Source organism: Zea mays, chromosome 1, assembly GCF_902167145.1.
Source record: "Zea mays cultivar B73 chromosome 1, Zm-B73-REFERENCE-NAM-5.0, whole genome shotgun sequence".
Lineage (NCBI taxonomy): Eukaryota > Viridiplantae > Streptophyta > Magnoliopsida > Poales > Poaceae > Zea > Zea mays.
The window spans coordinates 25,649,955-25,720,380 of record NC_050096.1 but is presented as its reverse complement, the minus strand read 5'-3'; the positions used below and the strand labels follow the sequence as shown (position 1 = coordinate 25,720,380).

General features: G+C 48.2%; 4 protein-coding genes and 1 pseudogene across 14 annotated transcripts; 3 read left to right on the top strand and 2 right to left on the bottom strand.

The window, feature by feature from the left end:
* The first annotated feature begins 19,956 nt into the window (after positions 1–19,956).
* LOC100193037 (uncharacterized) lies at positions 19,957–22,846 on the top strand. Of its 2 annotated transcripts, none has more exons than XM_008648026.3 (6): positions 19,957–20,175; positions 20,811–21,168; positions 21,790–21,880; positions 21,960–22,084; positions 22,218–22,315; positions 22,451–22,846. In XM_008648026.3, the coding sequence occupies exons 2-6, from the start codon at positions 20,851–20,853 to the stop codon at positions 22,548–22,550; spliced, it is 732 nt and encodes a 243-aa protein (XP_008646248.1). In that variant the 5' UTR covers positions 19,957–20,175; positions 20,811–20,850; the 3' UTR covers positions 22,551–22,846. The 2 variants fall into 2 exon arrangements, with proteins under 2 accessions (XP_008646248.1, NP_001353918.1); NM_001366989.1 differs by having other exon boundaries at positions 20,107–20,175; positions 20,805–21,168; positions 22,451–22,818.
* A 2,983-nt stretch (positions 22,847–25,829) lies between these two features.
* LOC100279890 (TPX2 (targeting protein for Xklp2) protein family) lies at positions 25,830–28,826 on the top strand. The gene is made up of 9 exons (NM_001152842.1): positions 25,830–26,809; positions 26,901–26,952; positions 27,041–27,097; positions 27,176–27,253; positions 27,337–27,456; positions 27,700–27,798; positions 27,907–28,064; positions 28,187–28,252; positions 28,387–28,826. The coding sequence occupies exons 1-9, from the start codon at positions 25,953–25,955 to the stop codon at positions 28,487–28,489; spliced, it is 1,590 nt and encodes a 529-aa protein (NP_001146314.1). The 5' UTR covers positions 25,830–25,952; the 3' UTR covers positions 28,490–28,826.
* Positions 28,827–29,985: 1,159 nt separating this feature from the next.
* Positions 29,986–34,577, top strand: LOC100191520 (putative mitochondrial-processing peptidase subunit beta mitochondrial). Its single transcript, NM_001136951.1, is given in 9 exon segments — positions 29,986–30,765; positions 31,450–31,614; positions 31,699–31,836; positions 31,924–32,075; positions 32,199–32,307; positions 33,098–33,196; positions 33,532–33,597; positions 33,695–33,802; positions 34,168–34,577. Coding segments are annotated over 9 exon segments (1,593 nt in total). The 5' UTR covers positions 29,986–30,096; the 3' UTR covers positions 34,255–34,577.
* A 2,202-nt stretch (positions 34,578–36,779) lies between these two features.
* Positions 36,780–39,716, bottom strand: LOC103632631 (AT-rich interactive domain-containing protein 2). Of its 9 annotated transcripts, none has more exons than XM_035963049.1 (4): positions 39,381–39,716; positions 38,851–38,985; positions 38,576–38,773; positions 36,780–38,474 (listed from the first exon to the last, which is right to left on the bottom strand). In XM_035963049.1, exons 2-4 carry the CDS (start codon positions 38,972–38,974, stop codon positions 37,174–37,176), a joined length of 1,623 nt encoding a protein of 540 aa, XP_035818942.1. In that variant the 5' UTR covers positions 38,975–38,985; positions 39,381–39,716; the 3' UTR covers positions 36,780–37,173. The 9 variants fall into 9 exon arrangements, with proteins under 9 accessions (XP_035818942.1, XP_023156931.1, XP_023156934.1 ...); XM_023301163.2 differs by having other exon boundaries at positions 38,576–38,785; positions 38,851–38,988; positions 39,512–39,716; XM_023301166.2 differs by having other exon boundaries at positions 38,851–38,988; positions 39,512–39,716.
* A 1,926-nt stretch (positions 39,717–41,642) lies between these two features.
* On the bottom strand, positions 41,643–42,610 carry LOC115066717 (LOC103643731-like pseudogene; annotated as a pseudogene). The gene has a single exon (NR_163822.1). The product of NR_163822.1 is annotated as a protein-like pseudogene (transcript).
* Positions 42,611–70,426: the final 27,816 nt, after the last annotated feature.

Sequence of the window (70,426 nt, the reverse complement as noted above, 5' to 3'; positions counted from 1 at the left end):
TGTAAGTGCAAAGGTTGCTTGGAATTTGAGCCAATATAAATACTTATAAGATACGCATGGATTGTTTCTTAATTTTTAACATTTTGGACCATGCTTGCACCACATGTTTTGTTTTTGCAAATTCTTTTGTAAATCCTTTTCAAAGTTCTTTTGCAAATAGTCAAAGGTAAATGAATAAGATTTTGCGAAGCATTTTCAAGATTTGAAATTTTCTCCCCCTGTTTCAAATGCTTTTCCTTTGACTAAAACAAAACTCCCCCTTGATAAATTCCTCCTCTTAGTGTTCAAGAGGGTTTTAAGATATTGATTTTGAAAATACTATTCTCTCCCTCTTTTGAACACAAAGAGATACCAATTTGAAAATCATACCAATTGAGAAATTCTTTCTAAAATTAGTACCAATTGAAAGACCAAAAATTTGTAAATTGGTGGTGGTGCGGTCCTTTTGCTTTGGGCTCTGCTCTCTCCCCCTTTGGCATAAATCGCCAAAAACGGAATCATTAGAGCCCTTTTAACTACTTTCTCCCCTTTGGCAAAATAAAACATATGAGTGAAGATTATACCAAAGATGGAGTCCTTTTGCTTGGGACTCATGCTCTCTCCCCCAAAGATGGAGAGTTGCTTGGAGTGACGGCGAAGGATGAGTTACAGAGTGGAAGCCTTTGTCTTCGCCGAAGACTCCAATTCCCTTTCAATACACCTATGACTTGGTTTGAAATAGACTTGAAAACACATTAGTCATAGCATATGAAAGAGACATGATCAAAGGTATATGAATGAGCTATGTGTGCAAATCAACAAAAGAAGTTCCTAGAATCAAGAATATTTAGCTCATGCCTAAGTTTGTTAAAAGTTTGTTCATCAAGTGGCTTGGTAAAGATATCGGCTAATTGATCTTTAGTGTTAATGTATGAAATCTCGATATCTCCCTTTTGTTGGTGATCCCTTAGAAAATGATATTGAATGGCTATGTGTTTAGTGCGGCTATGCTCAACGGGATTATCTGCCATGCGGATTGCACTCTCATTATCACATAGAAGAGGAACTTTGGTTAATTTGTAACCATAGTCCCTAAGGGTTTGCCTCATCCAAAGTAGTTGCGCGCAACAATGGCCTGCGGCAATGTACTCGGCTTCGGCGGTAGAAAGAGCTACGGAATTTTGCTTCTTTGAAGCCCAAGACACCAAGGATCTTCTCAAGAACTGGCAAGTCCACGATGTGCTCTTTCTATTAATTTCACACCCCGCCCAATCGGCATCCAAATAACCAATCAAATCAAATGTGGATCCCCTAGGATACCAAAGCCCAAACTTAGGAGTATAAACTAAATATCTCAAGATTCGTTTTACGGCCGTAAGGTGAGCTTCCTTAGGGTCGGCTTGGAATCTTGCACACATGCATACGGAAAGCATAATATCCGGTCGAGATGCACATAAATAGAGTAAAGAGCCTATCATTGACCGGTATACCTTTTGATCCACGGACTTACCTTCCGTGTCGAGGTCGAGATGCCCATTGGTTCCCATGGGTGTCTTGATGGGTTTGGCATCCTTCATCCCAAACTAGCTTAGAATATCTTAAGTATACTTCGTTTGGCTAATGAAGGTGCCCTCTTGGAGTTGCTTCACTTGAAATCCTAAGAAATACTTCTACTCCCCCATCATAGACATCTCGAATTTCTATGTCATAATCCTACTAAATTCTTCACATGTAGACTCGTTAGTAGACCCAAATATAATATCATCAACATAAATTTGGCATACAAACAAGTCATTTTCAAGAGTTTTAGTGAATAAAGTAGGATCGGCCTTTTCGACTTTGAATCCATTAGTGATGAGAAAATCTCTAAGGCATTCATACCATGCTCTTGGGGCTTGCTTGAGCCCATAAAGCGCCTTAGAGAGTTTATAAACATGGTTAGGGTACTCACTATCTTCAAAGCCGGGAGGTTGCTCAACATAGACCTCTTCCTTGATTGGTCCATTGAGGAAGGCGCTCTTCACGTCCATTTGATAAAGCTTGAAGCCATGGTAAGTAGCATAGGCTAATAATATACGAATTGACTCAAGCCTAGCTACGGGTGCATAGGTTTCACCGAAATCCAAACCTTCGACTTGGGAGTATCCTTTGGCCACAAGTCTGGCTTTGTTCCTTGTCACCACACCATGCTCATCTTGCTTGTTGCGGAAAACCCATTTGGTTCCTACAACATTTTGATTAGGACGTGGAACTAAATGCCATACCTCATTCGTAGTGAAGTTGTTGAGCTCCTCTTGCATCGCCACCACCCAATCCGAATCTTGTAGTGCTTCCTCTACCTTGTGTGGCTCAATAGAGGAAACAAAAGAGTAATGTTCACAAAAATGTGCAACACGAGATCTAGTAGTTACCCCCTTATGAATGTCGTCGAGGATGGTGTCGACGGGGTGATCTCGTTGGATTGCTTGGTGGACTCTTGGGTGAGGCGGCCTTGGTTCTTCATCCTCCTTATCTTGATCATTTGTATCTCTCCCTTGATCATTGCCGTCATCTTGAGATGGCTCATTTGCTTGATCTTCTTCTTCATCAACTTGAGCCTCATCCTCATGTTGAGTTGGTGGAGATGCTTGCGTGGAGGAGGATGGTTGATCTTGTGCATTTGGAGGCTCTTCGGATTCCTTAGGACACACATCCCCAATGGACATGTTCCTTAGTGCGATGCACGGAGCCTCTTCATCACTTATCTCATCAAGATCAACTTGCTCTACTTGAGAGCCGTTAGTCTCATCAAACACAACGTCACAAGAAACTTCAACTTGTCCAGAGGACTTGTTAAAGACTCTATATGCCCTTGTGTTCGAATCATATCCTAGTAAAAAGCCTTCTACAGTCTTAGGAGCAAATTTGGATTTTCTACCTCTTTTAACAAGTATAAAGCATTTGCTACCAAAGACTCTAAAATATGAAATATTGGGCTTTTTACCGGTTAGGAGTTCGTATGATGTCTTCTTGAGGATTCGGTGTAGATACAACCGGTTGATGGCGTAGCAGGCGGTGTTGACCGCCTCGGCCCAAAACCGATCCGAAGTCTTGTACTCATCAAGCATGGTTCTTGCCATGTCCAATAGAGTTCTATTCTTCCTTTCCACTACACCATTTTGTTGAGGGGTGTAGGGAGAAGAGAACTCATGCTTGATGCCCTCCTCCTCAAGGAAGCCTTCAATTTGTGAGTTCTTGAACTCCGTCCCGTTGTCGCTTCTAATTTTCTTGATCCTTAAGCCGAACTCGTTTTGAGCCCGTCTCAAGAATCCCTTTAAGGTCTCTTGGGTATGAGATTTTTCCTGCAAAAAGAATACCCAAGTGAAGCGAGAATAATCATCCACAATAACTAGACAGTACTTACTCCCACCGATGCTTATGTAAGCTATCGGGCCGAATAGGTCCATGTGTAGGAGCTCCAGTGGCCTGTCAGTTGTCATGATGTTCTTATGTGGATGATGGGCACCAACTTGCTTCCCTGCTTGGCATGCGCTACAAATCCTGTCTTTCTCAAAATGAACATTTGTTAATCCTAAAATATGCTCTCCCTTTAGAAGCTTATGAAGATTCTTCATCCCAACATGGGCTAGTCGGCGGTGCCAGAGCCAGCCCATGTTAGTCTTAGCAATTAAGCAAGTGTCGAGTTCAGCTCTATCAAAATCTACTAAGTATAGCTGACCCTCTAACACTCCCTTAAATGCTATTGAATCATCACTTCTTCTAAAGACAGTGACACCTACATCAGTAAAAAGACAGTTGTAGCCCATTTGACATAATTGAGAAACGAAAAGCAAATTGTAATCTAAAGAATCTACAAGAAAAACATTGGAAATGGAATGGTCAGGAGATATAGCAATTTTACCCAATCCTTTGACCAAACCTTGATTTCCATTCCCGAATGTGATCGCTCTTTGGGGATCCTGGTTTTTTCTCATAGTAGGAGAACATCTTCTTCTCCCCTGTCATGTGGTTTGTGCACCCTCTATCGATGATCCAACTTGAGCCTCCGGATGCATAAACCTACAAAATAAGTTTAGTTCTTGACTTTAGGTACCCAAATGGTTTTGGGTCCTTTGGCATTAGACACAAGAACTTTGGGTACCCAAACACAAGTCTTTGACCCCTTGTGCTTGCCCCCAACATATTTGGCAACTACCTTGCCGGATTTGTTAGTTAACACATAAGATGCATCAAAAGTTTTAAATGAAATGCTATGTTCATTTGATGCACTAGGGGTTTTCTTCTTAGGCAACTTAGCACGGGTTGGTTGCCTAGAACTAGATGTCTCACCCTTATACATAAAAGCATGATTAAGGCCAGAGTGAGACTTCCTAGAATGAATTCTACTAATTTTGCTCTCAGGATAATCGGCAGGGTACAAAATGTAACCCTCGTTATCTTGAGGCATGGGAGCCTTACCCTTAACAAAATTAGACAATTTCTTAGGAGGGGCATTAAGTTTGACATTGTCCCCCTTTTGGAAGCCAATGTCATCCTTAATGCCAAGCGTCTCCCACTATAAAGCATACTACGAGCAAATTTAAATTTTTCATTCTCAAGTTCATGCTCGGCAATTTTAGCATCTAATTTTGCTATATGACCATTTTGTTGTTTAATTAAAGCCATGTGATCATGAATAGCATTAATATCAACATCTCTACATCTAGTGCAAATAGTAGTGTGTTCAACGGTAGATGTAGAGGGTTTGCAAGATTTTAATTCTACAACCTTAGCATGCAATATGTCATTTTTACTTCTAAGGTCAGAAATGGTAGCATTGCAAACATCAAAATATTTAGCCTTAGCAAGCAATTTTTCATTTTCATTTCTAAGGCTAGCAAGAGAAACGTTCAATTCTTCAATCTTAGCAAGCAAATCATCATTATCATTTCTAAGATTGGGAATTGAAACATTACAAGCAATAGAATCAACCTTAGCTAACAGATTAGCATTCTCATTTCTAAGGTTGTCTATAGTCTCATGGCAAGTGCTTAGTTCACTAGATAATTTTTCACATTTTTCAACTTCTAGAGCATAAGCATTTTTAACTTTAACATGCTTTTTGTTTTCCTTGATTAGGAAGTCCTCTTGGGAGTCCAAGAGATCATCCTTCTCATGGATGGCACTAATTAATTCATTTAATTTCTCTTTTTGTTGCATGTTTAAGTTGGAAAAAAGAGTACACAAATTATCTTCCTCATCACTAGCATTATCATCGCTAGAAGACTCATATCTAGTGGAGGATTTGGATTTAATCTTCTTCTTTTTGCCGTCCTTTGCCATGAGGCACTTGTGGCCGACGTTGGGGAAGAGAAGTCCCTTGGTGACGGCGATGTTGGCGGCATCCTCGTCGTCGGAGGAGTCACTAGAACTTTCATCGGAGTCCCACTCACGACAAACATGGGCATCGCCGCCCTTCTTCTTGTAGTACCTCTTCTTCTCCTTTCTTCTCCCCTTCTTGTCGTCGCCCCAGTCACTGTCACTAGATATAGGACATTTTGCAATAAAATGACCGGGCTTACCACATTTGTAGCACACTTTCTTGGAGCGGGGTTTGTAGTCTTTCCCTCTCCTTTGCTTGAGGATTTGGCGGAAGCTTTTGATGACAAGCGTCATTTCCTCATTGTCGAGCTTGGAGGCGTCGATGGGTGTTATACTCGGTGTAGACTCCTCCTTCTTCTCCTCTGTCGCCTTAAATGCGACCGGTTGTGCTTCGGACGTGGAGGGGCCGTCAAGCTCGTTGATCTTTCTTGAGCCTTTAATCATAAACTCAAAGCTCACAAAATTCCCGATTACTTCCTCGGGAGTCATTAGTGTGTATCTAGGATTGCCACGAATTAATTGGACTTGAGTAGGGTTAAGGAAAATAAGTGATCTTAAAATAACCTTAACCACCTCGTGGTCATCCCATTTCTTGCTCCCGAGGTTGCGCACTTGATTCACCAAGGTTTTGAGCCGGTTGTACATATCTTGAGGCTCCTCCCCTTGGTGAAGACGGAAGCGACCGAGCTCCCCCTCGATCGTTTCCCGCTTGGTGATCTTGGTTAGCTCATCACCCTCGTGCGCGGTCTTAAGCACGTCCCAAACTTCCTTGGCGCTCTTTAATCCTTGCACCTTGTTGTACTCCTCCCTACTTAGAGAAGTGAGGAGTATGGTTGTGGCTTGGGAGTTGAAGTGCTCGATTTGGGCCACCTCATCCTCATCATAATCCTCATCCCCTACGGATGGTACCTGTGCTCCAAACTCAACAACATTCCATATACTTTTGTGGAGTGAGGTTAGATGAAATTTCATTAAATCACTCCACCTAGCATAATCTTCACCGTCAAAGGTTGGCGGTTTGCCTAATGGGACAGAAAGTAAAGGTGTATGTTTAGGAATGCGAGGGTAGCGTAGGGGGATCTTACTAAACTTCTTGCGCTCATGGCGCTTAGAAGTTATGGAGGGCGCGTCGGAGCCGGAGGTGGAAGGTGATGAAGTGTCGGTCTCGTAGTAGACCACCTTCCTCATCTTCTTTATCTTGTCGCTGCTCCGATGCGACTTGTGGGAAGAAGCTTTCTTCTCCTTCCCCTTTCCCTTCTTGCGGGACTCTTCCGATGAAGCCTTCCCATGGCTTGTAGTGGGCTTTTCGCCGGTCTCCATCTCCTTCTTGGTGTGTTCTCCCGACATCACTTCGAGCGGTTAGGCTCTAATGAAGCACCGGGCTCTGATACCAATTGAAAGTCGCCTAGAGGGGGGTGAATAGGGCGAAACTGAAATTTACAAAGTTAATCACAACTACAAGCCGGGTTAGCGTTAGAAATATAATCGAGTCCGAGAGAGGGCGTAAAAACAAATCGCAAGCGAATAAGGAAGAGAGACACAATATTTGTTTTACCGAGGTTCGGTTCTCGCAAACCTACTCCCCATTGAGGAGGCCACAAAGGCCGGGTCTTTTTCAACCCCTTCCCTCTCTCAAATGGTCCCTCGGACCGAGTGAGCTTTCTCTTCTCAAATCAACCGGGAACGAAACTTCCCCGCAAGGACCACCACACAATTGGTGTCTCTTGCCTCGGTTACAAGTGAGTATTGATCTCAAGAAAGAATGAGAAAGAAGAAAGCAATCCAAGCGCAAGAGCTCAAAAGAACACGACAAATCACTCTCACTAGTTGAAAGGGAAATGTGCCCTTGGGCCATTTCTAAGTATTTTGGTGATTGAGTGCCAACACAAGTGCTTTTGTGTTGATCTATGCAATGTGGTGGACAAAGTGCAAATCATGTCAAAAGGTATGTTTCTAGACTTAGTACATTATTTTATGGACTAATGTGTTGTGTCTAAGTGCTGGAAACAGGAAAAATTGAATTGGAATTGTCTTGGCTCGAGCAGCCAAGACTCTGCTCAGTCTAGGAGCACCGGACTGTCTGGTGGTGCACCGAACAGTGTCTGGTGCGCCAAACTGGCTCGTGCAAACTGGCTGCCCACGGGAATTCACCGGCGACGTACGACTATAATTCACCGGACAGTTCGGTGTGCACCGGACTGTCCGGTGAGCCAACGGTCGGTCGCGCGATCTGCGCGGGACACGTGGCCGAGCCAACGACTAGAAGGGGGCACCGAACTGTCCGGTGTGCACCGGACATGTCTGGTGCGCCAACGGCTCTCTGGCTGCCAACGGTCGGCTGCGCCAGTTAAGGAAAGAAATCGGGCACCGGACAATGTCCGGTGTGCACCGGACTGTCCGGTGTGCCACGCGACAGAAGGCAAGAATTGCCTTCTCAGATTGCTCTCAACGGCTCCTAGCTGCCTTGGGGCTATAAAAGGGACCCCTAGGCGCGTGGAGGAGAATATCAAGCATACTCAAAGCATTCCTAAGCACTAAGACATCGATTCCGCGCCTTTGATTCTTTGCGATAGCAATTAGAGCTCTAGTTGAGTTGTGAACTCATTGGGTTGTGTTGTGAGCTCTTGTTGCGACTTGTGTGCGTGGCGTTGCTGTGATTTCTTGTCTTGAGTGTGTTGCTTATCCCTCCCTTACTCTGTGCTTCTTTGTGAACTTCAAGTGTAAGGGCGAGAGGCTCCAAAGTGTGGAGATTCCTCGCAAACGGGATATAGCAAAGCAAGCAAAACACCGTGGTATTCAAGTGGGTCTTTGGACCGCTTGAGAGGGGTTGATTGCAACCCTCATCCGTTGGGACGCCACAACGTGGAGTAGGCAAGCGTTGGTCTTGGCCGAACCACGGGATAAACCATTGTGTCATCTCTGTGATTGTTCTCTTGTGGTTATTATGTTTTGCTAAGACTTCTCTCTAGCCACTTGGTGATTATTGTGCTAACACTTAACTAAGTTTTGTGGCTTAAGTTTTAAGTTTTACAGGATCACCTATTCACCCCCCCTCTAGGTGCTCTCAATTGGTATCGGAGCCGTTCTCTTCAAGAAAGGGACTAACCGCCCGAAGAGATGGATCCTAAGGGGAAGGGAATCGTGATCAACGACAAGGAGAAGGAGTCCTTCATCAACGAGCCGAAGGATGACAAGCCTACCGACTCGGGCTCGGGCCACAGACGCAAAGATGGGAAGAAGAAGAAGACAAGACGCATCAAGGAGATCGTCTACTACGACGACAGCGATGAGTCCACTTCTTCCCAAAAGGACAACGACGACAACGACTGCGAGAGAAGGAAACCGGTTAATTCAAACTTTTCTTTTGACTACTCTCGTATTCCGCAAAGTACAAATGCTCATTTATTATCCATTCCACTTGGTAAACCTCCTCATTTTGATGGAGAAGACTACGGATTTTGGAGTCACAAAATGCGTAGTCACTTGTTCTCTCTCCATCCTAGCATATGGGAGATAGTAGAAAATGGAATGCATTTTGATAGTAGTGATAGTCCCATGTTTATCAATGAGCAAATTCATAAAAACGCACAAGCTACTACTGTGTTGCTAGCCTCATTGTGCAGGGATGAGTACCACAAAGTGAGCGGCTTGGACAATGCCAAGCAGATCTGGGACACCCTCAAGATCTCACATGAGGGCAACGATGTCACCATGCTCACCAAGATGGAGTTGGTGGAAGGCGAACTTGGGAGATTCGCTATGATAAGGGGGGAGGAGCCAACCCAAACATACAACCGGCTAAAAACCCTTGTCAACAAGATAAGGAGCTACGGAAGCACGCGATGGACGGACCACGACGTCGTCCGCCTAATGTTAAGGTCTTTTACTATCCTTGATCCTCATCTTGTGAACAATATTCGTGAGAATCCTAGGTACATCAAGATGACGCCCGAGGAGATACTTGGAAAGTTCGTGAGCGGGCGAATGATGATCAAGGAAGCAAGATACGTGGACGACGCATTGAATGGTCCAATCAATGAGCCTCAACCTCTTGCTCTCAAGGCAACAAGAAGCAAGGAGACACTACCTAGCAAGGTGGCACAAATTGAGGCGGCCGGACTTAACGATGAAGAGATGGCTCTCATCATCAAGAGATTCAAGACGGCGCTAAAAGGTCGCAAGGGGCAGCCAAGCAAGACCAAGACAAAGGGGAAGCGCTCATGCTTCAAATGTGGTAAGCTTGGTCATTTTATTGCTAACTGTCCCGACAATGATAGTGATCAGGATCAAGGGAACAAGAGGGAAAAGAAGAAGAACTATAAGAAGGCAAAGGGCGAGGCGCATCTAGGCAAGGAGTGGGATTCGGATTGCTCCTCTTCCGACTCCGACAATGAAGGACTCGCCGCCACCGCCTTCAACAAGTCATCCCTCTTCCCCAACGAGCGTCACACATGCCTTATGGCAAGGGAGAAGAAGGTATGTACTCGAAACACTACTTATGCTGCTACAAGTGAGGACGAATCTAGTGATGAGGATGAAATAGATTATTCATGTTTATTTAAGGGCCTAGATAGAACCAAGGTAGATAAAATTAATGAATTGATTGATGCCTTGAATGATAAGAATAGGCTTTTAGAAAAGCAAGAGGATTTGTTGTATGAAGAACATGACAAATTTGTAGAAGCACAAAAATCTCATGCTCTAGAAGTTAAAAGAAATGAAATGCTTTCTTGTGAATTATCTTCTTGCCATGAGACAATTTCTAACTTAAGGAGAATTAATGATGATTTGAATGCTAAGTTAGAAATAGCTAGTAAATCAACATCTTGCGTAGAAAATGATGTTATTTGCAATAGGTGTAAAGATTTTGATATTGATGCTTGTAGTGAACACATAGCCTCTATTGCAAAATTAAATGATGAAGTTGCTAGTCTTAAGGCCCAACTTAAGACTAGCAAAAGTGAATTCGACAAATTAAAATTTGCAAGGGATGCCTACACAATTGGTAGACACCCCTCAATTAAGGATGGACTTGGCTTCAAGAGAGAAGCCAAGAACTTAACAAGCCATAAGGCTCCCATTCCCGCCAAGGAGAAAGGGAAGGCCCCTATGGCTAGTAATGCTAAAAGGAACCATGCTTTTATGTACAATGATAAAAGACAGTCTTTTAGGAGTTGTAATGCTTATAGTGCTTTTGACTCTCATGCCATGTTTGCTTCTAGTTCTTCCTATATGCATGGTAGAAATGTGTTTAGAAGAAATGTTGTTCATCACATGCCTAGAAGAAATGTTGAGAATGTTCCTAGGAAAGTTAATGAACCTTCTACAATTTATCATGCTTGTGATGCTTCATTTGCAATTTGTAGAAAGGATAGAAAGGTGATTGCTAGGAAATTAGGGGCAAAATGCAAGGGAGATAAAACTTGCATTTGGGTCCCTAAGACAATTGTGACTAACCTTGTAGGACCCAACAAGAGTTGGGTACCTAAGTCCCAAGCCTAAATTTGCCTTGCAGGTTTATGCATCCGGGGGTTCAAGCTAGATTATCGATAGCGGATGCACAAACCATATGACAGGGGAGAAGAAGATGTTCACCTCCTACATCAAGAACAAGGATCCCCAAGATTCAATTATATTCGGTGATGGGAATCAAGGCAAGGTGAAAGGGTTAGGCAAAATTGCAATATCGAATGAGCACTCTATATCTAATGTGTTTTAGTTGAGTCTCTTGGATATAATTTGTTATCTGTTAGTCAATTATGCAATATGGGATATAATTGTCTATTCACTAATGTAGATGTGTCTGTCTTTAGAAGAAGTGATGGTTCACTAGCTTTTAAGGGTGTATTAGACGGCAAACTTTATTTAGTTGATTTTGCAAAAGAGGAGGCCGGTCTAGATGCATGCTTAATAGCTAAGACTAGCATGGGCTGGTTGTGGCATCGCCGCTTAGCACATGTAGGGATGAAGAACCTTCACAAGCTTCTAAAGGGAGAACACGTGAAAGTTTTGACTAACGTGCAATTCGAAAAAGATAGACCTTGTGCAGCTTGTCAAGCAGGTAAACAAGTGGGAGGAGCGCATCACAGCAAGAATGTGATGACCACATCAAGACCCCTGGAGCTGCTACATATGGACCTCTTCGGACCCGTCGCCTATCTAAGCATAGGGGGAAGTAAGTATGGTTTAGTTATTGTGGATGACTTTTCCCGCTTCACTTGGGTATTCTTTTTGCAGGATAAGTCTGAAACCCAAGGGACCCTCAAGCGCTTCCTAAGGAGAGCTCAAAATGAGTTTGAGGTCAAGGTGAAGAAGATAAGGAGCGACAACGGGTCCGAGTTCAAGAACCTTCAAGTGGAGGAATTTCTTGAGGAGGAAGGGATCAAGCATGAGTTATCCGCTCCCTACACACCACAACAAAATGGTGTGGTAGAGAGGAAGAACAGGATGCTCATCGATATGGCGAGGACGATGCTTGGAGAATTCAAGACCCCCGAGTGCTTTTGGTCGGAAGCCGTGAACACGGCTTGCCACGCCATCAACAGGGTCTACCTTCATCGCCTCCTCAAGAAGACATCGTATGAGCTGCTAACCGGTAACAAACCCAATGTATCTTACTTTCGTGTATTTGGGAGCAAATGCTACATTCTAGTGAAGAAGGGTAGAAATTCTAAGTTTGCTCCCAAAGCTATAGAAGGGTTTTTGTTAGGTTGTGATTCAAATACAAAGGCGTATAGAGTCTTCAACAAATCATCGGGTTTGGTTGAAGTCTCTAGCGACGTTGTATTTGATGAGACTAATGGCTCTCCAAGAGAGCAAGTTGTTGATCTTGATGATGCAGATGAAGAAGATGTTCTGACGGCCGCTATACGAACCATGGCGATTGGTGAAGTACGACCACAGGAACAAAAGGAGCAAGATCAACCTTCTTCCTCAACTATGGTGCATCCCCCAACTCAAGACGATGAACAGGTTCATCAACAGGAGGCGTGTGATCAAGGGGGAGCACAAAATGATCATGTGATGGAGGAAGAAACTCAACCGGCACCTCCAACCCAAGTTCGAGCGATGATTCAAAGGGATCATCCCGTCGATCAAATTCTTGGTGATATTAGCAAGGGAGTAACTACTCGGTCTTGATTAGTTAATTTTTGTGAGCATTACTCCTTTGTCTCTTCTATTGAGCCTTTCAGGGTAGAGGAGGCCTTGCAAGATCCGGACTGGGTGTTGGCCATGCAAGAGGAGCTCAACAACTTCAAGAGGAATGAAGTTTGGACGCTGGTGCCTCGTCCTAAGCAAAATGTTGTGGGAACCAAGTGGGTGTTCTGCAACAAACAAGACGAGCACGGAGTGGTGACAAGGAACAAGGCTCGACTTGTGGCAAAAGGTTATGCCCAAGTCGCAGGTTTGGACTTTGAGGAGACTTTTGCTCCTGTGGCTAGGCTAGAGTCCATTCGTATTTTGCTAGCATATGTCGCTCACCATTCTTTCAGGTTGTTCCAAATGGATGTGAAGAGCTCTTTCCTCAACGGGCCAATCAAGGAGGAGGTGTACGTAGAGCAACCCCCTGGCTTCGAGGATGAACGGTACCCCGACCACGTGTGTAAGCTCTCTAAGGCGCTCTATGGACTTAAGCAAGCCCCAAGAGCATGGTATGAATGCCTTAGAGACTTTCTAATTGCTAATGCTTTCAAGGTTGGGAAAGCCGATCCAACTCTTTTCACTAAGACTTGTGACGGTGATCTTTTTGTGTGCCAAATTTATGTCGATGACATAATATTTGGTTCTACTAATAAAAAGTCTTGTGAAGAGTTTAGCAGGGTGATGACGCAGAAATTCGAGATGTCGATGATGGGTGAGTTGAACTACTTCCTTGGGTTCCAAGTGAAGCAACTCAAGGATGGCACCTTCATCTCTCAAACGAAGTACACGCAAGACTTGCTGAAGCGGTTTGGGATGAAGGACGCCAAGCCCGCAAAGACTCCGATGGGGACCGACGAACACACCGACCTCAACAAAGGAGGTAAGTCCGTTGATCGAAAGGCATACCGGTCAATGATAGGGTCTTTACTTTATTTATGTGCTAGTAGACCGGATATTATGCTTAGCGTATGCATGTGTGCTAGATTTCAATCCGATCCTAAGGAGTGTCACTTAGTGGTAGTGAAGCGAATTCTTAGATATTTAGTTGCTACGCCTTGCTTCGGGATCTGGTATCCAAAGGGGTCTACCTTTGACTTAATTGGATATTCAGATTCCGACTATGCTGGATGTAAGGTCGATAGGAAGAGTACATCGGGGACGTGCCAATTCTTAGGAAGGTCCCTGGTGTCATGGAACTCTAAGAAACAAACTTCCGTTGCTCTATCCACCGCTGAGGCCGAGTATGTTGCCGCAGGACAGTGTTGCGCGCAACTACTTTGGATGAGGCAAACCCTCAGGGACTTTGGCTACAATATGAGCAAAGTCCCACTCCTATGTGATAATGAGAGTGCTATCCGCATGGCGGAAAATCCTGTTGAACACAGCCGCACAAAGCACATAGACATCCGGCATCACTTTTTGAGAGACCACCAGCAAAAGGGAGATATCGAAGTGTTTCATGTTAGCACCGAGAACCAGCTAGCCGATATCTTTACCAAGCCTCTAGATGACAAGACCTTTTGCAGGTTGCGTAGTGAGCTAAATGTCTTAGATTCGCGGAACCTGGATTGATTTATAGCATACATGTGTTTATGCCCTTGATCATGTTCCTTATGCATTTCGTTGCTTACTTATGGTGCTCAAGTTGTACAAACACTCCCCGGACCTCACAAGTCCTTTTTGCAAGTGATGCACATATTTAGGGGGAGCTATGCTACAACTTGACCCTTTGAGACTAACCATGTGCTTGAGTTTGCTTGTTTTAGTCTCAAAGGAGGTTTGAAAGGGAAAAGGTGGACTTGGACCATGAAAGACTTCCACTGCACTCCGATGAGAGGGTAACTTATTCCAAGTTCATCTCATGTACTCTTATTGCCTTTGTATTCTTATTGAAGATTTTGGTGAGGCAATGGGGTTATAGGGCCAAGATTGATTCCGTTTTGGTGCTTGATGCCAAAGGGGGAGAAAATAAAGGCCAAAGCAATAATTGGATCAGCTACCACTTGAGAGATTTTGAAAATAGTAGAATAGAGCTTTTGGTTTGTCAAAACTCTTTTATTGTCTCTCTTGTCAAAAGTTGGCTTCTTGTGGGGAGAAGTCTTGATTATGGGAAAAAGGGGAGTTTTTGAAATCTTGAATCAATTTCTCTTGGAATGACTCTCTTTATGTCTTAACATGTGTGTTTGACTTAGAGATAGAAATTTGAGTTTGATTTGCAAAAACAAACCAAGTGGTGGCAAAGAATGATCCATATATGCCAAATCTGATTCAAAACAAATTTGAGTTTTATTTGAAGTGATTTTGCACTTGTTCTACTTGCTTTATGTTATGTTGGCATAAATCACCAAAAAGGGGGAGATTGAAAGGGAAATGTGCCCTTGGGCCATTTCTAAGTATTTTGGTGATTGAGTGCCAACACAAGTGCTTTTGTGTTGATCTATGCAATGTGGTGGACAAAGTGCAAATCATGTCAAAAGGTATGTTTCTAGACTTAGTACATTATTTTATGGACTAATGTGTTGTGTCTAAGTGCTGGAAACAGGAAAAATCGAATTGGAATTGTCTTGGCTCGAGCAGCCAAGACTCTGCTCAGTCTGGGAGCACCGGACAGTGTCCGGTGCGCCAAACTGGCTCGTGCAAACTGGCTGCTCTCGGGAATTCACCGGCGACGTACGACTATAATTCACCGGACTGTCCGGTGTGCACCGGACTGTCCGGTGAGCCAACGGTCGGCCGGGCCAACGGTCGGCCGCGCGATCTGCGCGGGACACGTGGTCGAGCCAATGGCTAGAAGGGGGCACCGGACTGTCCGGTGTGCACCGGACATGTACGATGCGCCAACGGCTCTCTGGCTGCCAACGGTCGGCTGCGCCAGTTAAGGAAAGAAATCGGGCACCGGACAGTGTCCGGTGTGCCACGCGACAGAAGGCAAGAATTGCCTTCCTATATTGCTCTCAACGGCTCCTAGCTGCCTTGGGGCTATAAAAGGGACCCCTAGGCGCATGGAGGAGAATATCAAGCATACTCAAAACATTCCTAAGCACTAAGACATCGATTCTGCGCCTTTGATTCTTTGCGATAGCAATTAGAGCTCTAGTTGAGTTGTGAACTCATTGGGTTGTGTTGTGAGCTCTTGTTGCGACTTGTGTGCGTGGCGTTGCTGTGATTTCTTGTCTTGAGTGTGTTGCTTATCCCTCCCTTACTCCGTGCTTCTTTGTGAACTTCAAGTGTAAGGGCGAGAGGCTCCAAAGTGTGGAGATTCCTCGCAAACGGGATATAGTAAAGCAAGCAAAACACCGTGGTATTCAAGTGGGTCTTTGGACCGCTTGAGAGGGGTTGATTGCAACCCTCGTCCGTTGGGACGCCACAACGTGGAGTAGGCAAGCGTTGGTCTTGGCCGAACCACGGGATAAACCACTGTGTCATCTCTGTGATTGTTCTCTTGTGGTTATTGTGTTTTGCTAAGACTTCTCTCTAGCCACTTGGTGATTATTGTGCTAACACTTAACTAAGTTTTGTGGCTTAAGTTTTAAGTTTTACAGGATCACCTATTCACCCCCCCCTCTAGGTGCTCTCACTAGTCACTATAGCTTTTGTGGAATTGGGAGAGGATTTGATCACTTGGGTGTGTCTTGTATTGAATGCCTAGCTCTTGTAAGTGGTTGGAAGTAGGAAAACTTGGATGACTTGAATGTGGGGTGGTTGGGGGTATTTATAACCCCAACCACCAAACTAGCCGTTTGGTGGAGGCTGATGTCGCATGGCGCACCGGACAGTGTCCGATGCGCCAGCCACGTCACCAGGCTATTGGGTTCCAACCGTTGGAGCTCTGACTGTTGGGCTCGCCTGGATGTCCGGTGGCACACCGGACATGTACTGTAGAGTGTCCGGTGCGCCACTTCGCGCGTGCCTAACTTCTGCGCGCTCTGGCGCGCATTTATTGCTTCAGCAGATGACCGTTGGCGCGAGGTAGTCGTTGCTCCGCTGGCTCACCGGACAGTCCGGTGCACACCGGACATGTCCGGTGAATTATAGTGGAGCGAATTCCCGAAGCTGGCGAGTTCCAGAGACGCTCTTCCTTGGAGCACCGGACACTGTCCGGTGTACACCGGACAGTCCGGTGAATTATAGCGGAGTGCCTCTAGATTTTCCCGAAGGTGAGGAGTTCAGCGTGAAGTCCCCTGGTGCACCGGACACTGTCCGGTGGCACACCGGACAGTCTGGTGCGCTAGACCAGGGTTGCCTTCGGTTATCCCTTGCTCTCTTTATTGAACCCAATTCTTGGTCCTTTTTATTGGCTAAGTGTGAACCTTTGGCACCTGTATAAGTTATACACTAGAGCAAACTAGTTAGTCCAATTATTTGTGTTGGGCAATTCAACCACCAAAATCAATTAGGAAATAGGTGTAAGCCTAATTCCCTTTCAGTATGTTTGCTTGTTCATGTTGCATAGTTATCGGAGCGTTCGTGCCGTCTCGTGGAGGCCAGATCTGCAAGTCTACGCCAGGCAGTGGAGCTAGAAGCCAGTTCCGCAAGCTCCCCTTCCCCCTTCGCCGGATAAGCACGGCAAGCTCACTGGATCCCTTTGATGCATAAATTACTTATGATTTTTCAACCACAACCCTCAGCCTGTTATTTTATGCATGATATGATTTGAGATAAGTTATTATGGCCACCTAGCCGCTTGCCGCAATCAATCCTTGATATATTTGTTACAAATGATTTGAGAAAAGTTGTGAGTTTTCAAAAGAAAATGCTTTTCAAAATGTGTATGATGAAGGGTTTTCACCCTTATCACCTTTGAGTAGGGATGATCAGGGACTCCCTGGTTTAGGGGAGGGCCTAAGGTGATGGCTCAGCTGGTTTAGGCGTGAGCAGAAGGATTGTCCCCTCATATAAGGACCGATTTATACTCATGATAAGTACAACCACTCGAGACTGTGTGGGCAGTCACTCAATCTGAACTCGTACGGTCCAACCCCAGGGTTATGAAGGCTGGGGAGAACCGGGAGGATAAGGAGGGGGAATGTTTTGTCCGGTTTGGACATGGCGGTGGCCTGACTCCTTCCGGTATAACCGTTAAGGTTAGGACGTGCGAGGAAAGAAAGAGATCCGGCATTCGGGCCTCACGACGGTGAAATCGCAGAAACCGGACTAGTGGGTAAAGTGTACCCCTCTGCGCAGAGTTCAAACCTATTCGAATAGTCTGTGTCCACAGGAATATCCTGCATAAAATATTGTTGTTTCTGCAAAATATCCTGAGCTCCACATATTCCATGCATTATATCTGATTTCCCCATTACGCGGGTGAAGGTGGGCTGCTGAGTACGTTTGTACTCACCCTTGCTTATTTGTTGGTTTTTAGAAAAAGGAGATCGGGTAAGAGTTATGACTGTTCTCAACCTTGCCTGTGGCTGTTGGAACCGCTGAATTGCTTCGCTGCGTATATCGGGCTGCTTCAGCCCCACTCTGATGATATGTCTCGAGTTGTGGACCAACTCTTAAAGTTGATCACCACCTTTATAGGTTTGTCTCGTTTAAGCAGATCTGTAATCAACTGATGTATAAATGTGTTTACTAGCCTCCTGGGACTAGTAATTGTATCACATTTGAGTCCCAGAGGATTGGGGACGCTTCAATCTACTATACCCCCAGTGATTTGGTGGCATCCTCAGCACAGTCAACAAGGACTTTGAGCAAAGCCTTCATGTTTTTTCCTGTCGAGGATGCCACGAGGATAGGTGCTGCAAACAATTAAGATATGTTTTCAAGTTGATCTTGAAAGAGTGTTCACACCTTATAAGGTTGACGTGTCCTAACAAGGCACATATTAAGGATGTATAATACTATGAAACAAAAAGTGATGAAACAAGAAGGTAAGATTGCATAAATAAACAACTGTGAATCGATAAGGAGCAGTGCTGCTGAATTCTAGGCAATCTGACAGTATATGTAAACATCATATATGACATAAACAATCCACAACTGGTAAGGTTGCATAAATAAAACCTAACTACATGTCAATATTGGCAGTAAAACAACCAGCATACAATATATACGGGCTCTAAAACTATGAAGGAAAACAACATGTAGTAGTTTGTTAGTAAAACCATTTACTTTGAAATAGAATTTAGGTATCAGAAAAGTGGATGTGCTCAACCGGAGTCTAGTAAATGTGTATATGAAAGAAGTAGGCGATTAATGTCGATACAAACCATAGCCAGTTACAAATAACAATTGTGGTCATTTGTATGTGGATTACCAAGGTATGGCTCTTTGTCATTCAAAAAACATATCTTGTGCAAACATGGCCAGGAAAATATAATAGACAGTTAAGTGTCCCATGAATCTTTGTCATTCAAATTAACACTTGACAATGATGACATTTATTCGTGTGCACACACTTATTGTATTATTACCATCACATATAACCTAACGATGAACAAAAAACCCAAAACCTCGGTCTATTTTAGTTTAGCACAACATGCGAACATGTCCAATTCATGCAAATTAATTTCCTTAGTTTCAGTTAACATAAGACAGGCATTACATGCAAGTACGAACCAATACTTTTTTCTACTAGATCCATATATGCGGTAGGGTTAAACAAGTAGATCGAATAATTTCCGAAAATTTATGAAGGTGGAGTTAACCATATTGAACAAATGAATCTATGCCTAAGTAACATTAGCAAATCATTAACCTGCGTGCAACAAAATTGGGTGTTACCTCAGGGATTGTGGAATGGACCTCGTTGAAGCGAAGATCGGGGGCAGAAAAGCAGATCTGGCACCAGCGTCCACTTCCGGAGGGGGTGGGGGGGGGACGACGACAGAGACGGTGAAGAACTTCGTGGGCAGCAAGCGTAGTCGTGGTTGTTGGTCGCAATCGGCCGCCGGTGCCCCTTGCACACCGTGGGTGCCTCTTGCTCCGGGTCCTCTGCGTCGGCGACGTCCACAGGAGCAGACTCTGCCATCTTTCGCCAACCATGACGCCGCCTCGCCTTCGATCGCCTGGACTTTGCGCTCGTCTGCAGCATTAATGGAAGGGATCGTGAGCTTTCTCCGTGTGCGCGCGAGCACTGGCATCTGCGAGAAGCTATGGACGGGGAGGAATAGGACTCCTCCTTATCTGACATGAGAGAAAATGAGAACGACAAGGGTGGCGAAGAGCACTACGCTGTGGGAGGAAAGGGGAAACTGTAGCCCCTATACATACTAGGTGAGACTATCCGCAGCAGTTACCCTAAATTTTTCCCATATATCATTTTTTTTTCGTCACATCATCAACATTCTATTCCATCCCTAGTTTTTTATCTTTCGTAACGGTTCCATCTATTTTCTCTCCCTATATCCCGCTACAACCATAAAATATTATTTCATATACTATTTTTTATCTACTATTAATTTTTCTTTGTTAATAATTAGAGCCGGACCAATAACATAGTAGAAAGGGTACCGTAGTAGGCAGCGCCTGCTTGTTGCCTCTACGGGGGGGAGGGGGAGCGGCCGCGCGAGCCGCTGCAGACAGCCACGGCAAGCGGGTTGCGGTGCGGACAGTCTCACCTCGCTTATACAATCCAGTCGACCGTTTTCTCAGTCTTTAGCCTAGCATGAGAGCAGCCTTCAAGTGAACACGCCCGCGTCCGTCTTCGTCGGACCCTTCTCCGGCGACGAGCACCCCCCACGCCAGGTACCCCCCCCCCCCCCTCCCGGCCCGCTCTCCGCCATTTTTGCAAAACTAAGCACCCGGACCCTAGTTCAAGCTATTTGGCTATCTGTGTTCGGATCTGATCTGATTCAGTGTCTATTAACTTTGTTTTTTTGGGGAGCAAATCATCTTGCGCACTGCTTTATATTGGATCCGTCCCTGGATTTTCTGTTGGCAGATAGGTAGATAGTGTGCCCGTGATTCTGAGTTTGGCATGGCCTTGCACGAGCAGTAGTCCTAGTTTGGCTCAGCGCATACGTTTTGAATCCTTTTATATGTGATGTTTGGGATGTGATTACTCCTTCTGCCGTCAACTTGTAGTTTTTTGTTCCTGTTGTTAGGACTCGAAGCTTCACAACTGGTATTCCAAGAAATCATGGCTTTAGTCACGGGAAGTTAGATCTTGGTGTAAATTTAAGTCATTCTGCATTCTTTGTTTCATATGCTTTCTCATAATGTTTCATTTGCTTTTTAATGCTGGCTTACCCTTCACCTGTTATTTTCAGTTGCAACAAAAATCTTTTACAAACCATTTTTTGTTGTTGATAAGAATGCACACCACGCCTGATTGTTCCCCTAAATCCTGATCGAGTCCTTTTATTTTCCTTTAGTTGCAGATATCTGGTCATCAGTACAGAACTTGAAGTGTAGATTGTGATGTCGGTGCCGATGTATAACAAACAGAACTCATTGGGCACCCCCCCTCCCCACAAGACAAATCCCTTTTCTGATTCTGAAGGGCCATCAAGGGCACAGTCTGTCCCAGTACGACGCACCAATCAATCTGTGCAAGAGTTGGAAGATTATGCTATAACCAAAGCAAGAGAAACCACACACAAAGTAAATGATTGTGTCAGGGCTGCTGAAGCCATCAGGGAAGATGCTACACAAACCATGCTAACTTTACACCGTCAAGGTGAGCAGATCATGCGGTCTCATCAAGTAGCAGCTGACATTGAGCAGGACCTTACAGTGGTAAGTTCCCTACTTTTGATCATTGGATACCCCAAGTATACAAAAGTTTCTTCCAACAACTATTATCACAGAATAGGTTGAACTTCTATACAATAAAATATGTTGGTACCAAATTCAGTCATCAGATACCTTGTCAAAATTTTGGCCTTTCTCTAAATATTTGATGGAGATGCATAGATGTGTACATTACTTGGATAAGGACTTATTTTGATCAGCATGCTCCTTTATAAGAAAAACTGTGCCGAACTGTTGTACAGATACATGTTGATCAGTCCAGACTACGATCTGTAACTCTCTTCCACTTTTTGTTTGTTGTGAATCAACAATTACTGACCAAATCATACTTGATCACTATCAATCAGAGTGATAACTATCTTCGGAATCTTATGATTTATCACAGCTAAGCATTAGTTGGATGGTATTACCGGACATGGTTTTCCTTCTGTTTTGTTGTCACTCTTGCCTTGATGATTCATAGATTCATTTTAAATTTTTGAGTGCGCTCTACATATATGAACATGAGTTGGGATGTTACTATTTTTAAAAATTTATTATCATGCTATAATGTTTGGTCTTGGTCAATTAATTGCAACAATATGTCAAAACTTTTGTTCTCTTCAGAGTGAGAAGCTTCTGGGAAGTCTGGGTGGGCTATTTTCCAAGTCATGGAGACCAAAGAGAAATCATCAGATAAAAGGACCAGTCTCAGGAAGTATGTTATTGTAGATTATAATTAATTTGTCAGACATTTTTTTGCTTAGCTAAAGCCTAAACCTTTTGAGTTGTGGCAGATAACTATTCTGCGACAACAGCTAACGACACGGAACAGAGGGGGAAGCTAGGAATTGCCCCAGCACGTCAAGAATATCCCAGTCATGTACAAACCACACCTGTATCTGCAATGGAAAAAGTTCAGGTCTGTCTGCAGAATTAACTATGAAGTGTGTGAGTGTGACCTATGGAACCGAGTACTATCTTCTCTACATTTATTCTTCTAGTTCTTCTTCTTCATGAGAGTTAAACATTGATTTCTTTCCTTCTTTCTTTAGGCTGAGAGAACAAAGCAGGATGATGCACTTTCCGACCTGTGTAGCACATTGGGACAACTCAAGGAAATGGCAGTGGATATGGGCACAGAAATTGACAGGTAATAGTAATACTGCCACAGTGACTTCTCTATAGATACCACAGGGCACCATTATGAGCAAATTGGTGCAGAAAACTCTCCCTGTGCTATCTACTGTTTATACAGTTTGATGGAGGTATTTTATCTCGTTTGTAGGCAAAACAAAGCTCTGGTTCCTTTAAGCGACGACGTCGATGAACTGAATTTCAGACTGAAAGGTGCGAATCAGCGCGGACGCCGGTTGCTAGGCAAGTGATATGGAACCTGAATTCGGGCAGTTTGGAGACCGTCGCCTCGACTGCAGGATTTTAAGAACCTTGTTGTTTACATGTTTTAGAGCAAACTAGAAACATAGGCGCTGCCGCGCCCTTCAGGGTGAATCAGCCCGTGTTCTTTGGAGTGAATCAGGCCACACTTGTTGTATTAGTGAGAGAATGATGATCTATTTTGTGTCATTATGGATTTCATAGATTATTTTCCCTGAACTGCATTTGTTTCAATAACATAGGAGGGAACTTTCTTTGAATGGCATTAAGGCGAATTTTTAAGGTGTGTCCATTATTCCATTATAAAGGGACAAAATCTATTTCGTACAACTCACTGTATGTTTTATAATTGTACTCAAAGCACTGAACAAACATAGTCAACTATCACATTTACTGCTCTCTAAACAGATTGAGGTAGTGTGGTGAAGTCGAATGATAACTGAATATATGGACTCTTTAAGTAGCTTTCCATCAATTGGCATCTGTGTGAATTAACAGCCACTGCAAAGGATTAAATTGAAATCCTTACATCAACTAAGTAACGTACTGATGAATCAATAAAAAAGTTCCCTCTGGTCACACAGCAAGTAGTGACTAATTTATTTTAACAGGTGGCAAAGATATCTTTCTTCTTTCCACATCTCTCAGAAACAAGCTGTGATCAACAATCATTCAGAAAACTGCTAGCCGTTGTAGCAACGACAGGTACCGTGACATGTGCAAACTTCACATATTAAAAAAAGCTCCACCTGTGTGGGTAAGATAACCCCTGGTTAACTCAGTTAGAGGCTCTTTCGCGCAAACTTACTTTATAGAGTGATGGGATCATGCATTAGCTTAGTAGAACTGGCGGCTGAGTTGCTGTTACAGTCTTGCAGACATACTATGATGTTCATAAATACGACGAAAGTAACATAAATATCAATTTCTCACTACATCCATGAGTTTGATCTAATGCTCTTTTAATATATTTAATGTGGGTAACTAGAGAATGTATCATTTGCATAAGGTTGTGTCCAACGGATCGTGTATATGATCATATAAAATATCGTTTTATACTATAAATAACATTATTTACAGAATGAAGTTTGAAATAAAAAAATTAGATAGGATAGGAGAGCGGTTAAGATAACTTAAGACCCTCCTCGTGCACAAATGTGTGTGCATAAATCAGAGTTTGATCTACTGCGTGCGTTTTTGTTTGTTCTGTAGGTGTCGTGTTCGTGAGGCCGTGAATAGAGATGGCAATGGCCCTATTCTTGATTGCCCACACGAAATTAATCTATTAGGAAATGAGGATGACGTTTCTTCCTCTACAGGGATGTAAACGTGAATTTTCCCCCTAACAGATAAACGAGATAAAAACAGCGACATCGAAGTATTCCTCGTCCATGTTCTCGTGGGACCGTTAAAATTACACATAACGATATTTTTGTGTAAGAGTTATGATAAAAATAAATAATTATATGTCAAGAGACCGCTCATCGTACAAATATACTTATTTTGATATACATATAATGATTTATTACATCTAACAATATGTATAAGTGACATTTTTTTTATTAATAACAAATGAAGTACATTTAATTATACTTTAAGGTCTTGTTCGGTTATTTTCAATTCATATGAATTAGAGGGGATTGATACAGATTAATGGAGATTTTGACTTATGCCTTGTTCGTTTGTTCAAGAATAAACCAGAAATCATTCCAACTGATCAAAACTTATATAAATTAGAGAAACAAACCGGCTAGGAATTGTTTCATGCCTTCATTCCGGAAAAAACGAACGGCCCCTTACTAGGAATTGAAACCCCCTTAATCTTCTTCAATCCATATGGATTGAGTTAGAACCGAACAAGCCCTAAACGAGATAAGGATCAGGGATCCGTGGTTGAATTTTTTTTCTGTTGATGAATATGGGGATCTATTCCCGACTGGCAATTCCCGTTATCATCCGTAGCCGTGCCTCTCGTACTCAACGCTCGCATACGTAAAAACCAAGGCGCCGCCGCTGTCATCTTCCTTCTTGCCAGCATCGATCGACGATCGTATTCTTTGCATACGGAACTCACCACGCGGCCACGCCGATTATCGAGTATCGACTACTAGTGCTACGAGAGCGCCAGGCACGGAGGCATGTCTCCCGACGACGTCAGGCCCGCGGCGAGCGCGCACCCGCACTGCGTTGTGGGGCGCACGACGACGACGACGAAGCCGATCGGCACCCACGGGCGCGGCGAGCAGCCGAGCGCCGAGCGCGGCGGCCTGGCCGTCGTGATGGCCGGTGCCGGCCAGCGCGGCACGCTGTACGACTCGTTCGAGCTCAACACGATGGTCGTGCGGCTGAACCGGATGCTGATCGGCGACGGCGCCGGCGGGCGCGGGGAACCGAGGCGGCCGCGCAAGGCCGCCGCCGGCTGGCTCAACGCGCCCAAGACACTCTTCCGGAAGATGTGCGTGTTCCTTGGCGGCGGCAGGCGTGGCGACGGCTGACCAGCTGTGTAGCCTGTAGTGTAGCGTCGTTGTTGCTCATCCCATCTCCACCTCGGCCTCTACGTATGTGCGCACGTTGATTTGTGCTGGACTGCTGGTCGACGCTGAGCCTTTTTTCCCGTCTATTTATGTAAAACACTCAAACCTAATACGTATAATATGAATATTGAAAAAGTTTTTTTCCTACAAACAAGGATTCAAGAAAACTTGTGTCTGGCAAGCTAGAGCCCGGGATTTTGTTCCTTTTTTTTATAAGAGAAGCGTAATTAAAGAGCGCCAGAGCGGTGCATGTGCCGTGCGTTGCAACTTTGCGAACGAGGCTGGATGCGCAAAGGCAAATGCCGGCTGAGCGTGCCAAACCGCCGACCGTCGACGTTCGACGAGGTTGTGCCTGCGTTTTTTTTTCCCATTCACTCGCATTGGTGGTCAGATTTGGACAAAACCCACAATGCCGACGGGTGAAAACTAGTATATGCGAGTTGGATGATTGGATCGTAAGAATTCCGTTGTCCGGGAATCACGTCGCCATGGGTGCTTGTCCACGTCAGCTTCCACCTCGATAACACACAACTGACCCAATCTTACACACACGAAACAAAAACACTAGGATGACGTTTGGGCCCACGAGTTCGGGAACCCACATGTCATGGACATGGGTGTGTCCTAGTGGGCGAAGAACTGGCACAGCTATTCGAACGCCTCGGGGAGGACCGCCTCCGACGAACTAGCCGTTACGCCTCCAGGCTCCACTCTCCAGCCCCCCGACGCTCCCTTTTCTCATCGTCGCCTTCACGGAAACATCTCGTCGACCCAAATCCATCCATCCACCCACAACCACAAGGCGAAATCCACGATCCAGTCAAACCCCCGCCGCGCACCGAGCTCCAAACCCTATCGATGTCGACGGCGGCGGCCACGAAGACTCCGACCAAGCCCCTGGCCGCGGCTGCCAGGACTCCGACCAAGCCCCAGCCCCCCGCGGTGGCCAAGACGCCATGCCTGTCTCGCGCGCGGCCCTCCCACGCGTCCGAGAACTCCAACCCCAACATCCCGGGCACGCCGCCTCCCCCGCAGTCGACGCCGTCCAAGCCCGTCCTCAAGTCCCCGCCGCCCGCGGGCGCCAGATCCGCCACCGCGAGGAAGAAGCCCTCCACGCCCGCGCCGCCGCCGGAGCGGGAGCGGCGATTCCTCGTGGCGAAGAAGGGCGCGCGGCGGAGGCGCAACGTCGCGACCGTGGGAGGCGGCGGGGGAGAGATCGACTTCGACAAGTGCCGCGAGGCTGCCCGCGAGGCGCTGCGCGCGTCGCAGGGTGACTTCTTCCGCAAGGAGCTCGCCGCGTCTACCGCCACCGGAGAGGAGCAACTGGGACAGGAGGCGGAGGAGGTGAAGCAGGTGGCTGAAGAGGGTGTGGAAGGTGGAGCACTCGAGGAGCGGCCAGAGGAGGGGACCGACGCGGAGTTGGAGGGGAGCAGCAAGGTTAGGGCGATGAGGTCTAAGGCGATGGCGAAGACGGTGACCAGCGTTCCAGAACCTGGCTCTGGCCGCGTAAAAAATATGGTGCAGGCCTTCGAGAGCCTGCTCAACATCTCAGAAAGGTCCGGTGATGGCTCACGGGCGCTGCCCGGGTTGCAGCTGTGGAAGGAGGAGTCTGAGAGTAATCTGGGGTTCCCACCATTGTCGGTATTCTCTTCGGCTGATTTCCAGAATGCAGGGTCTGATAGACTCTGCTCTTCGCTAGATGGAAACACCGTCAGGTTGGTTGATGTCGACAAACAAGCAGAAGGAAGTGCTTTATGATTTTCGCTCGATTGCAAATTTCTGATCACAGTTTGTCACTCATTTTAGGTTGACCTGGGACAGCAGGACATCGGCTGGCGAGGGTAGGAGCAGGCGAAACGTAAGCATTGCATAAATCTAGTTTCTATTCTGGTTTGGTCATGGTGGGGCATATTCTCATATCCGAATGCATTCTTACTCTCTGACAGTCATCTGAGTCAATAAGGAGCAGAACATCGGCTGGCGAGCGCAGGAGCAGGAGAAATGTAAGCCTGACATAGGTTTTTGTTTTCTATGTGGGTTGTGTCATGTTAGAGCATGTTCTAATATCTTAATGCATGCAGTCATCGGAATCACTAAGGAGCAGCTGGAACAAAAAGCTCAAGGTCACCAGCCAGCATCCATTCAAGCTGAGAACTGAGGTAATAGCGCATCCTCACTTCCTCAGTGTTGTCACAGTCATGTTTGTGAAGATTCAGTCACCATGTTTTCTTTATGATGACAGCAAAGAGGAAAGTTTAAGGAACAGCAGTTCGTTCAGAAGGTGCAAGAGATGCTTGTAGAGGAAGAGAATAAACGTATTCATATTGCACAAGGATTGCCATGGACTACCGATGAACCCGAGGTATGTTTAACTAACGTTTCTGGGAAGAGGGCTTGTGTCAACAACTTAGCATATGTCCATGTGATACTGGGAAATTGCTACTTATGAATGTCCTTATTATTCTCATGGCAATAGCTTATTAGGAAAGTCGAAATAGTATCAAAGTCCTATGGAATATAATTGCCTGATGTTTCTTTGGGACTGCAAAGTTTTTTTTAGCATCTTAGTAAAATGACGATTTTTTACTCATTCTCTCCATTTCAGTGTTTGATAAAGCCTGCAGTCAAAGAAAGAACTGAGCCGGTAGACCTTGTTTTGCATAGCGATGTGCGTGCGCTTGAACGTGCAGAATTTGATCAGCATGTGAGCCTCTTAAAAACTCATTTTACATACTTTATTATCTGAGGTGTAATGTCGTTGGAGTTAATTGATATACCTAAATATTTAATCATGTCCTTTTTGAGTAATTAGGTTTTGGAAAGGAACAAGTTCGCTGAGCAACAAAGACTAGAATGGGAGAGGCAACAGGAATTAGAGGAAGAAGAAAGGATAAGGCAACTGAGGAGGACCGAGCTGGTTCCTAAAGCTCAACCCATGCCATACTTTGACCGCCCCTTCATCCCCAAAAGGTGATGACCATGTTAGATTTTGAATCTTTCACAGTACTGTTGGTTTAATACCCCAATACTTGAGAGATGTATTATCATTTACACAACTAACTGTTAATTTCTGATCCGTTTTATCGTTATAGGTCGACTAAACCGGCTACAGTTCCCATGGAACCGAAATTCCACCTCAGGCCAGAAAAGATATCCTGGTGAGTTTTTACTGTCAAAAATATAACTAAGTTGGCATATTTGTGCACAAAACTTGTTTCCCGAGCCACTGTATTTATTTATTTGTGCAAAGCATGCTCACCATGCTTGGTTATGTGTCAATGGTGGCTGACAGTTACTGTCGACAGCAATGTATGGAGCTTGGAAAGCTGAATCCACAACAGCAGTGCCAACATCCACTATGGCAATCGAGAAGTACAGAGCATCAACACACATGATCCAAAAAATGTTTCCATCCCTGTCTTCGTCATTCTTGATTCGTCGTCTTCCATATGTGAAGAAATTGCTATCAGGCGTGTTTTTCAGCTTTGCTCGGATCGCCTGGCCTCTAATTTCTGTTATGTACATGCATATGCAAATCGTTGGCTCTGTGCTTCAGATGCAATCCCACCAAGGTTGGAATTTTGCTGCCCAAGAAACTGATCAAGAAATTCAAAGATGAATTTCGGTGGTACATTATTGACTTCAGATGAATAGTCGAGTAATCTGTTGCTGTTGCTGACTTGGTTGTGTATGGGCATAAGTGTAGGTGTAGCAAACTGAAACTTTGCACAATTAAATTTCTGCACTCCAACATGTTCATTACATGTGCACTCGTTCCTCGCGCGAAAAACCCATGGTCAACACGAACCGTTTATATCAGACTCATCTAACTTCGACTAAATTTACATCTACCTTACGAAATAAATCTATTATGAAAACATATATTAATATTATAATTATAATGCAATTTATAAATCTAATTTGTCGTGAGTGTATTTTTCAATAAAACTGGTCAAGTTGAATGTTATTATGTTGATGTCAATGGAATGTGTTCATAAAAAAATGCATGTACTCACGGAAACTCCAGGTCACACAATGGAATCGTTCAGGGCCCAGCCTGCTCAGGCACGACCCTGACTTTCAGAGCAACCAATAATGCTTAGCTTAACGTCCAGCCCGATTAGTCTTAGGTCCCGTTTGGTTTGAGGGACTAAAACATTTTAGTCTCATTTAATTTCTAAATTGTTAAACGGTAGAATTAAACTGCTTTAGTCCATAGTCCCTCAAGAGGTAGCTAAAAGAGACTAAATCATATTAATTCTACATTTGTCACTCATTTAGTACAATTGTACTAATAGCAGGAGAATGTTAAAGGTCATTTTAGTCTTCTTATAAGTTATTTAGTATATTCTTACTAATTTTAGTCTCTAAAGTTTAGTCCCTAGACTAAAGAGACCAAACATGGCCTTAGCCCCCGTTTAGTTTGAGGGACTAAAGATTAGTTCATCCATTTTAGTTATATTTACTCTCTAATTTACCAAACCGTATGACTAAAATAGAGACTAAATTGTTTTAGTATTTAGTCCCTCAAGTAGTGACTAAAAGAGATTAAATCATATAAATTCTAATTTTTGCCCCTTTATTTCAGTTGCACTATAACGTGAGAATGTTAAGTGGTATTTTAGTCCTATTATGATTCATTTAATATGTTTTAAATAGTTTTAGTCTATATAATAAATAGGATAGAGACTAACTTTAGTCTTCTAACTAAATTTTAGTCTATAACCAAACGGAGGCTATATCATGTTCGGTATATTTCATGTCCACACAAGGCAAAGCCTCTCAAAACAATAGTAGAATGGCGTAGCCTTTCTCTATGACACGTGCCCCTTCCCCCCTCTTAAGCTAAGGGACCCTTGGGCAGCCCGGCATCTTCTCCACCCTCTGCCCCTCTCGATTTCTTCTTCCCATCTCCCAATCCATCGCAACCCAAACCCTACTCCAGGCAGATCTCCGTCTCCGCCGCCGCTGCCGGCGTGAGCACAGCATCAGATCCGCTGTGATGGCGTTCCGCCGCATCCTATCCACCGCGGTGCGCCGCCGCTCGGCCGTGGCCGCCGCGGCGGCCGGGAACGCGCGCGAGGCCTCCACGGCCGTCGCTGCGGCGCCAGGTGTGCTCGCCCCCGATGCGACCGCGGTGCGCGCTCCCGTGATGCCGTATGACCGCATCGCCGACGCCGTCAACGCCAGGCTCCGGCGGCTCGAGCACCCAGACCCGCGCTTCCTCCGCTACGCCAGCCCCGTGCCGTCCCACGCGGACCACATGGCCATCCTTGCGGCGCCAGAGACCCGGGTCACCACACTGCCCAACGGCCTGCGCATCGCCACGGAGTCTTCCCTCGCCGCGCGCACGGCTACGGTCGGCGTGTGGATCGATGCGGGCAGCAGGTACGAGAACGAGGAGGCGGTCGGCGTCGCGCATTTTGTCGAGCACATGCTGTTCAAGGGCACGGGGAAGCGCAGCGCCGCGCAGCTGGAGCTGGAGATCGAGGACATGGGTGGCCACCTTAATGCGTACACGTCGCGGGAGCAGACGACCTACTACGCCAAGGTGCTTGACAAGGACGTGCCCCGTGCGATGGAGGTCCTCTCGGACATCCTCCAGAACTCTAATCTCGACCAGGCCCGCATTGAACGTGAGCGCGAAGTGATCCTACGAGAGATGGGGGAGGTATGCACCCTGATTTTGTAGTCTTATAGATATCTTTTTATTCAAAATTCTCATTTTTTGTGCTGTGTCAACCAGTTCGGGTAATAATCACTAATCAGGCATTTGTTCTATCTATGCTCATTGCTCTCTATGGTTAACTGTTGAACTTTTCACCGAGAAAGTTTTTATCGTCTTAATGAATATGGTTTTATTTACCTCAGATAAGATGCACTATGTCTTCTATGGCGTGTGATGAAGATCTTTCTGGTTTGCTGTTAACATTTCTACTAATCTTAAAGCTATATCATAATGAGGACTATGCATTTTGACATGTGAGAATTTTCTGGAAAATTTAGAGTAGGGAGGTGAGGTGAGTAGTCTGCTAGGTGTTTGTTCCTCTTAAACTCGTTGAGAAGTTAAAGAGCTGAGTGAAAAAATATTTGTTCAAGTGACAAGGAGATGAAAGAGTTGAAGACATCTAGCCGTTGCACACATCGACACTTAACGCCAGAGTGTTATCAGTATACCCGAGTCTCTTAAGCAATTTGTTTTGGATCCTTTGCTCAATACATTCATCAAACCTTACAATTTTGCTTGTTAGTAATTCTCAATTTGTTTAACCAGCCAAGGTGTTCTGTACAGTAAAATGTATGTGTTCTACGAAATTCTTCACATAATTCTTCGGTCTATTTCTTCCTTGCATAGGTTGAGGGACAGTCTGAGGAAGTTATATTTGATCATCTCCATGCAACTGCATTCCAATATACATCTCTTGGCAGACCAATCTTGGGTTCTGCAGAGAATGTCAAGTCAATCACCAAAGAGGACCTTGAGAACTACATTGCAACTCATTATACAGCTCCTAGAATGGTACATGATTTCAACTGTGTTGCTTCTGCACCATTTTATGTTCCTGTTATTGGAGTATGATGGAAGTACTTTTACACGTTTCAGGTTATCACAGCTGCAGGCAATGTGAAACATGAAGACATTGTTGAGCAGGCAAAGAAGTTGTTCAATAAGCTATCAACTGACCCTACAACAACAAACATGTTGGTCGCTAAGCAACCAGCCTCTTTCACGGGTTCTGAGGTGGGTTCTGCAATTTTTCACTCTATACTTAGTTGTGCTATTTTTCATGAACCCACATTATTTCACCATTGTATGCTCTCTTGGTAGGTTCGAATCATTGACGATGACATGCCCCTTGCTCAATTTGCTGTTGCTTTCAATGGAGCATCATGGGTAGATCCTGATTCTGTTGCACTGATGGTTATGCAATCAATGCTTGGTTCATGGAACAAGAGTGCTGGTGGAGGAAAGCACATGGGGTAAGTTCACTCTTTTTTTTTGTTCTTTGTTTTCGCTATCATGTGTACAGGCCTGATCCTCATTTTTCCATAGTCTGTTACTGACCATATCTTTGCTATGTTACCCTGCTTTACTGTTTACAGTTCGGAGCTTGTACAGAAAGCAGCAATCAATGACATTGCTGAGAGTGTAATGTCATTCAACATGAATTACAAGGACACTGGTCTTTTTGGTGTCTATGCTGTTGCTAAGGTTACTGTTGTATTTCTACCTTTGGTGAAGTATCCATAAATTGCCTGAAATAATATTTTATCCTATACATATTGTGTAGTTATATATGCCATCCGTATCCGTAGTCATGAAAGAAATGTGTACACAGCTAATTTATTTGTTAAAATTCCTCGAAAAGTAAGACAAATAAACATACCTTAGATACACACTATCTACATTCTCTAGGTATGTTTTTAGTGTTCTGCCTTCTCTTCCTATTAAATTCTCCCAGCTCACATAAACTTGTATATAAGCGCTACACAAGGTGTTGCAGTTGGGTCTGTTAGTGACAACTATGTTATTGGCACAATTCTAACCCCTTACACTTGTTGCAATTGAAACCAGGAGTTAGCATTTTTGTTTGCCATTGCTCTGATAGTTTTTGAATTTTGATGACGAAAGTTGGCTTCATTCTGAATTTCTGATCTTTATTTACATATCAAACTGATGGTTCTTTTTTCTCCATGTAAACAATAAAGAGAGGGAGTTTTGTTTTGTACTTCAATTTGAAATACTGAGCCCCCATGCCTGTGTATACTTGGTAAATCTACTGCAGAATAGTCAAACTAATAAGACTTATTTTTGTCTATTAATATAGCTTGCCCATCCCACAGTTCAATGCTGAATCAAGTTTTATTTCCCACTAATCTGTTGTGAACCTTAATTTTTGCTGGTACTGTGTGATGTTGCTTTTGTGCAATAGTATGCCTTATTTGTCAACCTTTTCCTGGTGATCATTGATCTTATTTGACCTTGCAAACTTGTTTTTCAGGCTGATTGCTTGGATGATTTGGCTTTTGCAATTATGCATGAGATGAGCAAATTGTCATACCGGGTTACAGAGGAAGATGTTATCCGTGCACGTAATCAGGTAATGTTTGAAGTTGTTATGGGAGAAAATTGTCATACCCATATTGTATCTCAGTTTACTCAGACACTGCATGCTACAAAGCTTGATGTATGGTGTTCTCTTTCTTTTGGGCTTGAGAGACAATCATAGCCTGATGATAATTTTTTCATTAATATGCTGGCATACGTTCAGCATAGTATCATGCTATCTCCAGCAGTTTACTCATCCCCACCCTCATATTCAAACTTCAGTCTATGAAAAGTGCAATCTACAGTGCAAAACTGTGTTTTATGTGACCATATAAGTGAACTGCTGGACGGTCTCACATTTTCATTGCTTTGTGATGACAATTTCAGCTGAAGTCCTCAATCCAACTCCACCTTGATGGTTCAACTGCTGTTGTCGAGGACATTGGCCGCCAGGTATTATTTTGCTCCATTATTTTGATGTCCAACCAATTATTTTACACCAAATTTTAGTGATCAGCACCTACTTTTTTTCGTTCCTCTCCTGTTCCAGCTGCTGACCTATGGACGAAGAATTCCTACCCCAGAGCTTTTTGCAAGAATAGATGCTGTTGATGCAAGCACTGTGAAGCGTGTTGCAAACCGCTTCATCTTTGATCAGGTACTTTTTTTGCCAACCTACAACCTTCATCTTTATGCTTCCTTCTCTGGTGAACTCTAAAAGCTAGCCCAATTTCTCGCTGGGCTTAAGATGCACCCCTTTTGTTGTGAAGCATTATATCATGATGTTTTTGTGATCGACCTCTAGCGATAGGATCGTATGGTTTCATGTTGTGCTTCTTATGCTTACAACCAATCCATTGGATGATTTGAAGACAATCATGTCTCTTCAGCATGCATTTCAACACTAAACTTCTACTGTCACCAGTAACTTAGTTTGGAAAAAAACAAAAATGTGTTCTTTGAATTATTTCCTATCAGGCTTGAGAAAGCAATATTTAGTTAGTTTGTTTGTTTTGGTTTCAGGATGTTGCTATTGCTGCGATGGGACCGATCCAAGGACTTCCAGACTACAACTGGTTCAGACGCCGGACCTACATGCTCCGTTACTAAGATCAATCTGCCGGTGTACCATGTTTACGGTGTGCAAGGACAAAGATAAAATTTGCCTCTTTCGGCGTCTGTATATCAAGGCCTCAGCACTGCACATCGCTTGCTGCGATAGAGGTTTTTTTCTTCTTCAGAATTTGTTTTATTTCTTTTCTTGCTCAGAATCCACAAATCTGCCAATAATGATAGGCAGGTTCGACTGACGTGGCTTACTTGGGTGGTCAGCCTATGTTATTTTTCTTACAATGAGTCATGACCCTTACCGTTCCATCTTTTGTTGGAAGGTTTTTACTTTGGCAAATAATTTGATGTGGCTCGTTATATGTAAAGATGGTACAGTTTTAGCTTGTGCAATTTTTTTTATACCTTGTTGGAAGGTTATTACAAAGAGCAGATAACTGTTGCGAGAACTAAGCAGTTTGTACTGCTCCCAACCCTTGTAAACCAAGTGACGTGCACGTTCCCCACTTGCAACTGGCCGACGGACGTGGTGTACATGCGGGATCCAATGGCCTCCTCGCCATGACTCGACTCTTCACTTGTATATATATATGATGGGAATGCAATAAAGAAACAGTGCCCTCGCGTTCATTTACACAGTTTCTCAACAATTTTTCAACACATGTTATCACGCACTGCTCCTACAGACAAAAAGCAAAGGGCCAGAGAAGGTTTCATTGGAGGCAAGAACAGGGTGTAGGATAACCATAGGGTATACGATGATCTATAAAAATCTCTCTGCTACCCATCTCACCTTCTCTGTTATCCTTCTCACCTTTATCATTCGGTTGTTGAATGGCGGCCATTGTCATCGGCGAGATGCTAATGCCGTGTGTGCTGCGCATCAACATGGATGCCGCCATGTCAAAAGGCATCGCAGCAAGGATGCTCGGGCCACACTTACCTTAAGGGTTGATTTGGTGACAAGGGTATCCCGGTAGGATTAGAGGGGATTGAGGGGGAAATGAACTAATTTCCCCCTCAATCCCCTTCGATCCTCCCGGGATCCCGGATCACCAAATCAGCTCTAAGCGTGTTCGTCGGACCGATGGCAATCCCAACGTAGGCTACACCAATGCTACGGCAACGCCGCAACAATCGCCCTTGTGTGTGCTGCGCATATACATGTCCAAACGGGCCGGCCCGGCAGTGGGCCCGTGACCCGGCACGGTCGTGGCCCGGCACGAGCACGGCCCGGCCCGACTAGAGGCGTGCCCGGGCCGGCCCGGTCCAATAGCCGTGCCGGGCTTGGGCTGGCCGTCGGGCCCGCGGTGCAGGCACGGGCCCGGCACGATTAATTGGTAGGCACGGTAACGGCCCGTTTGAGGGACTGATTTTGTGACGAACAGTCTATTTTTAGCTATAATACTTATAATATGTTATTATATGAGAGCATTCTGACTTATGATATGTGTTTATATGTGTATATGAAATTCTTTGTCTAAATATGTATCTAAAATTATAAATATAATTAACTAAATCTAAAATAAATTTGAATAATACCTTTAAATTCTGAATTTTGGAGTGTTTTTTTGTGTTTATAGGACCGGGCCCGACCCGGCACGACAGGCCCGCCGTGCCTTCGGCCCGGCACGGCCCGTGTAAGAATAACCGTGCCGGGCCTGGGCCGCGTTAGCCAGCCCGCGGGCCGGCCCGGCCCGGCACGATACCAAACCGTGCCGGGTTTGGACTGGTGTCCATCGTGCCGGGCCAAGCCGTGCCCGGGCCGGGCCGGCCCGGCACGGCCCATTGGACATGTATAGCTGCGCATCGACATGGATATCGCCATGTCAAAAGGCATTGCAGCAAGGATGCTCGGGCCACACTTGACCCTAAGGGCTGATTTGGTGCTAAGGGATCCCAAGGGAATCCATGAGAAAGAATCTCCTTGTTATTTAAAATTGAATTGCAAGGAGATTTCTCCCATGAATCCCTTACCACCAAATCAGCCCTAAGCGTGTTTGTCTAACCGACAGCAATCCCAGCGCAGGCCCCACCAATATGGAAAATTTGTTATGACGTGAAAAATTGTATAAAATGGTTTTATGTAAATGGATCTCTGAATAATAATTTATATAGTAAAGTTTATAAAGACTCTTGGAGATACTTTTAGAGAGGCAAAAAAAATTATGCGGGTAAATTTAGGTCGATGTTTTCATGCATTTCGGTTTTTATAATGGGTGTGCACGTAAACTCGCTCGTGTTGGGACCACGATCGACGTCATGCTCATATTGATCCTTTTTCGTATTTGCAGGTTTGTAGCAGATATTTTCTCTCACAAAAGGTTGGAACCATGATCGACCTCATGGTTAGATTGGTCGTTTTTCAGTATTTTTAGCAAATACTTGCTCTGACAGAAGGTTGAAGCCACTAGTGAAATGTGATAAAAAAAAAACAAGCCTCGGCCTCGGCGTGTGTAACGTGACTACGATGCAAGAAAAATAGAACGCGAACCCAACATCACTGCTAGGCTGGAATTTCCGTTGCAATCATTACGATTCAAGGCGGGTTTAAAACGAGCCGCGAGAACGACAACAAATTTCATATAAAAATGACGTTTGGGAGTACATGACGAGCTGGTGAGATATATTGGGCAAGGAACAACAGCAGCCTTTTATTACATGACCCTCGTTGGCACATGGGAAAAATGCTCAGGTCAAAACACACCGTCACTACAAAGATGATACGTACATGCTACAGCCTAACAACAGATCATCGACAGATGATATCATCGTCGGATTTACATTAGCCATGCGACCAATATCGCAAGCAGATGATGTTCAAGGACAGGGATGAGAGATTCCTATACGAACAAGTGAGGCATCAAATCAAAATAGCCAACTACTACTGCTGTACAGATTCAGAGAACAAGGGGGGGCTGCTAAAGGTTTCGCAGCTGAAAAGAAGCCTCCGCCTCTGGCTCAGATAAGGTCCTGGCCAGTAGCAGTGTCACTTCCATCTTCACTGGAGCCCTTCCCGAACACCTCTTCTATGACATTGTTCGTTGACAAAAAATCATGCCTCTCCCAACCAGTACTGAAACCGAAGCCCCACTCTTTTGTGTCACAATGGTCACCAAAGAACCCATGTTCTGCACCACCACAAAGGCCGTCGTCACTCCTGTAGTGATTGCCAATATCAGTATGTGCCCCACCATCGCAACCAACCTGATGAGCCTCAAATGATGTGCAAGAGTCATCTTGTGCATCTGCATCTAGCTTCAACGTCTGTTGATCATGATCTATAAATGACATTTCGGGATGACCCTCTGACAACATACCAGCCCTCTGCACACCATTATGCCTGTCTCCACTGGAATTGTCAAGCTCGTCCTCATCATCAGAATCTCCATATAAATCCCCCTCCAAGGGAAATGGATTGCAAGCAACATCATCTTGATCAGTAAGGGACTCGATTGGCATGTATTCATCAGTTCTTCCTGTTATTGGAAACTCAAAATCACCACCTGCCTGCCACTCATCGTCGTCACTGTCAATGTTCGCTGGGTCGAACCTGTTCTGCTCAGCCCTCTTCCTCAACATGAAGACATTGAAGTAGTAGCTCACTAGCTCTTTGCTGGACTTGGAAGGGAAGGCAAGAGGAAGTTCATCCCAAAAGTTCCTGCGCAGAGAAGCACGGTTTGACGAGACCACTTGCTGGAACAAACGTTCCTCCTCTTCTGACCACCTTGAGGCAACCTCTTCCCCCATGTCATAGAAACCCAACTCCCTGAAGGCGTCTGCACCAACAGAATCCTTCAAATTTTCTCTTGCTTCCATCACATGCTTTTTCACACAATTGATTGAACCTTCGTCAAGACAATCACAACCTGCTTTGCAGTGAACAGGCTCCAACACCAAAGACGATGCATCAGTACCAGGCATTGGCACAACACTGTTTCTGATCCACTTGACACTTTCGTCTTCTTCAGTTCTTCCACCAAATGGCCTGCACTCAGGTAATTCAGCCTGATGATTTGACCCGATAGGAACAGGTTTCCTCAAGGAAAAAGGGCCAACAGATTGATGAAAGCTGGCAGGCCATAGACCATCTTCAACATAGGTGCGAGCATGTGAACAATGGAGAGGTGAATCTACGCCCTCATCTTCACTTTCCTCACTCTCATATAGTGGTGAGTCAAAGCTTCTTTCGCAAGTCGTGTATGTGGGGTAGTCATGAAATTCCTCCTCAGCAGATGTATGGTTGTCTTCCTTAGTAACGACTGGAATAAACAAAAGACAAGTACATTATCTAACTGTCTCTGCATAAACAAACTTTCAGAAAAGACGTTATGTACTGGTCAAGAGAGGGTGGAGTTATTACTTTGATCTTCCTGCTTCAGCCGTTTGCATTCAACTATGTCCAGTATGTCACTGGATGCAGGTCTCTTGTTATGATCCACTATAGGTGTTTCTTTGACACCACTTGGCAAAAATGGTGACTGAACACAAGGACTGGTTAGATGAATACCATGTACCAGCTCTTCATCAAATAGTCCAACTTTTTCACCCCTTTGGTGAACTTCAGGACAAACTAAACATGTATTAGAGTCAAGACAAATGTCTAGCGCAGCTAAGAGGATGCTGCTAAGTTATCACCTGCAATCTGGCATTTCTCAGGAAGGAAATTCGGATGACCATTATCTGCTCCCCTCATGTTGACACATGCAAGCTGCTCAGAGTGGTGCCTCCCGAAAGCCTCACTGTTCTCCTGATGCAGCATGCTTGTCCAGACTGCTGAGAGGAAAGAATTAAATAATGAATTACAAACATGTTATTAATTAGCAAACAGTCAACATGATGCAACTGAAAGGAAAGCACCAATTCAAGAGGAGTAATAAACGATTTAAGCTATATGGTAGGTCAAATTAATCATTCCAGACCAAATGCACATTATTCAACAACCATGATGAAGGGCACAGATGAATTGTCGTCTGTAACGAGTAACATATCTACGTTTTTGTTCGTGCAATAATTAATCCGAATATCGCGGCCATGAAACCGTAACGAATTCGCGAATACGAGTACAACACCTCTGTACTGAATGAAACCCTAGCCACGCATCCGACCACCAGAAAAATCACGTGAAATTGACGCGAGAAATCGCAACAATAAGAGATGAAACCTACAGGACACGTGTAGATCCGACGCCCCCGTGCAAAATCCGCCGTTAATCGAGCGGATCGGAGCCCGAAACCCACCCGCGCAAACCCTAACCTCGGGAACCTACGGAATCACAGGGAGGGGGCAAAGCTGGTACCGATCGAGAGATCCCGTCGAGCAACGAGCGGATCCGGGGCCGGATCGGTGAGCCGAGGCGGCTCCCTGCAGGGATCGGGATCGGATCGAGAGTTCGTTCGGTGCGGGGGAGGGGAAATTTTGGGGAAAGGTTTGTTCGGTTCACGACCGCCGACCGCGTCCTATTTTCGGGCTGATTTATTTATAAAAACGGGAAAAGAAAAAAGAGGCAGCGAAACCGCGATTCGCGACCATGTCGACCGCTCGGCGGCATTCTGGGCCGTTATTCGGTTCACACACTAACAGGCTGAGGCCCATAGGCTGAAACTGCGTGTGGCCCAGGGGCTGTGAGCCTATTTGTTCAAAGTTTGAAACAACCCGAACTGTTGGGTTATTCCCGTCCCATATAAATTGAAAAGAATTGAAAAGAATTATAATGGATTTTGATTTGATTGGGATTTAATCCCACTCAATCTCCTTCAATCCACATAAGGTCTTGTTTGATTGCGTTTGAATTGGAAGGGAATAAATCCCTCCTTAGTCAATATTGAATAGGAGATTTAATCTCCTTCGATCCCGTTTGATCCAGACGCAACTGAACAAATCCTAAATTGAGTATATAGCGAACAAGCCCTCACATGGATCTCAAGAATCATATGAGAGAACTTTGTCGCTTCCAAAACTGAACAAGCCATCAACATAGTATCCAGTGGCGGATGCAGACAAAAATTCATGGGGCCAAAAAACCGCAAAAGCGAATTTAAGAAAGATCGTAAAAACTAGTGTTGCATAGGATTCAAGTTTTATATCAATATATGATACAAGTTTAAAGAAGAAAACTATATAAACAAAAGAAGCAAATATACCGCTAACTTTTTGCTGACCGAATCGAAACCATGTGTGCCTTCCCGAATGTCGATCTCATTAAAGGGCTGGGGCGCCGAAAAGGGGTGGCATCAGGCGATGTCTTCTGCTGAGAGCTAGGACTTGCTGGTTCGCTAAGCTCGTCGCTCACCGACGATAACGAGAGAAACAAGAGCATAATGAAGGGACCGATATCGCGTGTTGCGGTGTCAGAAAGAGGGCATCGGGGTGGACTGGCTTAGGCGTCAGGAAGAATTGGACTGGACGGATAGATGTTGTAAGAGTGATTAGATCAACAACGCTTCATATTGATCTCAAGTGTAATATTTATACACATACAAGCAATGACTAGTACAGTGTGGTAGAGCGTTGGAGGAGCGAGCCCAGCGAACGGTGCAACAGTGTCCTCTTAGTTAGATCGTGGACGACATGAGTCGAACTATGTCGTCATGGAGATTGGGTCGTTATAGTTGTTAACAGATGCGAGGACTGGTCCGAGGAGTAGGACAGGAGTCGAGAGGACTAGACCGATCCGATGAGGAGACAAGAGAGAGGACTATGTTAGCCCACTCATATGTTCAATTTTTTTCTATACATAACAATAAACAATGTATGCATAAAAGGTTATAAGAATTTGAGGGGGTCATGGCCCACTTTACACCCTCTCGATCCGTCCCCTCAGGGCTGATTTAGTGGACAAGGATCACGAGTTATCCACGAGGAAGAAATCTCTTTGCTATTTCAAACTAAATAGCAAAGAAATTCCTCTATCCCAATTATATTTTGTTTGATTTTTTATAGCAAGTTTGACTAGGAAAAACAGCTAGCGGCGTAGCTCCCACTATGAACTTAGGAAATCAGAAGTGCTAGCATGTGCCTTCCTTGAACATACGTTACTAATTGCTGCAACGTTTAGTTAGCCTAACCACTGCTATACAATGCATATGGGATCATCATATACGCGATGTGTCACACGCGCAGCAACCCTCCAGTTATCTATGCGAATGTGTTTACTCACATGTCCCAGTTACTGACGTCAAAATCAAGCACATTGCATTCTTGTGCAGCTAGACCGGGCTACCGGGGTCAGCTGTAAGACTAGCGAGAGATTGACGTGCTGCCGCCCGCCGGTTCGGCATCACAGCCAAATGGGACAGCACTCTCCCTGGCCTGCACACAAATCTCCTTCCAAGAATAATTTTGATTCCTGCACACCTGCACATCAAGTACGAGAGCAACACACTCAATCTAAGCTTTCCATGAACCTTCCATGATCACCACCAAAGTAGCTCGCACGAGTTGCTAACTTCACCTTGGACGCTGTTCATCTGATTACAAACCATTCAAACCCACCACCACCAGAACAGAGATCATCTTACTGACAGAGATGAAGACGATGAACAATCCAATCCAGAAGAAATACAGCACGCCTAGTGATTTCCTGCTGACACTGACAGATTAAGTCAACATATTGCTCGACTTGGCCGGCCTGCGATGAGATCAGGAGACGAACGTGCCGTTCTTCTTGCGCACCTCCACCTTGAGCACATGCTCATCGTCCTCCTCCTCCTGCTCCCGCTCTTCATTCTCGTCGTCACGGCAGCCACTGCCCTAGCGGATCACCCGGAAGAAGCAGACGTCGCCGACCTCGAGGTTGTTGTCGACGCAGAACTTGTGCCACCCGTACTTGAAGGCCGAGCGGTCGCCGAGCAGCCGCTTGCCGCGCTTCAGGCTCACCGTCCATGAGCGTCCCCTCATCTGCAGCTCCACCTGGCGCCGGCGCACGTATCCGTGCGCGTCCTGAAAGCCCCGGGCCGGCCCAGCCGATGGGATTTAGCGCGGAGCAAGAGATCAGCTTACCAGTGCGGCAGTGCCTCCTCGTACATTCCGGGGAGCAGGATCTTGAAGAACTCGAAGTTGCTCAGACCTGCTATCAACTCCTCCGTGTAAGCTCTGCTGCTGCACATATCCAGGGCGAGGGCGGTACTATGTCTTTGCTGTTTCAAATCAAATATCATATATGAACAGAACATCAGTGGATGCGTGCCCAACCCAGACCTGTTGGCTGCTGCCGTCCGCTCTCTGCCGGAGCCTCACGGTGGCCGTTGATGGATCAGCAACTAGGCAGAAGGCGAGAGGAAAGGCAGAGAGAGACAGAGGGTAGAAGAAGATGGGCACTGGACCGAGAGCGATGCCGGGGCGCCGGGCTATATGGAGACTTGGAGAGTGCATCCTGACGAAATGTGATGCATCCTGTAGGAACAACAGCACATCTTAGCAATATATCATTCTCAAATGCATTTAGATGTCTAGCTATCCTCAAAATGTGATGCAACATTAAAGTAGCAGTAGGATAGTAGACACCAGACAATGCAACAGTTGATTCATAAAATAATTCTAAGAAAGATAACACTTTTTCAGCAATTGCCTAATGATTATCAGTAAGTAAAGGAGCCCCATCCTCATTCAAAGGATACTGGGTTTTGATAAAAAACAGAGAAGGTGGACTTGTGTGGTAACAAGTGTTTAATCATTAAATAAGTAGAGTTCCATCTAACATCCATGTCAACACCAAATTTACGAGGGCGAACAGCCATACTCATACAGTAGCTTTTATATGCAGCTATACGTTGGTTGGATGCATTTAAAAATGTTATAGCAGTTCTAAAGTCATCAAGATATGTTCTGATAGGATCCAAACCAGATTTAACAATTAGATTAATAACATGACATGAACAACGTTGATGCAAAAACATAGTAGACAATTCATCATCATATGCATCAGTACCAAGGCTACTATCAGGAACAGGTACACCAAGGTAACCACACAAGAAAGGTCTTAGAAATTTCATGGCAACATTATTTGAGGAAGCATTATCCAAAGTTATAGCAAAAACTTTTTCAGTTAAATTATACTCATCAATCACAGTAGCTACAAGATTAGCAATATTAACACCACTATGCTTACCATCAATGAGCCTAAGTGCAAGCAATCTTTTTTCTAATTCCCACTTAGAATTAACAAAATGAGCTACTACACTTAAGTAATCCTCCTTTGCTTTTCCAGACCAGATATCAGAGGTAAGACAAATAGAACCAACATCATTGTTAAGAGTACCAATTAAGTTCTGCATACGCTCATTATATAATTTAACCATGTCCCTAGCAGTGGTTTGCCTAGAAACATGCACAAATCTAGGGTTATGAGCTCGATTAATGTAACATTGAAAAGCAGCAGTAGAACCATGCCATAGAGGCAGATCATCCCTAGCAATTAAACGACATAGTTCAGTCCTAGCAACAGCAGGAGAGTACTCCCAACGCTGCAAAGTACCATCAACATTGTACTTAAGCACTGATTGGACTTTGCCAGAGCGTTCATGTGCTTTCTTAGAAGGACAATTATGTCGCAACAAATGGCCAGTACCAGAACTAGATCGAGCACTGAGTGTTTGCTTACAGTGCTTGCAACGAGCAGCATACCTGACTTTCTTACCATCGACAGTCTTAGTCAATTCATCGAAGTCGTTCCAGCACTTGGACCTTTTCTTCAATTTGGTACCACTAGCATCAGGATCAGCCTGACTAGGATCAGGGACTGGTGGGCTTGTGGATCCAGTGCCCGTACCAATTTGAGAGCTGACAACAGTATCAACTTCAATAGGATCCCCATGGGTGTCACTGAACCCCAGAAAGTACCTAGCATCATGCGCCTCATTGTGATCCTCAAGCCGGCGCTCCTCCTCTGCAGCCGCGTCAAGGTCCATGACCCTGACTTCGACCACGAGACCGAGGAGCTAAACCAGCTAGACCTGTCAACTGTCGCCTCTGGTTCCTCAACGACTGCAATGTACCAAAACTGAAATTAAACTAAATTCTACAAATAGGCTACATTAACCAGAGACAAGTAAACATTAAAGACATACCTTTGAAAGCCGGAGCACCAGAGACGACAAGTCGACAACAAAGAGGCTGGATTCTGGGACTGGGAGACAACCAGATGGGAATAGGAATTAGGAGGGTGAGTGAGGAGGTCAGGAAGACACCGAAGCAAGCGAACAGCAACATCAAGCGAACATAGCGAACATAGGTACTGCACCAAATCTAGATGAACATAGCACAACCACAGCAACTGAGCCACTAAGCACAACCACTGCACCAAAACAGCAACTGGGAGACACCGAAGCAAGCGAACATAGCACAACCACAGCCACTGAGCCACCACCCACCAGCAAGCGAACATCAACAGCAAGCGAACAACGACCAGCAAAGAAAGCGAACAGCGACCAGGCAGGTAGCTACACAGGTACTGCACCAAATCTAGATGAGTTCTGCACAGCTACAACTACAAGCAAGCGAACAGACATAAACGGAGGGAGGGATGAGGGAGGAGGACGGAGTACCGCTGTACCGGAGTCTGGAGCCGGTAGCGACGGCCGACGTCGAGGAGCGGAGGGGTTAGGGTTAGGGTTAGGGAGTACCGGAGTACACAGACGGAGGGAGGGACGAGGACGGAGCACCAGAGCCGGTAGCGACGGCCAACGGTCCGACGTCGAGGAGGAGCGCCGCCGCCGAATCGCCTGGGAGTCGCGGTCGCGCCGTCGCGGTCGCGCCGTCGCGGTTAGGGTTGTGTGTGTGAGTGTGCGGTGGGGGGAGTGGCCGAGTGGGCTGGGACCTGGGGTTAGTCATTAGTGTGTGGGCGTTACCGCATTAGTGGGCTGTGCTGGCTAACGGGCCGCCGCCGTGCCGGCCTGTAGCGCGTGCCGGGCCGGGCCATAGCACGCGGGCCTCCATAGCCGCCTAAACCCAGCCCGCTTAATGGGCCATGCCGGCCCGAGCCCATTCCTAACCGTGCCGAGCCGTGCTTCGACCGAGCCAGAATCGTGCCGGGTCACGGGCCAAACGGGTGGCCCGCACTGTTTGGACATCTATATGCCGGGCTATATGGAGACTTGGAGAGTGCATCCTGACCTGGAGCTTGCACAGAAAGAGGCGCTGGGGTAAGAGATGGGCGAGGCCGCGTGATTGCTATAGCGAGTGATCAGGCTCAGAGTGCTTACATGGCGCTGTTTGTAGAAAATAATGGTTTTAACAGGCACAACCCAACAGAATTATTGGGTAGAGCATGAAAACCCTCAAATTCTGTTCGTATTCTCAACCTGTCTTACTGGAGCAGCTGCGATCCACTCTTGCGAACTGCCTAGTCCAAGGAACTGTCCCAACCGTTGCTTCAAGTAGCCATGTAGGCGCGCTCCGCTGCGCGGGATTCGTGGGTAGTAGAAGCATGCGAACAGTGCAGGCAACAGCGGTAAAACGGTATGAACAGTCAACGAACAAGTACCTCAAAGTTGCAGTGAGCACACCGTTTCAATGCTTCAATGTCTTCAAACGGTATGAACAGTCAACGAACAAGTACCTCAAAGTTGCAGTGAGCACACCGTTTCAATGCTTCAATGCCTTCACTTCACCACCGACATTGGCCAACGGTGGTGAAGTGAAGGAACCACCAACAATGTCATGTTCACGAGCCACGAGCCCACGACTGAATTCCTTTCCTCCCTTGCAATTGCATCGCCAGGGCTCAGTTGCCATGTCTTTGCAACGTGTTGATACCTTTTTCGGGTGCCAATCACTCAACAAGAACCGGCGGCGGTGCTCTCTGTAAGGCGCAGACAGTCCGCGACCTGGCGCGGGGGTTTAGGTTCCCTGCCTGACGGTCGGACGGTCCGCGTCCTAGGGCCGGACGGTCCGCGCGTGCGTAGGGGCGGCGAGAGGTCGCCGGCGGCGCCTGGATCTCGCTCCCGGGAGGGACCCCATCGGGGAGGAGAGATTCTAAGAGTTGTCTAGGCTCGGCAGGCCGACCTAGACTCCTCTAATCGACGTAGAGTCAAAGAGAAGCGGAGAATTTGGAGGATTAAGAGGCTACCCTAGAACTAGACTAGAACTACTCCTAATGCATAAGGTAAAAACGAGAAATAGACTTGATTTGATCGATTGGTTTGGGGGGTTCAATCGGTCGTAGCCCTTCATCTATATAAAGGGGGAGGTCTGGATCCGCTTCAAACTGTTTCCCGAGTTAATCCCGTGGTTTTAGGTAACAAATCCCGCGAGAAACTAGGAACCCTAACTGACTTTGCGCACGCGCGGACCGTCCGCGCCACCACCGTGGACTGTCCGGACCGCGGACCGTCCGGCCTCAGGGCCGGACCGTCCGCACTGCTCTTTTTAGCGTTCAACATATGCCCCTGCCTTTTGGTGAAGGTTGACGAACCAAAAGCATATGAACTAAACCTGATGTAAGTCATCGGCTTTTCAACATGGAGATCATTCAATAAAGCACCAATGTATAAAGGTCGTTTCAGATTGTATCCTTCTCGACCATGACCATTTGGTCAATGGATCAAAAGGAATAGAATGGAGGTGCCCCCCAGTCTGGATAGACAAAGGGACTATATATACCATGGATTCATCATCGTACCATTCCATGTTTGAACAGGATAATATACCGACGATGAGTAAACGGGTGGAAAGTACCCCTGGTCTTATAGGATGAATAGGCGATGCTTGTTGTGTCGTCTTTCGGGCCGTTTTGTTTACCCGTTTTGTTTTAGCAGGTGACCGAGGTTTCTTCGTTGACCGATCACGTAGAACGGTCTTCTTGCTAGCATTCTTGGAGAGCAACTGATCAAAAGTAGAGTCAGTTTTGATCAGCCGACCATATCTGCTTTGCCGTTGCGTCTCTTTCCCTTTTAAGACTTTGTGTGGAGGCTGACGCCTTTGGCCATAGGCAGATTGTCCGGCAGAGTTAGCCGAACTGTCTGTCTGAGCACCGGACCGTCCGCACGTAGGTGCCATACCGTCTGTGATGCTCAGGCCAGGCTGTCGTGCTTGGCTCATTAATTGTGCCTGCCTCCCGGTGCCTCCGGACTTTTTAGCCTTATCGTCCGGAGCCTTTCGAGCAATCTCCTTTTGCGATATATTTGACGTGTGAGGATCATCAATGATGATGTCTTTGCTTTTGCTTTTATCGGCCATTTCGGGCCGAACTAAGACCTTTTCGCATGCGACATCTATTGTATTAACAGGAAATGGCTGTGTGTCCACTTGCATTTCTTGAAAAGCCAACCAGCCCTCATTTATGGCCGATTGTACCTGTCGGAGACCATAATTAGGGGTACCCTCAAGACGCCTAATTCTCAGCTGGTAACCCCCATCAGCATAAAGCTGCAAAGGCCTGATGGGTACGATTAAGTCAGGGATCAGTCCACACGAGTGACTCGATCACGCTTCACCCGAGCCTAGCCTCGGCCAAGGGCAGCCGACCTCGAGAGACTTCCGTCTCGCCCGAGGCCCCCTTTTATGGCGGACACATCACCGGCTCGCCCGAGGCCTTGGCTTCGCTCAGAAGCAACCTTGACTAAATCGCCACACCGACTGACCAAATTGCAGGGGCATTTAACGCAAAGGTGGCCTGACACCTTTATCCTGACACGCGCCCCCGGCAGAGCCAAAGTGACCGCCGTCACTCCACCGCTCCACTGGCCAGTCTGACAGAAGGACAGCGCCGCCTGCGCCACTCCGACTGCAGTGCCACTCGACAGAGTGAGTCTGACAGGCAGTCATGCCTTGCCAAAGGCGCCACGGCGAACTCCGCTCCGCCCGACCCCAGGGCTCGGACTCGGGCTAAGACCCGGAAGACGGCGAACTCCGCACCGCCCGACCCCAGGGCTCGGACTCGGGCTAAGACCCGGAAGACGGCGAACTCCGCTCCGCCTGACCCCAGGGCTCGGACTCGGGCTAAGACCCGGAAGACGGCGAACTCCGCTCCGCCCGACCCCAGGGCTCGGACTCGGGCTAAGACCCGGAAGACGGCGAACTCCGCTTCGCCCGACCCTAGGGCTCGGACTCGGGCTAACACCCGGAAGATGACGAAACTCCGCTTCGCCCGACCCCAGGGCTCGGACTCCGCCCTGGCCTCGGCCGAACGACTTCCGCCTCGCCCGACCCCTTGGCTCGGGCTCGGCCACGGCAACGGAAGACAGACTCAACCTCGGCTTCGGAGGAACCCCCACGTCGCCCTGCCTAGGGCACAGACCGCCACGTCAACAGGAAGCGCCATCATCATCCTACCCCGAATCGACTCGGGTCACGGAGAACAAGACCGGCGTCCCATCCGGCCAGCTCCGCCGGAGGGGCAATGATGGCGCTCCACAAGCTCTATGACGACGGCGGCCCCCAGCTCTCTTACGGAAGCAGGACGACGTCAGCAGGGACTCGACCGCTCCAACAGCTGTCCCTCCGCCAGGCTCCGCCGCACCTCCGACAGCCACGACATCACGCCAGCAGGGTGCCCAGATCTCTCCGGCTGCCACATTGGCATGTACCTAGGGCGCTAGCTCTCCCTCCGCTAGACACGTAGCACTCTGCTACACCCCCCATTGTACACCTGGATCCTCTCCTTACGACTATAAAAGGGAGGACCAGGGCCTTCTTAGAGGAGGTTGGCCGCGCGGGACCGAGGACGGGACATGCGCTCTCTTGGGGCCGCTCGCTTACTTCACCCGCGTGGACGCTTGTAACCCCCCTACTGCAAGCGCACCTGACCTGGGCGCGGGACGAACACGAAGGCCGCGGGACTTCCACCTCTCTCACACTCGACTCCGGCCACCTCGCCTCTCCCCCCTTCGCGCTCGCCCACGCGCTCGACCCATCTGGGCTGGGGCACGCAGCACACTCACTCGTCGGCTTAGGGACCCCCCTGTCTCGAAACGCCGACAGTTGGCGCGCCAGGTAGGGGGCACGCTGCGTGCTGACGAACAGCTCCCCGTCAAGCTCCAGATGGGCAGTCTCCAGCAACCTCTCCGGCCCGGGACGGTGCTTCGTTTCGGGACTCTTGAGTTCATGTCCTTCGACGGCAGCTACGACATGATACTTCTTCCACCGCCGCGCGACTACGACAATGGCGGCCGACAACCCGCCCGCCGGCGGCGGAATCGACGACGTCTTCCCCGCGTGGTGGAAAGGCAACATTCGGGCTCGCTCCGTTCTCTCCCCCGCCAACGGAGGAGGAGGCGGGGCCGTCAAGGCCAGGTGGGAGGCCACGCTTCGTCGGCCGTCGAGCGAATCGACGCCCCCGACGCCCCGACGGAAGGCACGCCGGACGTCGACCTCGCGTTCAAAACGGAGGCAAGCGCCGTCCCCCCGCGGCACGCTGACCCCGAGCAAGAAGACGACGCCGGCGCGCTCGCGGAAAGCCTGCAGGACGTCGCCCTCGAACCAGAGAAGACGGTGCAACCAGTCCCCGATGTGACTACGTCGCTCCTCGTCGACCAAAAGGTACCGACTAACTCCCATCTTGCGTCATTTCGACTCGGCCTCAACCCGCCAAACGACCTCGTTTTGGCGGGCGCTCGCATTGAGGCGAGTGCAACCCCACTGAGGTTCCGTATGCGGTCGCCTTGGGACCGACTGATGGACGTCTCGACCTACGAGCCCTCTGGGTCCGAGGAAGATGACGATCCCAGCATCGGATGGGATTTCTCCGGACTTGGCAACCCCAGTGCCGTGCGAGACTTCATGACCGCATGTGACTACTGCCTATCCGACTGTTCCGATGGAAGCCGCAGCCTTAGCGACGAGAGCTGCGGCCCAAGCCGCGAATGTTTCCACATCGAGCTAGGGGATCCCTCCGAAGGCAACCATCTTGGCATGCCGGAGGACGGTGATCTCCCTAGGCCGGTGCCTCGCGCCGACATCCCACGGGAGCTAGCTGTGGTCCCCGCTCCGGCGGGGGGTTACGACCCACAACTCGAGCAAGTCCGCGAGGTGCAGGCCAGGCTCAACGAGGGAACAGGAGCGCTTGAGCCGATCCGTCGGGACGTCGGACAGGCATGGGTGGGCCAACCCCTGGCCGGAGAAATACGTCACCTGCCCCAAGGTCTCCAGCACCGCGTCGCCAACGATGTCAGGATCAGGCCGCCGCCCGCATCCAGCGGGGTTGGTCAGAACCTGGCAACCGCAGCAATGCTCATCCGCGCGATGCTGGAGCCGTCAACCACCGAGGGTCGGCGAATCCAGGGGGAACTCAAGAATCTCCTGGAAGGCGCTGTGGCCCGGCGGGCCGAGAGCACTGCCTCCCGAAGGCAAGGATATCCCTCGGAACCTCATGCCGCGACTTCCCGATTCATGCGGGAAGCTTCGGTCTACACCGGGCGCACGCGCAACACCGCGCCTGCGGCCCCGAGCCACCTCGGCAACGAGCACCATCGACGCGACCGTCGGGCTCACCTCGACGAAAGGGTGCGCCGAGGCTACCACCCCAGGCGTGGGGGGCGCTACGACAGCGGGGAGGATCGGAGTCCCTCGCCCGAACCACCCGGTCCGCAGGCCTTCAGTCGGGCCATCCGACGGGCGCCATTACCGACCCGGTTCCGACCCCCGACTACTATCACGAAGTACTCGGGGGAAACGAGACCGGAACTGTGGCTCGCGGACTACCGCCTTGCCTGCCAACTGGGTGGAACGGACGACGACAACCTCATCATCCGTAACCTCCCCCTGTTCCTCTCCGACACTGCTCGCGCCTGGTTGGAGCACCTGCCTCCGGGGCAGATCTCCAACTGGGACGACTTGGTCCAAGCCTTCGCTGGCAATTTCCAGGGCACATACGTGCGCCCCGGGAATTCCTGGGACCTTCGAAGCTGCCGGCAACAGCCGGGGGAGTCGCTCCGGGACTACATCCGGCGATTCTCGAAGCAGCGCACCGAGCTGCCCAACATCACCGACTCGGATGTCATCGGCGCGTTCCTCGCCGGCACCACTTGCCACGACCTGGTGAGCAAGCTGGGTCGCAAAACCCCCACCAGGGCGAGCGAGCTGATGGACATCGCCACCAAGTTCGCCTCTGGCCAGGAGGCGGTCGAGGCTATCTTCCGAAAGGACAAGCAGCCCCAGGGCTGCCCATCGGAAGGAGCTCCCGAGGCGTCTGCTCCACGCGGCGCCAAGAAGAAAGGCAAGAAGAAGTCGCAATCGAAACGCGACGCCGCTGACGCGGACCTTGTCGCCGCCGCCGAGTATAAGAACCCTCGGAAGCCCCCCAGAGGTGCAAACCTCTTCGACAAGATGCTCAAGGAGCCGTGCCCCTACCATCAGGGGCCCGTCAAGCACACCCTCGAGGAGTGCGTTATGCTTCGGCGTCACTTCCACAGGGCCGGGCCACCCGCCGAGGGTGGCAGGGCCCGCGACGACGACAAGAACGAAGATCACCTAGCAGGAGAGTTCCCCGAGGTCCGCGACTGCTTCATGATCTATGGAGGGCATGCGGCGAATACCTCGGCTCGGCACCGCAAGCAAGAGCACCGGGAGGTCTGCTCGGTGAAGGTGGCGGCGCCAGTCTACCTAGACTGGTCCGACAAGCCCATCACTTTCGACCAGGCCGACCACCCCGACCATGTGCCGAGCCCGGGGAAATACCCGCTCGTCGTCGACCCCGTTGTCGGCGATGTCAGGCTCACCAAGGTCCTGATGGATGGGGGCAGCTGCCTCAACATCATCTACGACGAGACCCTCAAGCTCCTGCACGTCGATCTGTCCTCCGTCCGAGCAGGCGCTGCGCCCTTCCACGGGATCATCCCTGGGAAGCGCGTCCAGCCCCTCGGGCGACTCGACCTCCCCGTCTGCTTCGGGACACCCTCCAACTTCCGAAGGGAGACCCTGACGTTCGAAGTGGTCGGGTTCCGAGGAACCTACCACACCGTGCTAGGGAGGCCATGCTACGCGAAGTTCATGGCCGTCCCCAACTACACCTACCTGAAGCTCAAGATGCCGGGCCCCAACGGGGTCATCACCGTCGGCCCCACGTACAAACACGCGTTCGAATGCGACGTGGAGTGCGTGGAGTACGCCGAGGCCCTCGCCGAGTCCGAGGCCCTCATCGCCGACCTGGAGAACCTCTCCAAGGAGGTGCCAGACGTGAAGCGCCATGCCGGCAACTTCGAGCCAGCGGAGACGGTCAAGGCCGTCCCTCTCGACCCCAGTGGCGACACCACCAAGCAGGTCCGGATCGGTTCCGGGCTCGACCCCAAATAGGAAGCAGTGCTCGTCGACTTTCTCCGCGCAAACGCCGACGTCTTTGCGTGGAGTCCCTCGGACATGCCCGGCATACCGAGGGATGTCGCCGAGCACTCGCTGGATATTCGGGCCGGAGCCCGATCCGTCAGGCAGCCTCTGCGCCTCGATCATCAAGGAAGGGTCGGCCTCGCCTTGGCGAAGCCCGACCCTCCCTCGGGGGCTAAAAAGGGGGAACCCCTCTGCGTCAAGATCTTTTTAAATCAAAAAAGGGGCCTCTTGCGTTCCCCCAGCTACGTTCTCCCGGCTATGTCAGAAGCCGGGTCTCGAGGAGCGAACGCGGGTACATGAAAATGGCAAGGCCGATTGAGCTGAGGAACTCCCGTACCTCCGGGTTAGGGATACCTCACTCATCACCTGCCACGAAGAATGGCCCAACTCGAGAAGCTACCCTATTATTGACGAGCTAGGACGAACATGCAGATGGAAAGAAAGGAGAGTACGACTCCATGCAAGAAAGACAAAAGTGTTCAGGCCACAGCGGCCGTGGTGAGACGCACATTCAACAAGAAACTGTTCAAACGAGAATCAGGCGCCGCCTTGGGAAGGAGCCGCGCCTTCAGCTCCACCCCCGCCATCGGTGGGGTCCATCTCGGCCTCCGGTGACGTCGCAGGAGGAAGGACCTCCGCCTCAAAGGTGGTCGCCAGCACCGCGCTCGGACCCGCGGCGACCGCGTCAAGCCGCTGCACCTCCGCCAGAGCAGCATCATCTTCGTCAGGAAGACAGTACCCCTCACTAACCCGCTCCAGGTCCACAACGTAGTGAGAAGCGAGCACGGCGAAGGCCCGCCTGACGCCGTGGTGTAGCGCTTCGCGGACTCTGCCGCGGGCATGACCACCTAAGGCTTGAAGGCGGCTCTGAGGGGAGCTTCCTGAAGGGACGTCGCCGGAGCCAAGGACACGATAAAAGTCCGAGACGGCCTCGGACATGGCCGCGAGGTCCGCCTCCCTCTGCTCGGCGGCTCCGGCAAGCGCCTCAGCAAGCGCCTTGGCGGACTCGTCAAGGGCGGACTCAAGCTCTGCAAGTAGCCAGGAGAAATACCTCAAGCACAAGCAAGGGAAACGGACAAGAAAAAGAACTAGGGAGGACCAAGACGTACTTCCAGCTCGGGCACGGTGCTCCGAGGCCGCGACCTGGGTCGCGGCTAAGTCAGCCGCGAGGGTCTCGGCTCGGCTTTCGGCCTCGGCAGCCCGGCCCTGAAGTCGGTTCCGTTCCTCGATGACCTGGACGAGCTCCGATCGCTGCTGTTGCGCCTCCGCACGCGCTGCTGCCGCCTCGGCTCTCAGGTCGGCGCAGAGCAGCTGGAGGTCCGCCACCTTGGCATCCTGCTGAGAAAGGCGCGTGGTAGCCCCGGCGAGCGAAGATCTCAGGGATCGCAGCGAGCCCCAGACATCAACCTCACGGCGGATGAACGACGACTTGGCGGCGCTCCGGTCCGTCAGATCCTGGGGAAAGTAAACAGGGCGTCACAACGAGTATCTCACAGAAGGAAAAAAGGTATGCCCGAAACCGCTACCTGGAGGATTTTGGGGACGTCTCTGCAGAAAACCTCCAGCGACGACCGGAGCGACCCCACCGTTGCCTCTGCGCACTCGCGGAGCTCACCCCAGGACTGGTCCTCCTGCTCATCATCGAGAACGAAGACGGGGTCCGAGGCCTCGCGGGTCCGGAATCGGAGCAACGGGCGCCGGGCCTCGGGGCTCCGCCGCACAGCGATGAGGCTGTCACCCGGCTGGACGGATTGCGTGACCGCGCCCACCTCTTCTGAGGTCTTGGGCGCCGACGCATCAGCCATCCCGGCGCTGGCGGCAACTGGACACCCTTCGACAGGGACGGCGGCAACCTCGGCGGTGGCAGGCGCCGGCATGACCGGCACGACAGGCGAACTCAGAGCCGCGTGGACGTCAGCCGCCTCCTCAACCACGATCGCCGCCTCGGCTGAAGAGCCGGCCTCGGGAGCCCGCTCCCCCGAGGGTGGCGACGCCCGTGCCCCCGATGTCGGAGTACCCCGCGAAAGGGTCGGCTGAATGGCGCTGGCCACACAGTTCGGCGCCGTCTTGAGGGCCTTCCGGGGTGCCAGGTCGGTCTGGCCATGACTTCGCTTGCTGGATAAAAAAGAAAGGGGATCACAACCAAGACATACGAATGGGAGGCCAAGACGAAGACGTTCCGAGGTACTCACCCACTCCGGGCCATGATCCACCGCGCCTAGGGAGAGCCTTCTTGGATCCCGGCTCTCGAAATGGCCGCCGAGGTCCGCTTCGCCGGCGCTTGGGGCGCCTGGGAGGCAAATTCCCCGGGCACGGCCGCAACGACCTGAGGGTCACCCCCGTGCGCCACCAACACAAGCGGCGGCCCCTGGGGAACAGACGCCTTGGCCTGGACCTCCGGAACTACTTCAGCCCCTCCGGCTGAGGGGTCAGGTGACCTCTCGGTTCGCCCCCGCGCCTCGGGTCGGGAGCCCGACGCCCCGACTTCGGGGGCTGACGGAGTCGGCTCGCTCGGGGGCTGGCTCGACGGCTCCTGGCCACACCCCAGGCCGAGGCTGAGGCCGAGACGGGCGGCCATGTCGTCATCATTATCATCATCATCGTCGTTATCGTCGTCGGGCGTCTCCGGCGACGGCTCCCTCGGGAGTCCGTCCCTCTCCTGCTGGCGGCGGCGCTTCTCCAAGGCGTCCCGAGCCCGCCTCCGCTCGCGGGCCCGGGCCTTCTCCACGTCCTTCTTTTTCTTCTTCTCCTCCGCGGCGACCCGCCGCGCTGCACGGTCCACCACGTCCTCCGGGACCCGTGGCAGGGAGGGTTTGTGACACCCCACATCCTAAAAGGAGGGGAGAAAGGAACCCGATCATAAGGACCCGGAGCGACCAGATATACGAAGAAGGGAGGAGCGAACGCTCACCAAAGTCACGCACCCCTGGTCAGGGCGCATCCGAAGCTGGGAGTATGCGTGGGGGTCCGGCTTCCCCATCGCGGCCGACACCCGCCATTGGAGGGCGTTGAAGGGGAGAGGATCAGGGGACATTCGTGAGCCCTCCCAGTCAGCTTCCGGGGTCATCTCCCAGAGCGGCAGCCGCCGCTCCGCCAATGGGAGCACCCTCCGACGGTGGAAAGCGGCGATCACTCCCGCAGCGGTAAGTCCCCCCTCCCGCAACTCCTTCAGGGCCTGGAGAAGGGGCTCGAGATTTTTCTGCCTCTCGTGCGGGGTCCCGTGGCGCCAGGCGTCGGTGGCAGCCGTAACTGCTCGCTGGGAAAACGGTGGGAGCAACTCACCGTCATTCCGGAGGTAGAACCACCGGCGCTGCCACCCCTTGTTCGAAGACGCAAGAATGGCAGGAATGTACTGCAACGCCCGCGACTGCCTCAACAAGAGAATGCAGCCGCCGGCCCGCACCGCTGCACGGATCCTCCTCTCCCCCGTCGACAAGGCGAAAGGCTCGGCGAGAAAGAAGTAAGTCCACAAATCCCAATGAGGAGCGATCCCCAAGTACCCTTCGCATAACGCTACGAAAATAGCGGCCTGCGAGATGGAGTTGGGGGAGAGGTTGTGCAACTCCACCCCGTAGTGGAATAGGATGGCCCGCATAAAGCGGCCCGTCGGCACACCAAATCCCCGCTCATGGAAGGAGACGAAGCTCACGACATACCCCGGCGGTGGGGACGGAGCGGCTCCGCCCACGGGAGGAATCCACTCTGGCCGCTGCTTGTCGGTGAGGGGGCGGAGCAAACCTTCGCCGACCAGCTCCTCCAGATCACTCGCCGTCACCGTGGAGAAGGGCCACGGATCGCGCGGGGGGATTATGGTCACTCGATCCGCCATCACCAAGATGGAGAAGATGGCGGCGCGGGGGGCAGGGAGGGCGGTTTCTCTCTCCTCCGACTAAAGTTTCCCGGGTTGCGAAAACCTAAAGGGAAAAGAAGGGAGCAGAGCGAAGAACCGTCACCGGACCCCCTCTCGAGTATATGAAGGCCAGGGCGAAACCGTTTCCAGCACGCCGCCTGGACCGGACGCAGGATTCGAAAAGCGCGAAGCGGCACAGCCGTTTCTCGAAACGGCTCGTGCACGCGTAACGGCCGCCCCGCCAACCACTCGCCCCGTCGCATTAACTCCGCGGCGGGACACGCGGCGTCTCTGACGGGAGGAGCGCGCGACGCTTCACCTTCGCCATAATAACTGCGTCAGAAAAGGTACGCCACGTCGTCCGATTTCGTATCCTATTCCGTTTTCCTCTTTCTCTATCTCTTGCAACAGGGACCGGGAAAGGGGGATACCCCGAAAGGGATCCTTCTCCGCGAAGGAACCGGGCTCCGAGCCCCCCACTACTGATCAGGGGTTCGAAGGCTGGCCCTCCGAAGGGTTCAACGGCCGCCTCAGATCGCGTGGGCCCGACACCCACTACTGGTCAGGGGTTCGAAGGCCAGCCCCCCGAAGGGTTCCATGGCCGCCTCAGGCTACTCGGGCTCCGCGCCCATTACTGATCAGGGGTTCGAAGGCTGGCCCCCGAAGGGTTCACAGTCGCCTCAGACACCGAGCGAGGGATGACCAGGGGTACGTTCGATACATAACCAAGGCTCGGGCTGCGCTCCCGAGGTACCCTAGGACATTTCCGAGACCAGCGGGAACGATCTTGTAACGGAATCCCATCGGAGGGAGGCATCGAGCCCTCGGACCCCGTCGCCAGGGGACCGGGTCCGGCAAATCACCCGCAGGTACTTTTGGGCGTGCCTCTGGGCCCCTAGCCGACCCCCAACGAACGGGGCACGGACGTCCACTCGGATTACCCGCTTGCAGCTCACCGGAGACACCATGTTCGGTGCCCATCGAGGGTAACATGGCGCACTCCCCCCCTCCTTGCGGAAAGGCGACGTAGGGGCGTATGTAAAAAGTCGAGTCTGTCCCTAATCGTCCTCTCGCCCTGTGCAGAGGCTCGGGGGCTGCTCTCGCAAAAACCGGCTCCGGCCAAATCGTTGACAGCGTCAACATACCAGCCCGAGAGCTTGGGCCCCGACCGTGCACCCGGGCTACGGCCAGTTCGCATGAGGGAACGACCAGACCAGCCGAAGCGTTACGCGAGGTATTAAGACCTCGAAGGAGTGTAACCACTCCTCCGAGGCCTCGGGGGCTACACCCGGCGGGTGCGCTCGCGCGCACCCACCGGAACGAAATGCAACCGAGAAAGGCTGGTCCCCTTGCAAAAAAGTGCGACAAAAGCCTCCAAGCGAGTGCTAACACTCCCTTCGAGGCTCGGGGGCTACTGTCGGGGACCATAATTAGGGGTACCCTCAAGACGCCTAATTCTCAGCTGGTAACCCTCATCAGCATAAAGCTGCAAAGGCCTGATGGGTACGATTAAGTCAGGGATCAGTCCACACGAGTGACTCGATCACGCTTCACCCGAGCCTAGCCTCGGCCAAGGGCAGCCGACCTCGAGAGACTTCCGTCTCGCCCGAGGCCCCCTTTTATGGCGGACACATCACCGGCTCGCCCGAGGCCTTGGCTTCGCTCAGAAGCAACCTTGACTAAATCGCCACACCGACTGACCAAATTGCAGGGGCATTTAACGCAAAGGTGGCCTGACACCTTTATCCTGACACGCGCCCCCGGCAGAGCCGAAGTGACCGCCGTCACTCCACCGCTCCACTGGCCAGTCTGACAGAAGGACAGCGCCGCCTGCGCCACTCCGACTGCAGTGCCACTCGACAGAGTGAGTCTGACAGGCAGTCAGGCCTTGCCAAAGGCGCCACGGCGAACTCCGCTCCGCCCGACCCCAGGGCTCGTGTAACACCCCTGGTGTTACTATAACTAAAAACTTGAGCATGACATCATGAGCATTGGCATTGCATATGTTTGACACACCTAGAGTGCATTCACTAGGCAAAAATTTCAAACAAGTTGTGTTGTTTAAAGTGTTTTGCAAAAAGAACCCTGGTTAAAGGACTTAACCCTAAATAGTGGTTAAAGGGGTAAAACTTAACCCAAGTTAAGAAAACCTAAAGCTTTAGGGTAAAAGTCATAAAATGACCCTAAGAATAAATTTGAATCGCTTTTATACCCCTGGGATACCAGAAACCCTAATTGGAACCCTGGAAAGCCCTAAAACCAAACCCTAGGGGCTTATATGCAAAATTAGTCCACTTTTGGACTAAAGTGCAAAAACCAAGCCAAATAAGTGTCTTAAGTCCTTTGGTTCACAAATATGTGAATTTACAAGCCAAACCCTAAGTTTTGGACTTAAATGCAAAATGGACCTCATTTGAGCTCTATACCAAGTCTGAAATTTAATGTTAAAGGCTCCACTTTGGGGCTTTGTAACTTTCAAATTATAGGGTTTTTGCCCTAGGTCACCACATCAAGTTTGTAGCTCAATCATAGGAGAACAACTTTGTTTAAGGAAGTGAGCAAAGTTGTTAAGAGAATATGGGAGATAATTAAGCCTGAAGATTGGCTGTCAGGCTGATTCAGTCAGAAGTTCAGAAGTTCAGTGCAACAGAGCTAACTTTGGACTTGAATTAAACCTTGATCCAGTGCTTAAATAGGTTTAATCCCTATAGTTGATTTGTAGCTGGTAAGTAGCATTACAACTTTGATGCAGAGCTTGGGTTAAGTTACCATTCAAAATTGAGAGAGAAAGTGGCTCCAATGTGCTCTGTCAGGCGACTGAATCAGGTTTTCACCATGGTACAGTAGTTCCAAACTGAAGAAGATCGCAGGTTCACCCCCCTGCTCGCCGCCGGTGTCCATCACCGTTGATCCTTGCTCGTCGTGATTCGTGCTCGGTGGCCATCGGATAAGTTCCGCCCGGTAAAGATCTTTGCCGCCGGTGAACTGGATGCCACCTCGGCCCGCCGTAGTCCATTCCCCCTTGCTCACCGATCCCTCGGATAAGGATTTCACCGCCGTTGAGCCATCACCGGCGTTCGCCGCGTGGCTCTGTCTTTATACCGTGCCGTCGTGACTCCTCTAGGCCATCCCATCGTCGACGGGGAGCTCGCCACGCCATTAGCCACGATTTCACCGCGACGTCTTCTTCCTTATCTCCGGCCACCTCCGCTAGCCGCTTAAATTAAAGCGCCACCGCCTCGGGGCTCTATAAATTGACCCCGCCGTGAGCTTCACCACATCCTCACGCATTCAGCCACCACTAATCGCTAGCCGTCCTTCGCTAGAACTCGCGGATTTTGGATTCCCCCCAAATCAAGTTTCCGCCACCCGAAATCAACCTCACCGCGGCCAGCCCTCCACAGGTCTGCTCATACCCTCCTTGTTCCTGTTCTAGCATCTGTGCATGTTAGTGATGCTCGCCGACCCACGCAATTGAACTAAAAACCCTCTGGTCGCCGGGAACATGGTTATCTCGCCACAACATTCTCGGTCACTGTGGCCAGAACCAACCAGGCACCCATTTGCGAAATTGGGTTGGGGGAATTGATCGGGGAAGATCCAATTTGGCATTAGCTGCTCGGGGATGCCAGTACTTGCCCCAATCGGCCGGCCTACGAGCTCACCGGAGCTCGGTCGCGTTCACCGTCGTCGTGGACCTTCCCCCGCGAAGGAATAGAAATCAGAGGGGTGTTCTGCAAACAGTCAGTGACTCAACGTAACAGTGACCGAACCCATCTCCAGTTAACAAAAACCCCGAGGACCTTTCTGTAAAGCCGCCAGCGCTGCGCGGGCGCGCGCGCGGGCGCTTTCCTCCCTGGTCTTGGGCCGCTGGGCTGAATCCGGCCCAGTCCTATTAATTCTTTTCCTTTTTCTTTTTCAGCAGAGATTCAAAAATATGTAGAAAAATGTAGAAAAATGCTAAAATTGTGAAACTAATTTTCCTAGGTTTGTTATTTTCTATAGTATTTAACAAAAATAAGTTGGTGATTTTTAGTGGAAGTAAGAAATTTTAGGGTATTTAAAGTAGTTAAAAGTCTTGGTTATAGATTTTTAGAAAATAATTGATAAGTCCTAAAATGCCCAAAATTTTTATAAGAATGTTATATACTATTTAGAGACCTTGGGTAAAGTTTGAGTTGATTTGGACCTTGTTTGATCACCAAACCCCAAAACACCCCCCCTGCCCTATGAACTCCTTTACCGACTCCGGAAACCCTAAGTTCCCGGAACTCCGTGAAGGAAAGTTGTATTCAAGACATAACTAATAAGTTTATGTTATCTTTGCATCCTCATGAGCATCCCATGGCATTCATTCTTATACTTATGTATGGCTATGATTAGAACGTGAAGAAGAGATAGAAGTTACTGAAGAGCAAGTACAACCACCTTTGGACACTCAGGCCGGGAATAGTTTCTACTTCGACATCTGTGGATCCGAACCCGAATCACCTGTAAACGAAGGCAAGCCCCGGTGCATTTGCCACCTCCCTTGATACTTTTAAAATCTTTCTCACTTGCTTGATGCATTAGGTGATAGGAGTTGATTGCTAAAACCATTCCTGCATTACCTACCTTGAATTTGATTACCTTCCTTAATCACCTGTTTTACAAAAGCTTTTTGATGCTTAGCTTTGCTTTAGAAAAACAAAAGGTTTTGCTTTTACAAAAGATGTTGTGGCAAAAGTGGGTGGGATGTTTTCAAAAATAAAACTTGATGATGGATCCATCATGGCCGTGATGGATTCAACATCGAAAAAGATGTACCTCTGCCAGGTACCAAGTTTTGGGTTAAATGATTAAGCTGAGACCGGGCGGGTGACTTGCACGAGAAGAGAGTCTCGGTGTAGTGTCTCCGTCTGAGTCGATTAAGGACCGTCTCGATGTAGGCTTGATGATCGAGGACCCTTTAACTGGTCACATGCCTCGTCATGGGTAAGCCTTGCCTCGGGCAGACTAAGGCCGGAATAAGATAACACGAAATGGGCGTGGAGCGGTGGCGAGAGTAGCGTGTACCCTCCGTGGCAAGAGGCTGGACGGTGGTGTATCTGTGCTCTCGGTTTGCGTGAACCTGATCCGGTCTTAAGAACCCCGGTGGCGGGTTGACATATGCAAGGGTTAAGTGCTACATATGTCGTGTGATTGGAGATCCTCAGCTGAGTATAATCGATTCGGATCGCCGTACCTTCGCGGTTATGAAGACTTGGTCACTGCCCTACACGTAGCATTCCACTAAAGACAATGGGCTTTTTGTAAGAAAAATTGGCTAGTGCAGGACCAGTGATTGAACTAGGGTAGAAAGAACTCTAGTGCAGGTAATTTTACTTAACTTGACAAATAAAACTGGATTTTTAAGGATCCACTTTAGTAAGCATTTCTGCAAAAACAGAGTCTTTGAATATTGAAAAGCCTTACCTTGACTCCCATATAACCAGCATACCCTTGAGAGTCTTTTCTTTAGTCGGGTAAGACTTGCTGAGTATTCCATACTCAGGGTTTATCCCTTCGTTGTTTTTAGGTGAGGAAGTAGCAGACTTTTGCTGCTTCTATGCCAAGGTGGTTCCAAAAGAAGAAAATCAAGACTGAAGTGCGGGAGGACTCGGTCCTCCACCTAGGATCTTTTGCTTTTGTCTTCTCGGGAGGAGTTGGTGCCTCCCTGGTTTGTATAATATTACTTCTATGCACTCACTTTTAGTTTGGTCTGTAATAACATAACTCAAGCTTGCTTTTGAAATAAATGTAAGATTATGTAATTCGCTTCCGCATTTCTTTATCTCCGATGTTCTGTAATGTCTACAAGATGGGTGAGACGTTCCTGGTAAGGTAAGGAAAGATACCGAACTTGTCAAGTAGTTCAGGGGCACCTACAGGGTTGTCTGATGTCTGTGAGACAAGGACAACTGTAGGTGGGCCTAATTACTTGGGAGGTTCCGTCACAGCTGGTATCGGAGCGTAGCCCTTCTTGGTAGATATTATGAGGCATCTTCAAAAGGATTTTTAAAAGTCTTACCTAGAAATTCTTTTCTCTTCTTACCTAAGTATTCTGAAGAGTCTAACTTAAAGACCAGATAGGAAGAGTGCAACGTATAGAAGGTTGAATCGACTAAGGTTGATTCTGTAATTATACATGCATCATGCTAAGAATCATACTAATAACATTTTCCCCCTTAGAAAGATGCCGCCACGTACCAGGCTAACGGCACGCAAGTCTACGGGACCAATTGGGGTGCCTCGGCATCAATTGGCTCCCCGACATGAAAGTAGCAGCAGTGGAAGTAACGACCCTATCGGAGACCTTGAAGCTCGTGTGAGTCGACTTCAAGCAGCGCTTCAACATAGGACTGATGCTTGGGTCGCTGACGGTGATAGAATCAACGAGCTGAGAAGGGACATCCGACACTTGCAGGATCAACTCGCTGATCGAGACTTAGCACTTGACTGGGCTGTACAGTCTCGTTTGCTAATGTGTGCTAAGGAAGCAAGGGCTCAGGCCCGAGTTAAAGAACTTAGCTCGACTGTTGATAACCTGCAGGTTTACTGCAATACTTTGCACGAGGAAGTCCATATACTATACTCACAACTACACCCAAGTGAGCCTGCACAACCTGCTGAGGCGGAAGCTGGACCATCTCACGTTGCGGGACGTGCGCTGGGTGGGGAGTTAGACCTTTTTGAGCCCCCTCCTTCTTTGAGGTTGGTTGATGTCTGGACTCCCACACCTGACGATGAAGCCGCCAAGAGTAATGGCAAGCAGGAATAAGGGTGTAATAAAAGTAGAGTAGTATATTGTAGGGTGTACTGTTGTATAATAGGTTGAACTTTTGTATAATGGGTATTGTATCCTGTTATGTAATATCGAGTCTGTATCATTACTTTTTATAGTAATGTAAAATGGAAGGTTTTCTCTGGCACATTATGTTTACTTCAAATGTTTTTGCCACAGATGCCGACCAGGACTCGAGGACAGGATGCAGCAGGAACTTCTGGGGGACGGGATGTTACCCCAAACCCACCTCCAGTTCCTCCCACGTTAGCCGAGGCGATCGCCGCCTTGGTGAATGCCACCGCCGATAATACCCGCTTCCTTAGGGAAATGGCGGGTCAGCAACAATTCCAGCAGCAGGCGGGAAGAGGTTATCCGCAGGGTCCCCGTGAGACCACTTATCTGGATTTCTCGGAAACTCGTCCACCTCTATTCGTTAAGGCAGAAGATCCCCTAGAAGCTGACGAGTGGATTCGGGTTATCGAGCAAAAGTTTGGTCTTCTTCGTTGCTCGGAGACGCAGAAGCCGTTGTTTGCTGCACAACAACTCCGTGGTCCTGCCAGTACCTGGTGGGGAAATTTTATGGCTATTCAACCCGACAACCATCAAGTCACCTGGAATGAGTTTAAAGCAGCCTTCCGTGAACACTACATCCCCGAAGGAGTGCTGCACATGAAACAAGAGGAGTTTATGAAGTTACAACAAGGCGGAGATACCATTACTCAATATCTCAACAAATTCAATCACCTGTCGCAGTATGCCATTGACCAGGTGAACACGGATTTAAAGAAGAAGAACTGTTTTATGCGGGGACTGAATGATCGGCTACAAAGGAAAATGGCCACATGCATAGACCTCACATATGGAAAGGCTGTCAGCACAGCCTTATCTGTTGAAGCCAAATACACAAATTCTGGGAAGAATAAGGGATTCGGTGGTGAGAGGCCTAATCAGGGCCAGGCGAAGAAACCACGGTTTGTGATTCGACCCTCAAGCCAAAATCGCCCTTTTTCTCGTCCACCTTCATTTCCCTTCAAGCAGCCTATCATTATCCGCCCCAATAATACCCCCACTACCCCAAAACAGCCAGGTGCCCCAGGCACTCGATTTCCTGCCTTGCCTAGTTCTTCAACTGGGTGCTTTAATTGCGGCAAGTCGGGACACTTTATCAAAGACTGCCCATATCCTAGGCAAAATCAATCTAATGCTCCGCAAGGATCTGGGAAATCAGTTCAGCCTAAAGGAAATGCTACGGGGAAGAATATGAAGAAAACGGGGCATGTGTATTATACTCAAGTGGCTACTACACCGGAAGGAGAGCCGGTGATGATGGGTACGTTTCCCGTGGCCAGTCACCCAGCAATTATTCTTTTTGATTTTGGTGCTTCACATACATTCATTAGCAAGAAGTTTGTGGAACAACATCATATTGCATACCATGAATCAAAGGAGGGATTTAAAATTCATTCACCTGGGGGACACATTTATACTAAAGAAGTGGCCTATGGAGTGCCAGTAACAATGGCCGGACGGAACTTTCCTGCTAACATGATTGTTCTAAAAGGCCAGGATATAGATGTAATCTTGGGTATGAATTGGTTAACCCAACACAAAGCAATTCTCAACACTGAACTCAGAACCGTCAGGTTGAGCTATAACCAAGAAGAGATTCTCTTGACTCTCCCCGCAACCAATCCAGCCAAAGCTTCTGGTAGTGTCTATGAAGCCATTGTACCGGAGATCAAGAACATTCCGGTAGTATGTGAGTTTCCAGATGTATTTCCGGAAGATTTGCCTGGACTGCCCCCTGAAAGAGATGTAGAATTCGTAATTGAGCTAAAGCCCGGTACGGCTCCCATCTCCCGAAGATCGTACCGTATGCCCCCTAATGAATTGGCGGAACTGAAGATTCAATTGCAAGATCTATTGAATAAGGGATTCATCCGGCCAAGCTCGTCCCCGTGGGGTTGTCCTGCCATTTTTGTTAAGAAGAAGGACCAAACCTTGAGAATGTGCGTGGATTATCGACCCCTAAATGAGGTCACTATCAAGAATAAGTACCCTCTCCCAAGGATCGACATCTTATTTGATCAACTGACTGGGGCAAGGGTATTTTCCAAAATTGATCTCAGGTCGGGCTATCATCAAATCCGTATTCGACCCGAGGATATACCGAAGACCGCGTTTACTACGCGGTATGGATTGTTTGAATACTTGGTAATGTCTTTCGGGCTCACAAATGCTCCTGCCCATTTCACTTATTTGATGAACTCGGTGTTCATGCCCGAGTTGGACAAGTTCGTGGTAGTCTTCATCGACGATATTTTGATATATTCTAAGAATGAAGAGGACCATGCTCAGCATTTACGGATTGTATTAACGCGCCTCAGGGAACACCAGCTATATGCCAAGTTCAGTAAATGCGCGTTCTGGCTGGAAGAAATTCAATTTTTGGGGCACGTGTTATCAGCTAAAGGAATTGTGGTAGATCCTAGCAAGGTCAAAGATATTCTGGAGTGGAAACCCCCAACAACTGTTCACCAAGTCCGGAGTTTTCTTGGACTAGCTGGGTATTATCGCAGATTCATACCAGATTTTTCTAAGCTTGTGAAGCCAATCACAAGTTTGTTGAAGAATGACATTAAGTTCAATTGGTCTTCTAAGTGCAATGAAGCCTTTGAGCAACTGAAGACACTATTGACCACTGCTCCGGTATTAGCTCAACCGGACATCACTAAACCTTTTGATGTATATTGTGATGCATCTGGCAGTGGGCTCGGCTGTGTACTGATGCAAGAGGGCCGAGTGATTGCGTATGCTTCAAGGCAGTTGCGCCGGCATGAGGAGCACTATCCAACTCATGATCTGGAGCTAGCTGCTGTGGTTCATGCCCTAAAGATTTGGCGTCACTATCTGCTGGGTAATATCTGTCACATATATACAGATCATAAAAGTTTGAAGTACATCTTTACCCAATCAGAGTTAAATATGAGGCAAAGGCGATGGCTTGAGCTCATCAAAGACTATGAACTGGAGATCCATTATCACCCAGGCAAGGCCAATGTGGTGGCAGATGCATTGAGTCGTAAAACTTCCTGCCACTGTCTTATGGCAAAGACCTCCGAGAACACTTTGTGTCAGGAAATGGAAAAGCTAAACCTGGGGATCATCCAACAAGGGACTCTAAATCAGTTAAAGCTTGAGTCAATCATTTTGCAAAGGATAATTGATGCTCAAAGGGATAATCTGGGTATGAAGCACATACGAGAAAAGATAAGGGCTGGAACAGCCAAGTGTTTCAAAGAAGACGATCAAGGTGTGATATGGTTTAAAAACCGCATAGTTGTGCCAAAGAATGAAGAGCTCCGCCAGCAAATTCTTGATGAAGCACATCTTAGTCGCTATTCTATTCATCCCGGAAGCACTAAGATGTACCAAGATTTAAAGCAATATTACTGGTGGACAAAAATGAAGATTGAAATTGCACGCTATGTGGCTAAGTGTGACACCTGCAGACGTGTCAAGGCCATACACATGAAAACTGCTGGTCCATTACAATCTTTGCCAATCCCAACATGGAAATGGGAAGACATTAGTATGGACTTTGTTGTGGGATTGCCCAGAACCGCAAAAGGGTATGATTCTATCTGGGTTATTACTGATCGACTCACAAAGATCGCCCATTTCCTCCCTGTCAAAGTTAAATATCCCGTCATTACCTATGCGGAGTTATACATCGCCCGTATTCTCAGTTTGCATGGTATCCCAAAGACTATAGTGTCGGATCGTGGACCTCAATTCGTATCTAAATTCTGGGAAGAACTTCATAAATTCTTGGGTACTAAGTTGCTCCACAGTTCGGCCTATCATCCTCAAACCAGTGGACAGACTGAGAGAGTGAACCAAATATTTGAAGATATGCTACGGGCATGTGTCCTGGACTTCTCACCAAAATGGGATGAATGTTTGCCCTTAGCGGAGTTTTCATATAATAACAGTTATCAAGAAAGTATCAAGATGGCACCTTTTGAAGCTTTATATGGACGACGGTGTCGGACTCCGCTAAATTGGTCTGAACCTGGAGAAAGATACTTCTTTAGACCAGATATGGTGAAAGAGGTTGAAGAAAAGGTTCAGAGAATTATCCATAATATGAAGAAAGCTCAAGCACGGCAAAAGAGTTATGCAGACAAGCGGCGAATGCCCTTATATTTTCTTGAAGGGGACTATGTCTACCTGAAGGTATCACCAATGAAGGGCGTATCGCGTTTCGGAGTTAAAGGAAAACTTGCACCACGATATGTTGGTCCTTTTCTTATTTTGGAAAGATATGGGCCAGTGGCGTACCGACTCCAACTCCCCGAAACATTGTCTGCTATGCACAATGTGTTCCACGTATCACAACTGAAGAAGTGTCTTCGGGTTCCTGATCGAACCGTTGAAGTGACTGATGTTGTCCTGAAACCAGATTTAACGTACTCGGAACATCCTATTCGAGTTCTGGATCAAAAGGACAGGGTCACCCGAAGAAAGACTCTCAAGTTCTACAAGATACAGTGGAACCAGCATTCTGAAGACGAGGCTACATGGGAAACCCAAGACTTTTTAGATAAGAATTTCCCAGGCTTTCTAGCCTCATGTAAATTGTAAAGTCTGTATAGCGGTTGTAATAAAGAAGTAACCCCCATATTACCTCTGCCTTGTACCAAAATTAAGGAAATAAAAATGTGATGCGTTTCCTTTACCATTACTTACCTTAGGATTTTTAATCTCGGGACGAGATTCTTTTATGGGGGGAAGGATGTAACACCCCTGGTGTTACTATAACTAAAAACTTGAGCATGACATCATGAGCATTGGCATTGCATATGTTTGACACACCTAGAGTGCATTCACTAGGCAACAATTTCAAACAAGTTGTGTTGTTTAAAGTGTTTTGCAAAAAGAACCCTGGTTAAAGGACTTAACCCTAAATAGTGGTTAAAGGGGTAAAACTTAACCCAAGTTAAGAAAACCTAAAGCTTTAGGGTAAAAGTCATAAAATGACCCTAAGAATAAATTTGAATCACTTTTATACCCATGGGATACCAGAAACCCTAATTGGAACCCTGGAAAGCCCTAAAACCAAACCCTAGGGGCTTATATGCAAAATTAGTCCACTTTTGGACTAAAGTGCAAAAACCAAGCCAAATAAGTGTCTTAAGTCCTTTGGTTCACAAATATGTGAATTTACAAGCCAAACCCTAAGTTTTGGACTTAAATGCAAAATGGACCTCATTTGAGCTCTATACCAAGTCTGAAATTTAGTGTTAAAGGCTCCACTTTGGGGCTTTGTAACTTTCAAATAATAGGGTTTTTGCCCTAGGTCACCACATCAAGTTTGTAGCTCAATCATAGGAGAACAACTTTGTTTAAGGAAGTGAGCAAAGTTGTTAAGAGAATATGGGAGATAATTAAGCCTGAAGATTGGCTGTCAGGCTGATTCAGTCAGAAGTTCAGAAGTTCAGTGCAACAGAGCTAACTTTGGACTTGAATTAAACCTTGATCCAGTGCTTAAATAGGTTTAATCCCTATAGTTGATTTGTAGCTGGTAAGTAGCATTACAACTTTGATGCAGAGCTTGGGTTAAGTTACCATTCAAAATTGAGAGAGAAAGTGGCTCCAATGTGCTCTGTCAGGCGACTGAATCAGGTTTTCACCATGGTACAGTAGTTCCAAACTGAAGAAGATCGCAGGTTCACCCCCCTGCTCGCCGCCGGTGTCCATCACCGTTGATCCCTGCTCGTCGTGATTCGTGCTCGGTGGCCATCGGATAAGTTCCGCCCGGTAAAGATCTTTGCCGCCGGTGAACTGGATGCCACCTCGGCCCGCCGTAGTCCATTCCCCCTTGCTCACCGATCCCTCGGATAAGGATTTCACCGCCGTTGAGCCATCACCGGCGTTCGCCGCGTGGCTCTGTCTTTATACCGTGCCGTCGTGACTCCTCTAGGCCATCCCATCGTCGACGGGGAGCTCGCCACGCCATTAGCCACGATTTCACCGCGACGTCTTCTTCCTTATCTCCGGCCACCTCCGCTAGCCGCTTAAATTAAAGCGCCACCGCCTCGGGGCTCTATAAATTGACCCCGCCGTGAGCTTCACCACATCCTCACGCATTCAGCCACCACTAATCGCTAGCCGTCCTTCGCTAGAACTCGCGGATTTTGGATTTCCCCCAAATCAAGTTTCCGCCACCCGAAATCAACCTCACCGCGGCCAGCCCTCCACAGGTCTGCTCATACCCTCCTTGTTCCTGTTCTAGCATCTGTGCATGTTAGTGATGCTCGCCGACCCACGCAATTGAACTAAAAACCCTCTGGTCACCGGGAACATGGTTATCTCGCCACAACATTCTCGGTCACTGTGGCCAGAACCAACCGGGCACCCATTTGCGAAATTGGGTTGGGGGAATTGATCGGGGAAGATCCAATTTGGCATTAGCTGCTCGGGGATGCCAGTACTTGCCCCAATCGGCCGGCCTACGAGCTCACCGGAGCTCGGTCGCGTTCACCGTCGTCGTGGACCTTCCCCCGCGAAGGAATAGAAATCAGAGGGGTGTTCTGCAAACAGTCAGTGACTCAACGTAACAGTGACCGAACCCATCTCCAGTTAACAAAAACCCCGAGGACCTTTCTGTAAAGCCGCCAGCGCTGCGCGGGCGCGCGCGCGGGCGCTTTCCTCCCTGGTCTTGGGCCGCTGGGCTGAATCCGGCCCAGTCCTATTAATTCTTTTCCTTTTTCTTTTTCAGCAGAGATTCAAAAATATGTAGAAAAATGTAGAAAAATGCTAAAATTGTGAAACTAATTTTCCTAGGTTTGTTATTTTCTATAGTATTTAACAAAAATAAGTTGGTGATTTTTAGTGGAAGTAAGAAATTTTAGGGTATTTAAAGTAGTTAAAAGTCTTGGTTATAGATTTTTAGAAAATAATTGATAAGTCCTAAAATGCCCAAAATTTTTATAAGAATGTTATATACTATTTAGAGACCTTGGGTAAAGTTTGAGTTGATTTGGACCTTGTTTGATCACCAAACCCCAAAACACCCCCCCTGCCCTATGAACTCATTTACCGACTCCGGAAACCCTAAGTTCCCGGAACTCCGTGAAGGAAAGTTGTATTCAAGACATAACTAATAAGTTTATGTTATCTTTGCATCCTCATGAGCATCCCATGGCATTCATTCTTATACTTATGTATGGCTATGATTAGAACGTGAAGAAGAGATAGAAGTTACTGAAGAGCAAGTACAACCACCTTTGGACACT

Bases quoted from the DNA above. Each gene is read 5' to 3' on its own strand.
- LOC103632631 (XM_023301163.2), bottom strand. From the start codon at position 38,974: ATGCTGCATCAGGAGAACAGTGAGGCTTTCGGGAGGCACCACTCTGAG. The intron at 38,786-38,850 runs GTGATAACTTAG...ATACATGTTTAG, and splicing joins TGAGAAATGCCAGATTGCAG to TTTGTCCTGAAGTTCACCAA. The intron at 38,475-38,575 runs GTAATAACTCCA...TGTTTATTCCAG, and splicing joins GCTGAAGCAGGAAGATCAAA to TCGTTACTAAGGAAGACAAC.
- LOC100193037 (XM_008648026.3), top strand. From the start codon at position 20,851: ATGTCGGTGCCGATGTATAACAAACAGAACTCATTGGGCACCCCCCCT. The intron at 21,881-21,959 runs GTATGTTATTGT...GAGTTGTGGCAG, and splicing joins AAAAGGACCAGTCTCAGGAA to ATAACTATTCTGCGACAACA. The intron at 22,085-22,217 runs GTCTGTCTGCAG...TTCTTTCTTTAG, and splicing joins CTGCAATGGAAAAAGTTCAG to GCTGAGAGAACAAAGCAGGA.
- LOC100279890 (NM_001152842.1), top strand. From the start codon at position 25,953: ATGTCGACGGCGGCGGCCACGAAGACTCCGACCAAGCCCCTGGCCGCG. The intron at 28,065-28,186 runs GTGATGACCATG...TTATCGTTATAG, and splicing joins CGCCCCTTCATCCCCAAAAG to GTCGACTAAACCGGCTACAG. The intron at 28,253-28,386 runs GTGAGTTTTTAC...GGTGGCTGACAG, and splicing joins AGGCCAGAAAAGATATCCTG to TTACTGTCGACAGCAATGTA.